This window comes from Heterodontus francisci, unplaced genomic scaffold, assembly GCF_036365525.1.
Source record: "Heterodontus francisci isolate sHetFra1 unplaced genomic scaffold, sHetFra1.hap1 HAP1_SCAFFOLD_159, whole genome shotgun sequence".
NCBI classification, from domain to species: domain Eukaryota; kingdom Metazoa; phylum Chordata; class Chondrichthyes; order Heterodontiformes; family Heterodontidae; genus Heterodontus; species Heterodontus francisci.
In genome coordinates this window covers 234,146-306,234 of record NW_027140908.1, presented here as the reverse complement: position 1 = coordinate 306,234, position 72,089 = coordinate 234,146, and the positions used below count along the sequence as shown (strand labels likewise).

Below are 72,089 nucleotides of genomic sequence, written 5' to 3'. Positions count from 1 at the left end.
AGCTGGTTTCAAAAATGAAGCTAGCGTGTTTTCGATGGTTCTTCCCGTTGATCTGGAGAATGCAGCAGAGTCATAGCTGATGACATTTCTCTGGCGCTTTTATTTGTCGCTGATACACAGTTCAGGTCTCACAGCGGAACAGGAGTACGGCGATGACAACTGTTTGCACACTAGCACTTTTGTTGACTTGCAGAAGTCTATACTGTCAAACACTCGCTGCTGTAGTTTGTAGATGGCTGAGCTGGCACAGCTGATCTAGTGTTTGATCTCCCCATCAATGGCGGCCCTTTGAGAGAGGTGGCTGCTTGTTTATGGGATGTTTTCAACGCATTCCAGAGTCTCTCCTTCAACATATATCGGATATGGAACATTCGGATAGCCACAAATAAGTTGACATATCAGTTTTGTTTTGGCAACAATCCAGGTCATTCAAGTCCCCTCCGTGTAGATTGAAGAGATAGAGAGTGACTTTGAAATCTGGAGCAGTATGGGCAATGACACTGCAGTCATCCACAAACTGTAGACCATGTATGTCTATGGCGTATAGGTTTAGGTTTGACACAGAGGCGACTGAGGCGAAAGAATTTTCTATCTAGGCGAAATTTGAAGCCCTCACCAGAGGGCAGTTGAACTTTGATGAGGCGAGCAGCCACTGTCAGCTAAATAATATATAGTATGAGTAAAATATAGTATGTGTTCTTTGATTGCATGTCACCTCTGCAGTACACAATAAGTTACTTGTAAAAAATGTTTACAGTATTCAGACCGTATTGTATTTTCTAACTGTTTGAACGAAGTCCTGACTGGAGTAAGGCATTCCTTTTCCCAATGCGGGAAGTGTGATGACGACGAGGCCTGGATGTAATGCCACGCCACTCCCAGAGATGGAATATGAGGCGTCTGTCCCACCGATGTGCGCTGGCTGGAAGGTGAGGAAGGTCCCGTCATTTTTCCTTCACAATGCTACAAATTGGGCGGGGAAAAGTCTTTCCTGGCCAGAGGCCAATTGAGGGCCCTAAGAGGCCTATTATTACCTGCTTAAGGGCCTATTCCTGCCGCTAGTGGAATCAAGCCCTGTAAAATGAACGTCCTCTCTATAGGTTTGTCTGTGCTCCCCACAAAGGGCCCCAGCAGAGAACAACCCACCCCTTCAAAAAGCCCACCCTCCTACATTCATTCCCCCACCCTCCTTCCCCATCATCCGTGCCAGCCAGACGATGAGCTGTGTCGTTATAAGTCTCCAAAATTAGATTTATAAAGTAATACTACAGAGCAGGCTAGTTCCACGAGGTGAAAATGTTATTCGAACATTGGTGGCGCCACATCTTGAGTCCTGTTTACAATTGTTGTCCTCTTACTTCGCAAGCAATATATACGCATTGAAGCCAGTTATGAGAACGTTGATTGGGCAGATTTCGAGCATAAAGGTGTAGCTTTGTACGGACTGGTTGAGCTGGGATTCTTTAAAGTCAAGACGTATTGAAACATGTCACATTATGACTACTCCAGTTCAATTCCTGGTCAATGGTAACCTCCTGAATGTTGATCATGGGGGATTCAGCACTGGTAATGCCATTGAACGTCAAGAGCAGATTGCGAGATTCTCTCTTGTTGGAGATGGCCATTGCCTCCATCCAGTTTTATTCTTGTTAACTTCTTAGCGGTTTTATACACCTTAGTGACTTGCTAGGCTTTTGCAGAGTCAACCATATTGCTGTGGGACTGGAGACAAATGTTAGCAGATTTCAATCCCTAAAACAATAAATGAACTAAATGGGCATTTCCAACAATCGATGATGGTAGTAATCTCAGGATTGCTACCAGTGCCACGTGATAGTCAGAGTAGAAATGAAAGAATAGTCAGGATGAATGCCTGGCTTGAGAGATGGTGCAGGAAGGATGGGTTCAGATTTTTGGGACATTGGGACCGGTTCTGGGGGAGGTGGGACTATTACAAATTGGATGGTCCATACCTGGGCCGGACTGGAACCAATGTCCTTGGGAGTGCATTTGCTAACGCTGTTGCGGAGGGTTTAAACTAATGTGGCAGGGGGTTGGGAACCAAATGAGGAGGTCAGTGGACAGTAAGGAGGTAGTAACGAAAGCCTGTAAGGAACTAGATAATGAAGTCAGCGTGACTAAGGGGAAGAGTAGGCAGGGAGCAGATGATGAAAGCAAAGGGACTGGTGGTCTGAGGTGCATTTGTTTTAATGCAAGAAGTGTAGTAGGTAAGGCAGATGAACCTAAGGTTGGATTAGTACCTGGGAGTATGGCGTTATTGCTATTACTGAGACTTGGTTAAGGGATGGGCATGATTGGCAACTAAATATCCCATGATATCGATGCATCAGGCGGGATGGAGAGGGAGGTAAAAGGGGTGGAGGAGTTGCATTACTGGTCAAAGAGGATACCACAGCTGTGCTGAAGGAGGGCACTATGGAGGACTCGAGCAGTGAGGCAATATGGGCAGAACTCAGAAATAGGAAGGGTGCGGTAACAATGTTGGGGCTGTACTACAGGCCTCCCAACAGCGAGCGTGAGATAGAGGTACAAATATGTAAACAGATTATGGAAAGATGTAGGAGCAACTGGGTGGTGGTGATAGGAGATTTTACTTTTCCCAACATTGACTGAGAGTCACTTAGTGTTAGAGGTCTAGATGGAGCAGAATTTGTCGGGAGCATCCAGGAGGGTTTTCGAGAGCAGTATGTAAATAGTCCAACTCGGGAAGGGGCCAGACTGAACCTGGTGTTGGGGAATGGGCCCGGCCAGGTGGGTGAAGTTTCAGTGGGGGACTACTTTGGGAATAGTGATCACAATTCCATAAGCTTTAAAATACTCATGGACAAAGATGCGAGTGGTCCAAAAGGAAGAGTGCTAAATTGGGGGTCGGCCAGCTATACCAAAATTCGGCAGGAGCTGGGGAATGCAGTTTGGGAGCAGCTGTTTGAAGGTAAATCCACATGTGATATGTGGGAGGCTTTTAAAGAGAGGTTGATTAGCGTGCAGGAGAGACATGTTCCTGTGAAAATGAGGGATAGAAATGGCAAGATTAGGGAACCATGGAAGACATGTGAAATTGTGAGACTAGCTAAGAGGGAAAAGGAAGCATACATAAGGTTTAGGAGGCTGAAGAAAGACGAAGCTTTGAAAGAATATCGGGAATGTAGGACAAATCTGAAATGAGGAATTAAGAGGGCTAAAAGGGGTCATGAAATATCTTTAGCAAACAGGGTTAAGGAAAATCCCAAAGCCTTTTATTCATATATAAGGAGCAAGAGGGTAACTGGAGAAAGGATTTGCCCACTCAAGGACAAAGGAGGAAAGTTATGCGTGGAGTCAGAGAAAATGGGTGAGATTCTAAACGAGTACTTTGCATCGGTATTCACCGAGGAGAGGGACATGAAGGATGTTGAGGTTAGGCACAGATGTTTGATTACTCTAGGTCAAGTCGGCATAAGGAGGGAGGAAGTGTTGGGTATTCTAAAGGGCATTAAGGTGGACAAGTCGCCAGGTCCGGATGGGATCTATCCCAGGTTACTGAGGGAAGCGAGAGAGGAAATAGCTGGGGCCTCAACAGATATCTTTGCAGCATCCTTAAACACGGGTGAGGTCCCTGAGGACTGGAGAATTGCTAATGTTGTCCCTTTGTTTAAGAAGGGTAGCAGGGATAATCCAGGTAATTATAGACCGGTGAGCCTGACCTCAGTGGTAGGGAAGCTGCTGGAGAAGTTACTGAGGGATAGGATCTATTCCCATTCGGAAGAAAATGGGCTTATCAGTGATAGGCAACATGGTTTTGTGCAGGGAAGGTCATGTCTTACCAACTTAACAGAATTTTTTGAGGAAGTGACAAAGCTGATTGATGAGGGAAGGGCTGTGGATGTCATATACATGGATTTCAGTAAGGCGTTTGATAAGGTTCCCCATGGTAGGCTGATGGAGAACGTGAAGTCGCATGGATTCCAGGGTGTACTAGCTAGATGGATAAAGAACTGGCTGGGCAACAGGAGACAGAGAGTAGCAGTGGAAGGGAGTTTCTCAAAATGGAGATGCGTGACCAGTGGTGTTCCACAGGGATCCGTGCTGGGACCACTGTTGTTTGTGATATGCATAAATGATTTAGAGAAAAGTATAGGTGGTCTGATTAGCAAGTTTGCAGACGACGCTAAGATTGTTGGAGTAGCAGATAGTGAAGGGGACTGTCAGAGAATACAGCAGAATATAGATAGGCTGGAGAGTTGGGCAGAGAATTGGCAGATGGAGTTCAATCAGGGCAAATGCGAGGTGATGCATTTTGGAAGATCCAATTCAAGAGTGAACTATACAGTAAATGGAAAAGTCCTGGGGAAAATTGTTGTACAGAGAGATTTGGGTGTTCAGGTCCATTGTTCCCTGAAGGTGGCAACGCAGCTCAATAGAGTGGTCAAGAAGGCATACGGTATGCTTTCCTTCATCGGACGGGGTATTGAGTACAAGAGTTGGCAGGTCATGTTACAGTTGTATAGGACTTTGGTTCGGCCACATTTGGAATGCTGCATGCAGTTCTGGTCGCCACATTACCAAAAGGATGTAGATGCTTTGGAGAGGGTGCAGAGGAGGTTCACCAGGATGTTGCCTGGAATGGAGAGCGCTCGCTATGAAGGGCGGTTGAGTTTATTAGGATTATTTTCATTAGAAAGACGGAGGTTGAGGGGGGACCTGATTGAGGTGTACAAAATTATGAGATGTATGGACAGGATGGATAGCAAGAAGCTTTTTCCCAGAGTGGGGGATTCACTTCCTAGGTGTCACGAGTTCAAATTGAAAGGGGAAAAGTTTAGGGGAGATATGAGTGGAAAGTTCTTTACACAGACGGTGGTGGGTGCCTGGAACGCGTTGCCAGCGGAGCTGGTCGACGCGGGCACGATAGCATACACAGATACCTGAATGGGCAGGAAGTAAAGAGATACAGACCCTTAGAAAATAGACGTCATGTTCAGATAGAGGCTCTGGATCGGCACAGGCTTGGAGGGCCGAAGGGCCTGTTCCTGTACTGTAATTTTCTTTGTTCTTTTTGTTATTATTAAATTAGCTTTCCATTTCAACTTTATTCTGTGGAATCAAATTCCACTTCTTGCTGAGGGGAGATTTGAACCTACGTTCCCAAAGCAGCATCCTGGGTGCGTAGGTTATTAGTTTATCGACAATAGCACTATCCCATCACCTGCCCTACGCTGTGGTGCTGTCTCTATATTGGGTGACCGAATGGAGATTGGTTGATTGCTTTGTGGAACACTTCCACTCAGTCCAGAAGCATGATCCTGAGGTTCTGGTCGCTTGCCATTTCAGCACCCCACACCGACTCCCGTGCCCACTTTCGGTCCTTGGCCTGCTGCAGTGTTCCAGTGCACATCAATGCAAGCTCGATGGAGCAGCACCTCATCTTTTAATTAGGCACTCTGCAGCCTTGCAGGCTGAACACTGAGTTCAATAATTTCAGAGCATGACTGGCCTCTTTTGTCTTTATATTTTTAAATATTGTTATTGTATTGTATTTTTTAACCATGTGCCTGTTCTTCGTGCAGATAGAGTTGTTCATAACTTTGCTATTAACACTCTCTCTGGACTAATGCTTTGTCTTTCAATGGAAGCATTAATACCCTCTTTGCTGTTGCCTCAGGACAGCTTTTTATTTCATCTCTCCTGACCTCTGCTCGATCACACACATTCCCTTTTTATCTCTTTCGCACCAAGTCACCCCTGCTCCTTCACTTGCTTAAAACTTTATTCCTTTCCAAGGCTTGCCAATTCTCTTGAAGGGTCACAGACGTGAAACGTTAACTCTGTTTCTCTCTCTACAGATGCTGCCTGACCTGTTGAGTATTTCCCAGCACTTTCTGATTTTATTTCACATTTATTGAAATTCTGTCTGTTGTAACTTTGAAGTTCAGAGTTAGTCTGTGGGCTGGGTCAATAAAAAAAACGCAACAACTCTGCGTTTGAAAATCTGCAAATAACGAGAGGGGCTCTGCATTCCAACAAATACAATGCACAACAGAAAATGAACATTTTACGATTAAATTGAAGTCAATTGAAGTACATAAATTCATCCGCAGTGAATCAGAGAATGAGATACCAAGGTGTCAGCAGCAAACTCAGTTCAGCTGCCAGAACTTTAAGCATTAAGTTGACACAAGGAAATAATACAACAGCAATGATGACCAATAGAAATACTGAAATCCGAGTGAAACTGAGACATGATGTTGGGGAAGGAAAAAAACTACTTCCTCCTTGTAACACTGAGACTGCGAACTGTGTTATTATAAATCACCAAAATTATGCTCATGAAGTAATATTCCAAGACAGGTTTGTTCTGCAAAGTGAAACTTTTAGCAACTCCTGATGGTCTGGTAATTGTTCTTAAATGTTGCCTGGACCACATCTAGATTATTGTGTATAGTTTTGGTCTCCTTAAGGAGAGTATGCATGCATTGAGGGCAATTCAGAGAAGGATCACGATTCGACTCCTGAGGTCAAGGGGCTGTCTTGTGGGGAAAGGTTGAACAGGTTGGGCCGATGCTCCTTTGAGTTCAGAAGTATGAGAGAAGTATTGAAACATGCTAAAGTGTGAGGGAGCTTGACCGGGGGATGATGAGAGGAAGTTTTCCCTCGAGGGGGAATCCAGAACTAGGCGGCATCAGTTGAGCATTTCAGAAGGAGATTAGGAGGAATTTGTTTTCTAAAAGGGTGATGAATTGTTGGAATTCTCGAGCCCAGAGAGCTGTGGAGGCTGAGCCATTGATTATATTCAGTCTATGATGGAGAGAATTTTGAACTCTCGTGGATTCTGTGGTGATGACGAAGAAGCAGGAAAGGGAATTTGAGGCCAAGATCAGATCAGGAATGATCATATAGAATGGCGAAGAAACTCGAGGGGCCGAATGGCGTACGCCTTCTCCCATTGCTTATATTCCTGCATACATAATCCTTGCACCTGATTCCAGTATATTTAGTTCTGACTTTAACCAAATAAAACTATTGGGCTTGATTAACAAAATCATGACAGACATAAAGAAACTCATACAAGCCCGAACATCTAAAATATGAGGATATTCCATCATCCAACAACACATCCAGTAAAGAGAATAAACCAGTAATAATGCAAGGAATTGACTAACAGTGATCAAATTTATTATGCAGCTGCTACAGGACCAAATGAGCAGTGACTTATGACAATCCGTCATTCAAATGATCAAAGTGAACAGACGGCTGTGTAAAACATCCAGTGAGTAAAGCACTTTCAGGTACAGCAGTCAAATAATGCTAATTTACGCCATTAACAACTGGAGAAAAAGTGGCTTACCGGAAACTCCAAAGGCTGAAAAAATTGGATAGTAAATACGTCCCATCATATGGATTACTGGATATTTAGCTTCTTTGTGAAGCATTGACCTCAGTTGGTCTGAGAATCAGAGCTCTGGCAGTCACTATGAACTGATCCATTATAACAGATAGTAATTTATTCAGAGGATAAGTCTGCAATGACATGGGCTATACCCCTGATCATTGCTATTAGTGGCAGTCAATTGAACAAACATATTACATCAGCAACTTTGACTGCATTGTAAATAAAATGGTGCATACAAAACAAACATCTCAAAATCCAGCAAATTATCTTCATCAGACCTCTGCCGGGGATAAGACTGAAAACGGTAATCATACAAGATTGATTCCACAATAATGCACAGCAGAGTTTACTGGTTTAAAATAATTGCAATGATAATATTCATTCGAAGCGATTCATTTATAAATGTCACCGATTTCTCCTCCGTATACACTGAATCCAAGGACATAAGCAGTTAAAATGAGAAACTTTACAAGACAACAGTTTAATCCATGTGTGAGATTGCATCTGATAACTTAGTGCACGTATCATTGGGAGAATGATACTCCTCTCTCTGTTATTTTTATTGCACATGTTTAGCGGTTTATTCTCCTGTGGCTTCTGTAAAAATAGACCTTTGGCACTGACGGACAATATCCCTCTGGTTCACTCCTGACTGGCAACAGGATCTCAACCTTCCTTCCATCCAACACTATGCTGTACAAAGCCATCCCTCAACAAGTCCAGCTCACCCAACACTGCCGCATTTACTCACCCTGATTAGATCTCAATCCGCCCAACAACTTACATTTAAAATTATCATTCCGAGGTGAGATCCGGTCATAACCTGAGCCATCATCATCTCTACACTCCTGTAAAACTGCATCAAAACTCACCCGTGATCGCTCCATACCTCCAACATTGGCCGCTTATGGAAGGACTGCCCTTGCTTGGTTCTTAACTCACTGATCTGACCATAGCTAGAGAATCTCCAGCAATGGCTATTCCTCCCACTACCAAAACTGTTCAATCACCAGCCCCTGAACTTACGATTTTTGCATCCTCCTCTTCCACTTCTGCATTCTTCCCAACGGCAACAACAACGACAGACATGGGGTCATGTTGTCCATGTGTGCTGACAACACACAGCTCCAGCTCTCCACCATCATTCTCGACTCTCCACTGCCCTTGTGTGATCAGACAACAACTGTCAGCTTTGTGTGAGCTGCAGTTTTCTCCAGTTCAACGTACAGAACACCAAAGCAATCATCTTTTGCCCTACCACAAACACCCCCGACCTCATTCCCCTTCGTAGTTGTTGTATCAGGTAGAAAACTATGTTTTGTAACCTTTACCCTATTCGTCCTTCCGATCTGAGCTTCCAATCTCACATCCTTTCCAAAATAAAGGATGACTACATCTGCCTCCCTAAATTGACGGTCTGGAGCCCTGTCTCAGCCCATCAGCCACTGATAAAACATATATTCGTCAACTCGACTTCCTCTCGGACAATATGCCACCTCCTCATGCCTCTGACGCTTGCTTCTCGGTGAGACTTCCTTCCTTGTTTTCACAGTTATCCATCTGATCAGATACAGAATCTCCAGGAATGGAATCTCCCCTCACCCCACATCAGCATTACCTTTGATGTTTCTCTTCATCCTCAATGGTAAATTTCCATTGGACCTTTCACCGGCAGGTGTGGGCCATAATTTTACTTGTGCACCGATGACATCCATATTCCCTCTGCCTGTCAAAGCTGCCCCTACTGTCTCTGTGTTATCAGACTATTTATGCAACATACTGTTTTGGATGGTCACAATTTTCTCTTATCAAACAGCGACAGGACTAAATCCACCACCTTTCGTTCCCACAAACTGTCTATCCCATCCACCAATTCCAACACACATGATGGCTTCTGGCTCCGAGTTCCACTCGAATTGTCGCCAAATTATGCTCCATACACATGTGTTACTCCGTAAAAGAGATGACCTCCTTCCACCTCAGCAGCACCTGCGACTCCACTCTTGCTCAGCCCAGCAGATATTGAAACACTCCTCTATGTCTTTGTCACATTCAGACTCGACTTTGCGAATGAACACCAGACTGACCTCCCATGCTCCACCTTTCATCCACGTATTGATCCAAAACATTGTTGCCTTTATCCTATGCCATACTAGGTTTCAGATCACTACGAGATAACAATAGTAATTTCCTGACAATTTCAGCACATTGCCTTTGACACGAATCTGTCGCCTTGCTGCTGGCCAATTCCCCAGCAAAGCCGACAGGCTGCCTCACCAATCATTGCTCTCTTTACTGATCTACATTGAATGGAGGACCCAGAAGCCTTGAGCTTATTTTTCTTTACCATGCATTTCAAAACCCTCACGACCTCCTCTATCCCTACTAATACAATTGACTGTCGTGTTACTGCAATGCTTAATACACTTGTCTCACAAATATCTGTCGAACAGTTATGAGATTTCAATATTATCCTTCGTGATTTATGTACTTGGACATGCAAATCTCTCTGCTCCTCCACAGCTCCCAGCTTCTCACAATGAGGATAGCACTCGGATCTATCTTTCTTTGGTACAAAATTGAAGACCTTGCACCTCCCCGTATTGCACTCAATCTCCCCCAGTTTTACCAATCACTTAAATAATCAAGTCTCTTTACACCTTTGTTTCTATCATTTCCACCATTTACTGTGGCAATTAAGTTACACTCTTCAGCAAACTTAGATAAATGAGCCTCCATTCCCTCATCCTATTCATTTGGACATTAAGTAAAAAGGCACCACCCGAGTCGAGATCACTGGGAGACAACAATAACAATAACCTGACAATTTCAGCACATAGCCTTTGACGCTAACCTGTCGCCACCCGTTTGTCCAATTCCCCAGCCCAGCCAATAGGTTGCCTCCAAGTAGAAGCGCGTTATTTTTAGGCGGTTCTGATGTGGCTTCTTGTCGGATGCCTTCTGGAAGGTCCTATAAATAAAACACACCACATTTACCACATTCAGCTTTTAGTTTTTTACCGGCCACATTCTTGCTGTTATCAGACCTATGCTGCAGAATTCGCTACTGAATCCTCTCTACCGTCATACAAGTGCTAACAATAATGCACTCGTCTGGTTATGGTTACCTCCCTAATACCTTTATTGGGCAGGGTCGAAATGCCCATGAATAAATTTATGTGACTTATCCTTCAACGTTTTTCCAGTTTAAATGCGCAAAATAAATTCAAGATGTTATTGTTTGGTTGTATTATCCTCCAGTCTTGCCCTCTCACAATCCATGCCCATGTTTAGAGATACAGCACTGAAACAGGCCCTTCGGCCCACCGAGTCTGTGCCGACCATCAACCACCCATTTATACTAATCCTACACTAATCCCATATTCCTACCAAATCCCCACCTGTCCCTATAAATTTCACTACCACCTACCTATACTAGGGGCAATTTATAATGGCCAATTAACCTATCAACCTGCAAGTCTTTGGCATGTGGGAGGAAACCGGAGCACCCGGAGGAAACCCACACAGACACAGGGAGAACTTGCAAACTCCGCACAGGCAGTACCCAGAATCGAACCCGGGTCTCTGGAGCTGTGAGGCTGCGGTGCTAACCACTGCGCCACTGTGCCGCCCTGTGTTTTAGTTTATTAAATATAACTCTAGGAACACTTGCCTGGTCCTACCATCTCTTCAGCTCCCACACTTCCTTTGATATCCTCATTGAAATTCGTTACCAAACTTTTGGTAATTTCTTATGTTTCCTTATTTAATTGTGTCTGTCTTTCCTCGGAGCACTCTGAATAACCTTGTGAAAGATTAGAGATATAGAGATATTGATTCTTGCACAGCAAAGACGGAGGCCATTCGGCCCATGCTGACTCACTTTAGAGCAATCAAGTCAACCCTACTCTTCCGCTCGCCTTAGACTGGCAAGATATTTTTTTCAGTGCTCATCCAATTTTCTGTTGAAATTATTGATTGCCTTTCTTTCCAGCACCCTCATGGGCATCTATTTCCAGATCAGTGCCATTCGCTCATTCCCCCTGTATCTTTTGCACCTTCAATCTCACCATCAGTTGATTGGAACAGTTTTGCTTGTCTAACCAATGTAAGCCTGTCATAATCATGTACAACTTCATGAATTCTCCCCGAATCTCCTTTGCTCCAGTGAGAATACCACTAGCTTTTCTAACCTTACATCGTGACCACAACCCCTAAAACCTGGAAGCATTCTGGTAAATGTCCTGTGAACCCTCTCAAGGGCATTGAATCCTTCCTGGACTGTGATATCAGAGCTAGTTGCAGTAACTTATTTGGGGTCGAACCAGAGCTTTATGAAGGTCCAGCAAATCTTCCTGGCTTTTGTACTTATGCCTCTATTTATGATTCCCAAGATCCCATATGCATTGCTAATCACTCGCTCAATATGTCCTGACACATTCAATGCTCGATGCACATGACCACGAGGTCCCTCTGTTCCTGCATACTCTTTAGAAGTGCTCCATTGCCTCACCTATACCTTCTGTCAAAATGCATTACCTCAAACTTATCTGCATTAAATTCTATTTCTCACGAGTCCTCCCAATATTCTCACCTATCTATGTCCCTTTGAAGGCAGTTAGTAGCAGCCCCACAGTTTGGTACCGTCCACAAATTTTTTGGTCTTACTGTATTCCAAGATTCAACTGATTTAAATATAAGCAACAAGAAAGGAAAGCAGTTCCTAGCACTGACCGTTGGGGAATACCACTGTCTAACATGCTGCAGTTTGAATAAAAACTATTTAACTAACTATTTTTTGTAGGTGAGCCATTGTTGCATTCAATTGGACATTATGTGAGTCTCAACTTTGTCAACCAGCCTTATCTGTGGCACCCTGTTAAACAAGGGCTGCTGTGACAAGGGCTCCCTGGGAGCCCTGGTGAACAGCAGAAATCTCAAAACCCTCGAGAGGTCGGCTGCGTTTGCTGACAATGTAACCACTAGGTGGCGCAGTACTTGCACATGAGCAAATTCAGGCTCTTCAGCTGGAACGTCTCTGTCTGACACGTTCAGGCAGATGCCAGGATTAAAGATGGTGCAGCTCAATTTATTACAGGAAATGCTTATAGCTCGATTGTTCGAACAAACTAACCTTACATTAAGTTGGATGGAAGCCCAGTAATATGTTACTATGTAGTTATAGGGTACTAAGTGTAAACCTCAGATCCATATAATATTATAGTAACTCTATTAAGTACAAAAGAAATTTCATGATTGAATTTCCATGTTCTGATACTTTTGGGAGATAGTGAATTGGCACCCCGATCGCTGGAGAAGAAAATCGGGCAGAGTATAACCGCCCCTCTCATCCTCTGCAACTTACTTTCTCCCCTCGTGCATTCAGGTCGCTTCCATCGCTCCCTGAGCCGTTCGCTCCTGACCTCGCTGATCCTCTTCACTCCGCTGGCGGATTGTTCCCCACTCCTCGCCACCCCGCTTCCCGTGATCCTCCTTCCTGCCGCTAGCTGTAGGCCACAGCCTTCTTCTCGGCCACTAGGCCTCTCGTTTGCTGGTTCACCACACGTCGCCCGAAGAAGAAAATCGAGCCGCGAGCTGCGAAGGGGCATTTTAGGAGCGAATGGCCGAGAGGAGGGAAGCAGCGTGGCCCGGAGCGAATGTCTGAATCAGCAATGGGTGGGGGTGGGGGGGAGAGGGAACGGGGAGCGGGCATCCTGAAAGCGGGGTGACGTGAAGCCAGGAGTGGGAACAATCGGCCAGGGGTGTTGGGGGGGCGGTGACGTCGGGGCGCAGCAAGGTCTGGAGCGAGCGGCTGTGACGAGGAAGCATTGAGGCCAGAAGCGGGTTGCCGGGGAGAGGGGAGAGTGGCGAGTGGGGATGGAACGAGGGACGGGGATCGAGGTCCATCCTCAAAGTCTCCCATTCAGCCGCTCACTCCAGCCGAACTGGGGACTGGATACCCAATGACGCTTTTCTGCACATGCGCGAAGGCCAGGCGCCTGCTTGAGGATAACCCAGGTGCCGATATCAGACAAAAAATAAATAAGAGCAAAATACTGCATGTACTTGAAATCTGATATAAAGCAATACGTACTCGATTTACTCAGTTGCTCTGGCAGCATCTGTAGAGGGAGAAACAGAGTTAACGTCTCAAAGCAGCGACCCTTCATCAGCGGATCCGAAATGACATTGACGATGACGTCATCATACGCATGCATCACTTGGTCCTGGTCCTGGCAAGACGTTTGTTGCGCATTTGCGCAGTTTGGAAAATCTGATTACAGATTCTCGCGTTGTCAGGAGTACGATTGGGAGTGATATCATCAGTTGTGCCAGCGCAAGATCCTGCAAATTCAGTGGCAGGACAGCCGCTCCAATATCAGTGCCCTCTCTCAGGCCAACATCCCCAGTATCAAGACACTGTTCATATTCCCTCCGTTATGTTGGGCGGGCCATAAATTTCACAGGCCTGACACAGGACTCCCAAGGTTTCTACTCTGCGCTTCGGCACGGTAAGAGGCTATCAGGAGAGCAGAGGAAATGCATCAATGTCTTCAAAGCCTCCTTGACTAAATATTACATCTGCAGTGATACGTGGAAATATCTTGCCCATTCTGCCCAAAATGGAGAAGAAGCATCCGTGAAGGTGCCAGATAATTCGAACAACATTGACATACTCCGACAGTGACCAAGTGCAAACAGTGGAAGGAACGTTTGGAAATTCGAGCATTCCATTCATTCACCTCACCAAACACAGTTTGCCCCAGCTAAAGTGGAAGAAAGTCATTCTCATTCCCAAGGCAAAGCCTAAGAACAAGACTTTGCTAAACACTTTCTTGAAATCCATAGCGACAACCTCCATTGCATTCTCATCATCAACATTCCCTGTTACCTCATCGAACAATTCAATTAAATACTTAATTGAGGTGGGCATGTGTGAACTAGTTTAAAGTTGGGTATTTATAGCCCAGATGATTATTTCGTGGGATTGGGGCATCTCTGGCAAGGCCAGCATTTGTTGCCCAAGCATAATTTCCTTTGACAACCTAGAGGCTTGCTAGGCCATTCCACAGGGAATTTAAGAGTCAACCACGTTTCTGTGGGTCTGGAGGGACTGTATGCCTGACCTTGTAAATACGGCAGATTTGCTTCCCTCAAGGACATGATTAGTACAATTAATGATAGATTAATGGCACCATTACTGATACCAGCTTTCAATTCCAGATTTAACTTTTTGTTTGGATTATTTTTGATTAATTGAATGTAAATACCACCAGCTACCGTGGTGGAACTTGAATTGTGTCCCCAAGGCATTATCCTGGAAATCTCGATTACTAGCTCAGTGCCATTACCACTCCGCCACCATCTCCCCAAGCAATCAGAAAAAGTAGCTACACAAGAACTAGTCAAAAACGTTGGCAGGGACTCAAAGAATTATTGAGTGCAAAACGTATTGAATACTTGCATCCTGCTCCGACCCTTTGGAAGATGAACTCAATTAATATCCATGCTCCACTGTTTACTGTTTTCCTGAATTTTATTTCCCTTACAGTATCTATGCAATTCTCTTTTGAATGTTAGTATTCAATCTGAAGCTAACAGCCTTTACTAAGTGCAATCAACTCACAACAACACCCCGATAAAAATTGTTTCCCCATGTAGCTCCTCAATGCACATTTTGAATTCGGAAAGGAAGATATGTGATTTTAAAAGAGAGAACTTCTGAGAAGAACGGGTAGCTTCAACCTTTCAGGCAGCGTACACTGCCCGTCGTCAGGAGAAAGGACAAGACCAGATAGAAGAAATAACTTTATATCTGGTGGAGCATGGAACTGTGTGCAGGAAATTACTGCTGATCGGAAATGACGTGTTCTCATTCTTGCTGCTATTGGTAGGAGAATTGTGTTTCGTGGTATGTCGGTTTTTCTCTTCCTTCCACAATCAATTTTCATCTTTTGCTTTCCTCATTCCATTTCATTGTTACTTGCCTGCAACATTGCCTTATATAACATTAATTTTCAATACATACTCCGTTAAATTTACTCTGCTTGCCTGCTGTTCCTGGGGGTGATGGAGCACACCTCCCATTCACGCCAATACACATTTTTGCTGTGAGTTCAGTTGAGAAATTTAGATCTTCCGGACAGTCTTAACATCTATCCTGTCAATCGTCCATAAAATCCTATATGTTTCAATAAGATCACCTCTTATTCTTCTAAACTCCAATAAATAATGCCCAAACCTGTTTAGCCGTTCTTGATAAGACAACCCGTTCATCCCAGGGATCAGCCTAGTGAATCTTTTCTGAACAGCCTCCAATGCTAGTATATCCTTCATTAAATATGGGGACCAAAACTGTACACAGTACTCCAGATGTGGCCACACCAATACTCTGTAACAAGAACTGCCGACCTTTAAATCCTAAGCCCCTAGCAATAAAGGCCAACATTCCTTATGCCTTCCTAATTACTTGCTGCACCTGCATGCGAACATTTTGAGTTTAATGTACAGGAACACCCAGATCCCTCTGTGCTGCAGAATTTTGTAGGCTTTTTCCATTTGAATAATAAGCTGTCTTTTTATTCTTCCTACCAAAGTGGATGAACTCACACTTTCCCACACTGAACTCCATCCGCCAAGTTGTCTTTCCCCCTCCATTCACTTAACCTATCTATATCCCTTTGCAGATTCTGTGTGTCCCCATCACAACATGCCTTCCCACCTATTGTTGCAACATCAGCAAATTTACATACACAGCGCTCTGTCCCTTCCTCCAAGTCATTGATGTAGATCGTAAATAATTGATATCCTAGGACCGATCCTTGTGGCACACCACTAGTTATGGCTTTCCAATCCGAAAAGACCCATTGATCACCACCCTCTGCCTTCTGTGTTGTGTGATACACAAGGAAAGCTAGGTCTCCGTTTGAAAGGACAGCGAATGGATTGTTCTGGAAATGTTCCAGAGGAACTTTCTGCCTCAGGGGATGCTAAGCTCTAGAAATGAATTGTATTTAGCTGATGATTGGCGCTTCTGTATAATATTTTGATGTGTATGGGAGACGGACTACAAAGTCGCCAATGAGGATTGAAATGTGCTGTTCAGGCAAGTTGGGTCAGCGCAACAAGATCCAAAGTGTTCCTCCTTTATAGTAAAAACTCATTTAAAACGTAGCCTTGAAACAATTGGAAGGCAAATGAACAGAACCCTGGAGGTGAAGAAGTAGAGATTGCAGGTGGTTGGCCATTGGCTAAAGATGTATTAATTGCCCGGACGCTGCATTTGGAAATGGCAGGCTTAAAACCACGCATGTAGGAAAGTATGGAGTGATTTCCTGTGTGAGAACATCACAAGAAATGTGTGCTTGGAACTGTGGCCTTGACACAGCTAAGGTGTTGTGGGTAAAATGACTATTGTGAATGTGAAAATAATAAAAAACAGAAACATAAGACGATACGAAATAGGAGCAGGAGTCGGCCATTCAACCGCTCAAGCCTGCCCCGCCATTCAACAAGATCATGGCTGATCTGTCCCAGGCCTCAACTCCTCTTTCGGGCCAGCTTCGCATAACCCTCGACTCCCCGAGATGTCATAATCTATCTTCCTCGTCCTTAAATACATTTAGTGACCTAGCCTCCAGAACTGTCTGACGTAGAGGATTCCAGAGAATCACCAGCGTCTGAAAGAAGAAATTCGTTTGCAACTCTGTTTTAAATATGTGACCCCGTTTTCTGTAACTATGTCCACTAGTTCGAGATACCCCACCAGTGGAATCACATTCTCAACATCTATTCTGTCAAGCCCGCTTAGAATCATATATGTTTCAATAAGATCACCTCTCATTCTTCTAATTCCAATGAAGAAAGGGCTAATCTGTTTAGCTGTTCTTGATAAGACAACCCTTCGTCCCAGGAAATAGCCTAGTAATTATTTTATGAAGGGCCTCCAATGCTAGCATATCATTCCTTAAGTACGGGAAGCAACACTGTATGCAGTACTCCAGGTGTGGCCTTACCAACATGCTGTACAGTTGTAACAAGACTTCCATACTTTTAAACTCCAACCCCCGAGCAATAAAGGCCAAAATTCCATTTACCTTCCTAATTGCTCGCTGCAGCTGCATGATAACATTTTGTATTTAATGTCCAAGAACACCCAGATTCCTCGGTATTGCAGTATTTTGTAGTCCTTCTCCATCCTAATAATAATCTGCCTTTTTACTCTTCCTGCCAAATTGGATGACATCACACTTTCCCACAATGAACACTATCTTCCAAGTTTTTTGTCCACTCACTTAACATATCTGCATCCCTTTGCAGCTTATTTCTGTCATCATCACAGCATGCCTTCCCACCTAAATTTGTATCGTCAGCAAATTTGGCGACACTACACACTGTCCCTTCCTCAAAGTTATCAATATAGATGGTAAATAGTTGAGGACCCAGGACCGATGCTTGTGGCACCCCTTTAGTTATGGCTTTCCAACCAGAAGAAGACCCATTAATCCTGACTCGCTGCCTTCTATGTGCTAGACAATCCTGAATCCATGCCAACACATTCCCCCAATACCCTCAGCTCTTATTTTGTGCAATAACCTTTTATGTGGCACCTAATTGAAAGCTTTCTGAAAATCGAAATACACAACATATACCAGTTCCCCTTTATCCCCTCTGCTGGTTATATCCTCAATGAATTTTTTAAAAATAGTCGAACATGATTTCCTTTTCATAAACCTATTTTGACTGTGTTTGATTGCATTCTGCTTTTCGAAATGACTTGCTATTTCTTCCTAAATAATGGACTTTAACATTATCCCATGTTAAGCTATATCTATATATTTAAGGTCTATATATTTGTGCTTTCTGTCTCCCTCCTTTCTTGAATCGAGGCGTCACATTAACGGTTTTCGAATCCGCTGGTAACCTGCGGAATCCAGTGAGTTTTGGTATATTACGACCAATGTCTTTACTATCTCTGCAGCCACTTATTTTAAAACCTTTAGATACAGGCCATCAGGTGCTGCCGACGTGTCTGCCTTTATTCCCATAAGTTTAGAAAGCACCTTTTCCCTCGTGATAGAGATTGTTACAAGTTCCTCCCTCCCATTTACACATTGCTCATCTATTATTGTTAGGATGTTTGTTGTGTCCTCCACCGTAAAGGCCAATACAAAATATTGGTTTAAATTAGCTGCCATTTCCCTGTTCGCTGTTATTAATTCCCCAGTCTCATCCACTAAGGGTCCCACACTTACTTTAGCTACTCTCTTCCTTTTTATACAACCGTAGAAGCTCTTTGTGCTTGTTTTTATATTTCTTGCCAATTTACTCTGAATCAATTTTCTCCCTCTTTATTAGGCTTGTGGTCATCCGCTGCTGATTTTACAAAAGAAAACAATCCTCTGGCCTACCACTAACTTTCGCCACTTTGTACGCCTTTGTTTTTGATTTGATACTCTCCTGAACGTCCTTTTTGTTATCCACGGATGGTCCATCATTCTCATTGGTTCCTTCCTTCTGACCGGAATAAATGTTTGCTGAGTGTTATGAAATATCTGCTTAAAAGTCTGCCACTGTTCAGCTGCTGTCATTCTTTTTGGTCTATTTTACCAGCCCACATTAGAAAACTATTTCTTCATCCCTCTGTAATTGTCCTTGTTTAAGTTGAAGACACTGGTTTGAGACCTGAGTTGCTCATCCTCCAACTGCATTGGAAATTGTACCATGTCATGAACACATCCCCCTAAATGATCTTTAGCTCCGAGATATCGTCTTGATCCTACCTCATTGCACATTACCAAATCTAAAATAGTCTGTTCCCGGGTAGATTCTGCAATGTATAGTTCTAAGAAACAATCCCTGGTGCATTCTACAAATTTGTCTTCCTTGCCAATTTGATTTGTCCATTCGAAATGCAGATTAAAATCACCCATGATAATTGGAGTGCTTTTCTCACACGCCTCCATCATTTCCTGATTAATCCTTTGTCCTACAGAGAGGCAGCTGCTCGGGGACCTATCGACCACTGCCACCCATGATTTCCTTCGCTGTCTATTCCTTATTTCTACCCAAACTGTTTCTACTTCACGATCTATTGCACCTATATCCTAACTCAAAACTACACTAATCACTTCCTTTAATAGCAAAGCTACCCCACCTCCTTTTACTTTCTGCCTATTCTTCCAGAACGCCGAATATCCTTGAACATTGAGTTTCCGGTTTTGTTCATCCTGCCACCACATCTCTGTGACAGCTATCAAATCATATTCACTTATTTCTATTTGTGCCGTCAGCTCATCCATCTCGTTACAAATGTTATGTGCATTCAGATAAAGATCCTGAAGCTTTGACTTTTTAACATCATTTTACCTACTCTGGTTCTAATTTCTGCTGTACTCTTATGCTTGTATTCTCTGTCCCTTCCTGTCACACGCCGATTAATGTATGCCCCTTCACTACCCTGCAACTCTGCTGTCTCTTACTTTTCGACTTTTTAAACTTCCCTTCTATTGGACCCTCCAACCACTATTTACTTTAAAGCCTGATCTAGAACCCTACTTATACGATTCTCCAGGACCCTGGACCCAGCATGGTTCAAGTGAAGCCCATCCTAATAGTGCAGCTCTCTCTTTCCCCAGTAATGGTGCCAGTGTCCCATAAATCGGGACCCATTTCTCCCACAGCAATCTTTGAGCAATGCATTTACCTCTCTAATCTTATTTCCCCTATGTCAAATTGCACGTGGCTCAAGTAGTAAACTGGAGACTATTACCTTTGTGGTTCTGCTTTCTAATTTAGCTCTGAGTTGCTCATAGTACCTCAGGACAACCTCTTGCCTACTTCTAACTATGTCGTTGATAGCTATGTGGACCACGACACCTGGATCCTTCCCTTCCACTCCAAGTTCCTCTCTAGCCCAGAAGAGATGTCCTTAAACTTGGCACCAGGCAGACAACACAACCTTTGGAGTTTTCCAGCTTTGCTGCAGAGAGTTGCATCTATTCCCCTAACTATGCGATCCTCTATTACAACTACATTTCTCTTCTCTTTCCCCACTTGAATTGCGCTCTGAACGTGGGTGCTGTGGTCAGTTCGCTTATCCTCCTTGCAGTCTGTGCCCTCGTCCACACTGGGAGCAAGGAACTCATACCAATTGGATAAGGGCAGTGGCGGTGGCGTAGTGGTATTATCACTGGACTAGTAACCCAGAGACCCAGGGTATTTCTCTGGGGACGTGGATTCGAATCCCACCGCAGAAGAAGGTGGAATTTGAATTTAATTAATAAATCTGGAATTAAAAGCTATTCTAATGATGGCCATGAAACCATTGTCGATTGTTGTAAAAACCCATCTGGTACACTAATGTCCTTTAGGGAAGGAAATGTGCTGTCCTTACCTGGTCAGAACTACATGTGACTCCCGACCCACAGCAATGTGGTTAACTCTTACATGCCCTTTGAAATGGCCGAGTAAACCAATCAGTTGTACCTAACCGCTATGAAGTGAATAAAAAGCAATGAAATCGGAAGGAGCACCCGGCATCGACCTAGGCACTGGAAAAACAACGGCCAACCCAGCCCTATCGACCCTGCAAAGTCCTCCTTAATAACATCTGGGGGCTTGTGCCAAAGTTGGGAGAGCTGTCCCACAGACTAGTCAAGCAACAGACTGACATAGTAATACTCACGGAATCATAACTTACAGACAATGTCCCAAACACTGCCATCGCCATGCCTGGGTATGTCCTATCCCACCGGCAGGACAGACCCTCCAGAGGTGGCGGGACAGTAGAATGCAGTAGGGGGAGAGTTGCTCTGGGAGTCCTCAACATCGACTCTTGAACGCATGAATTCTCGTGGCATCAGGTCAACCATGGGCAAGGTAACCTCCTACTGATTACCACCTACTGCCCTCCCTCAGCTGATGACTCTGTACTCCACCATGTTGAACACCAGTTGGAGGAAGCAGTGAAGGTAGCAAGGACAGAAAATGTACTCTGGGTGGGGTATTGCAATGACCATCACCAAGAGTGGCTCGGTAGCACCACTACTGAACAGGCTGGCCGAGATATAAAGGGCATAACTGCTAGACTTGGTCTGCGGCAGGTGGTGGAGGACCCAACACGAGGGGAAAACATACTTGACCTCGTACTCACCAATCTGCCTGCTGCAGATACTTCTGTCCATGACAGTATTGGTCGGAGTGACCACCGCACAGTCCTTATGGAGACGACGTCCCGCCTACACATTGAGGGTACCGTCCGTCGTGTTCTGTGGCACTATCACACTGCTAAATGGCTTCAAGTTAGAACAAATCTAACAATGCAAAAGTGGGCATCAATGAGGCGCTGTGAGCCATCAGCAGCAGCAGAATTGTACTCAACCACAATTTGTAACCTAATGGCCAGGCATATCTCCAACTCCAGCATTACCATCAAGCGAGGAGACCAACCCTGGTTGAATGAAGAGAGCAGGAGAGCATTCCAGGAGCGGCAACAAGCATACCTCAAAATGAGGTGTCAACCTAGTGAAGCTACAACCCAGGACTACTTGCATGCCAAACTGCGTAAGCAGCATGTGTTAGACAGAGCTAAGCGATTCCATAGCCAACAGATCAGATCTAAGATCTGCAGTCCTGCCACATCCAGCCGTGAATGCTAGTGGACAATTAAACAACTAAATGGAGGTGGTGGCTCCACAAATGTCCCCATCATCAATGGTGGGGGAGCCCAGCACATCAGTGCGAAAGATAAAGCTGAAGCATTTGCAACAATCTTCAGCCAGAAGTGCCGAGTGGATGATCCATCTCGGCCTCCTCCTGAACTCCCCAACATCACAGATTCCATACTTCAGCCAATTCGATTCACTCCGCGTGATATTAAGAAACGACTGAAGGCACTGGATACTGCAAAAGCTATGGGCCCTGACGATATACCGGCAATACGATTGAAGACCTGTGCTCCAGAACGTGCCGTGCCCCTTGCCAAGCTTTTCCAGTATAGCTGCAAGACAGGCATCTACCCTGCAATGTGGAAAATTGTCCAGGTATGTCCTGTACACAAAAAGCATGAAAAGTCCAAGCCGGCCGATTACTGCCACATCGGTTCACTCTCAATCATCAGTAAAGTGATGGAAGGTGTCATCAACAGTGCCATCAAGCGGCACTTGATTAGCAATAACCTGCTCAGTGACGCTCAGTTTGGGTTCCGCCAAGGCCACGAAGTTGCTAGCCTCATTACAGCCTTTGTTCAAACATTGAAAAAAGAGCTGAACTCAAGAGGTGAGGTAGGAGTGACTGCCCTTGACATCAAGGCAGCACATGACCGAGCATGGCATCAAGGAGCCCTAGGAAAACTGAGGAATCATGGGGAAAACTCTCCGCTGGTGGAGTCATACCTAGCGCAAAGGAAGATGGTTGTGGTTTTTGGAGGTCTATCATCTCAGCTCCAGGACATCACTGCAGAGTTCCTCAGGGTAGCGTCCTGGGCCCAATCATCTTCAGCTTCTTCATCAATGACCTTCCTTCAATCACAAGGTCAGAAGTGGGGATGTTCGCTAATGATTGCACAATGTTCAGCACCATTCGTGACTCCTCAGATACTGAAGCAGTCCGTGTAGAAATGCAGCAATACCTGGACAATATCCAGGCTTGGACTGATAAGTAGCAAGCAACAATCGCGCCACACAAGTGCCAGGCAATGACCATCTCCAACAAGAGAGAACCTATCCATCTCCCCTTGACATTCAATGGCATTGCCATCGCTGAATCCCCCGCTATAAACATCCTAGGGGCTACCACTGACCAGAACTGAACTGGTGTCGCCATATAAATACCGTGGCTATATGAGCAGGTCAGAGACTTGGAATCATCAGGCGAGTAACTCACATCCTGACTCCCCAAAGCCTGTCCACCATTTACAAGGCACAAGTCAGGAGTGTGACTTGCCTGGATGGGTGCAGCTCCAACAACAGTCACGAAGCTCGACACCATCCAGGCCAAAGCAACCCGTTTGATTGGCACCCCATCCACAAACATTCGCTCCCTCCACCATGGACGCACAGTGGCAGCCGTGTGTACCATCTACAAAATGCACTGCAGCAATGCACCAAGGCTCCTTCGACAGCACATCTCAAACCCGCGACCTCTACCAACTAGAAGGACAAGGTCAGCAAATGCATGGGAACACCACCACCTGCAAGTTCCCCTCCAAGTCACACACCATCCTGACTTGGAACTATATCGCCGTTCCTTCACTGTCGCTGGGTCAAAATCATGGAACTCCCTTCCTAACAGCAGTATGGGTATACCTACCCCAAATGGACTGCAGCGGTTCAAGAAGGCAGCTCACAACCACCTTCTCAAGGGCAATTAGGGATGGGCAATGAATGCTGGCCTGGCCAGCGCCGCCCACATCGCATGAATGAATAAAAAAAAACTGGCTGAGGTTCCTCCAAAGCTAAATTCTGGATCCCCATACCTGCCTCACTCGCAGTCTCGCACTCCTGTCTCTGACGACCGTCCAATTTTAATGTAATTAATCTAATTGGTGTGACTGTCTCCTGAGAAACAGTGTCCAGGTAACTCTCCCCATCTCTTATCTGTCGCAGCGTCCGCTGCTCGGACTCCAGCTCATCCGCTATGAGCCGAAAGTCCTCGAGCAGCCAACACTTGATGCAGATGTGATCACCTTGGATCGCACGAGCTTCCACCAGCTCCCACATACTATAGCTGCAACATGTCATCTTCCCAGCCATTCTCTATTCTATTTAATTAATTAATTTGGATCACAGTATTCTAAAAAAAAATATTATATAAGTGAAAACTCAACGTATAATAATTTAAAGCAAAAAAGAGACACGGAGGAAATACCTAACAGTCACTTGCCAGCTCTCCTGTGGCGTCACACTTCGATTTTGTCGGTCAAGCCGGTCCACAGAACAGAGCCGCTGTTTCATTTTATATTCCACTCCTCTCGCCTGTTGCTGCTCTCGCCGACGCCGCTCTGGACTTGCTTATCGGTTCTCTGAATTTATGCATTCGCCTGTAATCATTCGAATGGAAAAACTTCCTGATCATCTACAACTTTAATGTTACAAGGGTTTACCAAGCTGGAAAATGGACATTTAACACAAATTGTATTAAAGATCTTCCACTTTTCTCCTCCAGTTTATATAAAGCTCAGCGATAACTACCTCCACATTCTGACAAGGAGTTTTTGCTGCTGCAATAAAGTGTCACTTGTTTCCATTTGCTTCCTGACTGTTTCTTTCCTCTGCTCTCCTTGGGGATTCAGAGGGATTTTTGTTCATCGCTTGTCCAAATTCAGGAGGTTCCAGCTCCTCAGCAGCTGCTGTCCTGGAGAAATCAACTGCATTTAAAATGTCTCCCTCTGTTTGGAGAGATGAGGAAAAACTGTTTACATAACTGAGGGGTGAAACTAATCGGCACGGAGTTGTTATGTTCTGGAATTCACTGTCTGATGGGCTTCTGAAAGCAGATTCAATATTAATTTTCAGAAGAGAACAGGATCAAAACTTCAATTACTCTTAGTTGTAGGAGAACAGATACCAGCATAGAAAGATAGGTGAGAGAGACCGATGCCATAACTTTAGTGATGCAGAACTAAACACAACTTATTTAGAGAGTTTTTATGTGTGAATGATTGCATGTGTTTTATTTAATGCTGTTGCTTTATTTATACATTATCTTTAATCACTCAAAATAATTTTCCAAACATCAGCCAGTTCAATGTTACAAGTGTTCAGATATTGGGAAAATAGCCATTTAACGCAAATTGTATTGCAATTCTTTAATTGAGCATCTCAGGTTTACAAAAAGTAAATACCTCAATTTAGTGGAAACTTCCATACCCAGTCACACAGAATTTTCTGTCAGCAAATGCTTAGCATCTTCATCTGCTGGTGGCCCTGTCTCACTGCACTTACTGTCCTTCTCACCATCTCCGTCTGCAGGAGCACCTGCCTCACTGCAGTTACTACTCCATTCTCACCATCTCCATCTGTTGGTGACCCTGTCACATTGCACTTTCTGTTCTTTTCATCATCTCACAATAACTGTGATTTGTCGCTATGTCCATTTTGCTCTGAGTCCGGGCTGGGTTTAGTTGAATACAGCTGAGATTTTCAGTGACGCCTTTGTGTGAAGTCCCACCTCAACAGGTCAGTTTATCAATAAAATATAATATCAGAACCACATTTAAATCATTTCAGGGATCAGTGCTGTGAATATAAAACATACTTTTGCTCATGTGTGGAGTGTAGGGGATGGAATATGAAATAGGATTTAGTTCCAGTCTTCAAAACCTACAGTTCTTTCTATGATTTCACTAATTTAACAATGAGATTGAGAGAGTATTTCACTACGTTCTTCAGCTCCTGTCTAAATTTAGTCTGGATCACAGCGGAAATACATGTGTTGGTGCAGGAACTGAGAATCCGCAGCATCTTTGATATTTGATTTGATTTGGATTTACATTTGGAGATGCAGCACTGAAGCAGGCCCTTCTGCCCACCGAGTGTGTGCCGACCATTAACCACCCATTTATACTAATCCTACACTAATCCCATGTTCCGAACACATCCTCACCTGTCCCTATATTCCCCGACCACCTACCTATACTAGGGGCAATTTAGAATGGCCAATTTACCTATCAACCTGCAGGTTTTTTTGTCTGAAAGTGGAAACAGGAGCACCCGGAGGAGACACACGCAGACACAGGGAGAACTTGCAAACTCCACACAGGCAGTGCCCAGAATTGAACCCGGGTCGCTGGAGCTGTGAGGCTGCGGTGCGAACCACTGCGCCACTGTGATAAAGTGAGGGTCAGTGTTGGAGGAAAAATATTGAATATCTGCAATTCGGCTGTAAATGATAAGCACAACCAGTGTGATCCAAAACAATATAAAACTGTCGGGTACACTGAAGAGTAAAAGTATTGTTTTTCTGCTATTCTCCATCTATGGGTCCTTCTTTATTCCCATTATCTCCTTGCATATCCGATATCTGTGGGTTGCTTATAGTGTCCTCCAACGTGATGATTGATGCCAAATATTGGTTTAAATTATCTGCCATTTCCCTGTTCTCTGTTATCAACTCTCCAGTCGCATCCTCCAAGGGTTTCACACACACTACAGCTACTCTCTTTCTCTTAACGTACCCATGGAAGCTCTTGCTGTTTATGTTTATAATTCCTGCCAATTTGTTTCCATAATCGATTTTCTGTCTCTTTATCAGCGTCTTAGTCATCCATTGCTTGTTCCTAAAATATTCCAAATCCTCTGGCCTATCATTACTTTTTGCTGCTTTGTATGCCTTTGCTTTTGATTGAATACTCTCCTTGACCACCTTTGTTGACCACGGGGCGTTCATCCTTCTCGTCAATTCCTTCATTTTGACCGGGATAATTGTTTTTTTGCTGAGCGTTATGGAATATCTGCTTAAATGTCTGCCAATGCTCATCTACTGACCTTCCCCTCAGTCTATTTTGTTCCAGCTCGCTTCAGACAACTCTTTCCTCATACTTCCATGATCGCCTCTGTTTAAATTGAGGTCACTAGTTTGAAACCCGAGTTGCTCGCCCTCAAACTGAACTTGAAATTCTTCCCTGTTGTGATCGTTACCCCCGGATGATCCTTAACTACGATATCTCTTATTAATCCTACCTCGTTACACATGAATTGATTTAAAATAGCCTGTTCCCAGGTACGTTCGGCAACGTATTGCACTCAGTAGCAATTCCTGATGCACTCTATAAATTAGTCCTCCATCTTACCTCTGCCAATTTGATTTGTCCAATCAATATGCAGATTAAAATCACCCATGACGATTGTAGCACCCTTCTTACACGTCTCCATTACGTCCTGATTTAAAATTTGTCCGACAGTGAGGTATCTCTTCAGGGGCCTATAGACCAACACCACGCGTGACTTCTTTCCCTTGCTGTTCCTTATTTCCACCCGAAGTAATTCCACATCATGATGCATTGCATCTGTATCTCTGAACATCACTGTATTGATAGATTCTTTTTTTAACAAAGTTACCCCACCTCCTTTTCCTTTTTGACGATTTTTCCAGGACGTCAAATACCCGTGAGTATTGAGTTCCTAGTCTTGGTCACCCGCCAACCACATCTCTATAATAGCTATCAGGTCATATTCATTTATTTTTGTATGTGCCATCAAATCATCTATCTTTATATAAATGCTGTTTGCATTCAGCTAAAAAGCCTAAAGCGTTGACATTTTAACATTACTACTCACTCTGGCTCTAATTTCTGCTGTACGCTTCAGATTATATTTTCTGCCCCTTCCCATCACACTTTGTTCGCCTCCTCATGACCCTGTGCCTCAGCTCTCTCGTTTCTTTCTTGATTTTTAAAAACTTCCTTTCAATTTAACCCTACCACCACCACCCCACCCGCCCCAACTAATAATTTTAAAGTCCGATCTACAATCCGAGTTATACGATTCGCCAAGCCACTGGTCCCAACTTTGTTCAAATTAAGCCCATCCTATTGGAACGGCTCTCACCTTTCCCAGTACTGGTGATGGAAATGGAACCCATTTCTCCCACAGCAATCTTAGAGCCACGTGTCTACCTCTCTAATCTTCTTAACCTTACACCAATGTGCACGTGGCTCAGGAAGTAATCCAGAGATTATTACCTTTGTGGTTCTGCTTTTTAATTTAGCCCCGAGCTGCACATAGTCCCTCAGCAGAACCTGTTTCCCAGTCCTACCTATGTCGTCGGTACCTGCCTGGATTACTACAACTGGATCCTTAACCTCGCACTCCAAATTCCTCTCTCGCCCAGAAGAGATGTCCTTAACATTGGAACAAGGTAGGCAACACAGCCTTCGGGACTCATTGTTTGAGCTGCAGAGAACCGTATCTATTCCCCTAACAATGCTATCCCCTATTACTGCTATATGTCTTTTCTCACCCCTCACTTGAATGGCACTCTGCACCACTGTGATGTGCTCAGCTCATTCATTCTCCCTGCGGCCTGTGCCCTCGTCCACACCGGGAGCAAGAACCTCATACCTATTGACTCAGGGGACTGGCTGAGTCTCCTCCAAAGCTAAATTCGGGATCACCATCCCTTCCTCAATCGCAGTCACACCCTCGTGTCCCTGACCATGATCCAAGTTTGATTTAATTAATCTAAGGGTGTGACTGTCTCCTGAAATACTGTGTCCAGGTAACTCTGCCCCTCCCTGATGTGTCGCACTGTCCGCAGCTCGGACTCCAGCTCATCAAATCAGAGTCGGAAGTACCTCGAGCAGCTAACACTTGCTGCAGATGTTGTCACCGTGGATCGCACCAGCTTCCACTAGTTCCCACATAGTACAGCTGCAACAGCAGCACATTGCCTGCCCAGCCATTTGTATTCTATTTAATTAATTAATTTGGATGTTAAATATTTTTAAAGTGAATTTCTTAAATGTACTCTTCATCTGTAATAACGTCTTTTGATTTAAACCACTTGGCTAATCAACAGAGACACGGACGAGATACCCAGCAATCACCTAACTGTTTTCCTGAGATGCCACAGCTCGGCTCTGACAGTTGGAGAGAGGTAGAAGGGGGTCTCTGCCTCCGCTTTTTATCTCCCACCGCCGCTGCCCTTCTCACGTAGGTCCGGTCTCCATGTACAATGATAGTATGGGAAAGGATGACTTGATGTTCACTGGTGTGGTTATGGTCCAGGAGGAACTCCGAAGATATGTCAGAGATTTAGAGTTTAGGCTCCCCAAGGTTATTTTCAGCAAATAACAACAACAACGACTCCATTGTCAGCAGGTTTAATGACAATGTCAGATTTGAGAGAATGAAGTGTTGCAGATCAAAGGGACATAGATCAGAGACAGTAAAGGTGGAGGGATTCGTTTAATCACTCCTGCTTCCATCTCAACACAAACCTTAACTATTTTGCTCTTTGAATGCCCCTTTCCCTGGCTCGCCATTTACTAAAAGTAGTTAATCTCTACCATTATATAATTCTGAAGAAATGGCATTAAGATGCAAAGCTAGTTCTGTTTCTGTCTCCACAGTTGATTCCTGACCTGCTCAGTGTTTCGAGTATGATCTGTTTCTAATTCTGATAATGGTCGCCCTCTGCTGGTGTATACTGGTGTTTCAGTAGGTGCAGCAATGGAATAAAAGTCACAATCTGTGGGAGAATAATGCATGGTGTCGTCATTCTCCCGACTGAGTAACAATTGCGCTCTGCTGATGAATAAATGAAATATTTAGAATTAAAGTGCAAAAACACATTAATTTCTGATCAGATTCTCCTGTTTTTCCGACATACTCTGGATAGTGTAGCGCAGTGAAACAATATATTGTATCTAGGAATTGGTGCGCATTTAATGCTTGAACATTAATATCGGCATTAATATTGATAAAGTCACAAATTCCAACTAAAAGATTGAATACATGTTTTATTATTATTATTTAAATTTATTTCCATTGTACATCAGCACTTACATTATAAACTGCAGTAATTTGTCCACATTGAGTAGATGGCGGTGGAGGAAGCAGTTACAAGAAATGCAGATTAAAGAGACAGACCGTTTATTGATTGCCTGACGTCTTCTAAACTTTCTTTAATAGGATGTGGAAAAGTTAAGCGGTTACAAAACGAATTTTGTACAAACTTTTTATAATTGAGCAATGGTTTTAATCTCTGTGACAGTGTTGGTAATTACATGCAGAGTAATATATCTCAGTATTTGTAAAGACAGAGAAATGATCCGTAATCAATTTTTTTGGTATTTTAATTAAACAGAAAACACGCACATTCAGGCAAAATATAGAGAAAAGCCAAATCTAGTTATTTCATCACAAAGTAAAGTGATGGTTCATTAAAATAAAGTGATGTTTATATGGTAAAGCAGAGCACATTCATCATGTTCACACTGTTGGGGAAGTTCATGCCATTCTCTCAAATTTAACACAGAATATTTTCCACCAGTCTGTGCCCCACCTCCAGACATCATATACAGGATTTAAGGCTGGTGTTTACCTGAAAGGATAAGATAAACGACGTGAGAGGGTTACAGCAATGTTAGCCATCAAACAAATACATCAGTACAGTATAAGATCTCCTCAGAATATTTCTGCTTCAATAAGCCTCCTATTTCTTTAGTAAGTACAGAAAATGTTCTCGCTGATACTTTGGCATCACTGACCGTTGAAAACACCATTAATTATCATATTAATATCGGAAACAGCCGGGACTGCACAGTGTCAGCACTGTGCTGACACAGTGTCAGTGTCAGTGTTAGGGTGGCACTGTGGCGCAGTGGTTAGCACCGCAGCCTCACAGCTCCAGCGACCTGGGTTTAATTTTGGGTACTGCCTGTGTGGAGATTGTAAGTTCTCCCTTTGTCTGTGTGGGTTTCCTCCGGGTGCTCCAGTTTCCTCCCACATGCCAAAGACTCGCAGGTTGACAGGCACATTGGCCATTACATATTGCCCCTGGTATAGGCAGGTGGCAGGGAAATGTAGGAACAGGTAGGGATGTGGTAGGAATATGGAATTAGTGCAGGATTAGTATAAATGTGTGGTTGATGGTCAGCACAGACTCGGTGGGCAGAAGGGCCTGTTTCAGCGCTGTATCTCTAAATAAAACATGAAAATATGGAACAAATAATAAAGCATTGCTCTTACCGGGTTGATGGAGATGTAAGTTGCAGAATTACACAGTCACTGCCCATCGTTGATGGAATGTCTGCTGGTGCAAACGCTTCACAATTAGCATCAACATTGTTTTCAGGAATAGAGTGAAGCAGCAAAGCCAGATCAGTGCGGGTCTGAGAGCTGTACACTGTCGAGAGAAAGATTATGGGTTAATGATTGGACTGAAAGCGGGTTCAGTGCGGATCTGAGAGCTATATACTGTAGAGAGAAAGATTATGGGTTAATGATTGGACTGAAAGCGGGTTCAGTGTGGGTCTGAGAGCTATATACTGTAGAGAGAAAGATTATGGGTTAATGATTGGACTGAAAGCGGGTTCAGTGCGTGTCTGAGAGCTGCATACTGTGGAGAGAAAGATTATGGGTTAATGATTGGACAGAAAGCGGGTTCAGTGTGGCTCTGAGAGCTGTATACTGTGGAGAGAAAGATTATGGGTTAATGATTGTACTGAAAGCGGGATCAGTGCGGGTCTGAGAGCTGTGTACTGTGCAGAGAAAGATTATGGATTAATGATTGGACAGAAAGCGGGTTCAGTGTGGGTCTGAGAGCTGTATTCTGTGGAGAGAAAGATTATGGATTAATGATTGGACATAAAGCGGGTTCAGTGCGGGTCTGAGAGCTGTATTCTGTGGAGAGAAAGATTATGGATTAATGATTGGACAGAAAGTGGGTTCAGTGTGGGTCTGAGAGCTGTATTCTGTGGAGAGAAAGATTATGCACCAATGATTGGACTGAAAGCGGGTTCAGTGTGGGTCTGAGAGCTGTATACTGTGGAGAGAAAGATTATGGGTTAATGATTGGACTGAAAGCTGGTTCAGTGCGGGTTTGAGAGCTATATACTGTGGAGAGAAAGATTATGGGTTAATGATTGGACTGAAAGCGGGTTTAGTGCGGGTCTGAGAGCTATATACTGTGGAGAGAAAGATTATGGGTTAATGATTGGACTGAAAGCGGGTTCAGTGCGGATCTGAGAGCTGTATACTGTGGAGAGAAAGATTATGCATTTATGATTGGACAGAAAGCGGGTTCAGTGCGGGTTTGAGAGCTGTATACTGTGGAGAGAAAGATTGTGGATTAATGATTGGACAGAAAGCGGGTTCAGTGTGGGTTTGAGAGCTGTATACTGTGGAGAGAAAGATTATGCATTAATGATTGGCCTGAAAGCGGGTTCAGTGCTGGTCTGAGAGCTGTATACTGTGGAGAGAAAGATTATGCATTAATGATTGGACTGAAAGCGGGTTCAGTGCGGGTCTGAGAGCGATATCCTGTGGAGAGAAAGATTATGGATTAATGATTGGACAGAAAGCGGGTTCAGTGCGGGTTTGAGAGCTGTATACTGTGGAGAGAAAGATTATGCATTAATGATTGGACTGAAAGCGGGTTCAGTGCGGGTCTGAGAGCTGTATACTGTGGAGAGAAAGATTATGCATGAATGATTGGCCTGAAAGCGGGTTCAGTGCGGGTCTGAGAGCTGTATACTGTGGAGAGAAAGATTATGGGTTAATGATTGGACTGAAAGCGGGTTCAGTGCGGGTCTGAGAGCTGTATACTGTGGAGAGAAAGATTATGGATTAATGATTGGACTGAAAGCGGGTTCAGTGTGGGTCTGAGAGCTGCATACTGTGGAGAGAAAGATTATGGATTAATGATTGGCCTGAAAGCGGGTTCAGTGCGGGTCTGAGAGCTGTATACTGTGGAGAGAAAGATTATGGATTAATGATTGGCCTGAAAGCAGGTTCAGTGCGGGTCTGAGAGCTGTACACTGTGGAGCAAAAAATAATTATGGATTAATGATTGACCTGAAAGCGGGTTCAGTGCGGGTCTGAGAGCTGTATACTGTGGAGAGAAAGATTATGGATTAATGATTGGACTGAAAGCGGGTTCAGTGCGGGTCTGAGAGCTGTATACTGTGGAGAGAAAGATTATGGATTAATGATTGGACTGAAAGCGGGTTCAGTGCGGGTCATCTATCTATGTGTCAATAATATAAAGGGGACTGGAATTTGTTGACCTCTGAATGTTTTCCACCTCCATTCACCCTGTTGTTTCACCAACGCCCGCTGGGTGACAGCAGATCAAATGGATCTGCTGAGACTGAATCAAGATGTTCAGATTGAGCACTTTAAGGATTGCCAGTGGAAGTATTAATAAGAGAGATATCACACACCGAATATAATCAGTATCTTTTTTCCAAAATAATTTAGGCATTGATTAATCTAATTTCCTTTAATCTCAACATGAATTTCAATCAAACAGTCTGTGGTAACACAAATTGGAAAGAAATTCAATGCAGTGACAGACAGCTGGTGACTGTGAGAGTTTAACTGACCGAGAGTGGAGGGATCACCGCCGGCACTTGTCAGTGTGAAGAGATCATCAGGACCACTGTCCAGCAACAAGTGACTATCCTGAGTGTCAATGGCTCCAGTCAGAACATCATCATAATCACCCGGAACCAGACCTGACAGGAAATAATGATACTCACAGATATCAAATGGTAAGACGAAATACTTAGAATGATATTATTAGACGTCAATCGACCCGGGCTGGCAGGGTAGATTGTGATCTTCAGCTGTAGTGAGATTAGAGGTCAGCGAATGGAAGGACCATGTCATGTCGCAGTAGTTGAGTCTCCTTTGGCCCATGCTATATTTAAAAGGCAGCCCGCAATCGATGAAAGGCAGAAGCACTGTAGGACATCTGGTGGGAGGACTGACAACTGGAGTGTTTGGCAGATGGCAGCAGCCAGAGCGAGGGTGGCTCCCAGGTTTCCTCATGCCCCCCTTCAAGTGCTCCACCAGGCAACAAGTGCAAGGATGGAAGCACTTTTCCTTCGGGAGGGGTCGAGGAAGCCTGCTAGGCAGGCACGGAGGGCGTGGCAGGCGATTGAGGAGGATGTGAGCAGCCGTGAGGTGCTCCCATGCAAGAGGCTTCAGTGCAGGAATAGGATCAATGCCCTAATGTAGTGTGGCAAGGTGAGTGCCGTGCCTCACATCAAGCTGACAACCTTAAGCGACACAAATATGAAAATGAAATTGGAGACGGGGTGCCCCTACTCATTGATTCATATCCTCTTCAATCATAGTGCAGAGATCAGTAACCGCCTCCCTGGAAAGGCACGATCTTCAGTGACACTGCTGCTCCGAAATTTGCAGGAAGCAGAGCCAATGATGGTAAGCCCACTCTGGTGGGTAGCGTATTCTGCACTCAGAAGCTGCTTGCGTGCTACTGTGCACCCTGTTCATCCACACTCTCTTCCAGCCTCACGATTCTTGTCCCTGTCTGGGTGCTGCAGACCAACTCCCGGGGACTGCAGCTCTCTCCATCTCTGATTCTCCTCCACAATGGGAGGCCTCAAAACCGGAGTTGCTGACACCTATTGTAAATTGCTGCACTCACTTCTCAAGGCCTCCATTCTTTTTACTTGGTGTATCTAAGTTCTAAGTCAGAGAGGACGCTCATCCTGAATACCTAAGTTTTGATCGCCAAGACTGGCCAGCCTCCAGATTGCCAATAGCGCGACACAGTATCTCTCACCCTCCCTCCAGTGCCACAATGCTTTCACACCCAAAACTGACCTTCCTCTGACCTTCCCCCGCTTGTAGAAGGCGAGTCTCTGAAAACTGTTGTTCTCACCCATCCTTTTCTAAATTGTGAATAGCTTGGAAAATTGCCATAAATTTCCTGTTTTATAGGCTCAGTTACGAGTCCAACGCCTTAAAGTGCAGCCTCCACCCACCAGCTCTGCCGACTCTGGGAATATCACCTAACAGTGTGAAGATGTCGAGCTTCCTTTGCACCGCTATCCAGTGGCATTTACCCCGCCCCTCCCTCACTCCCCCAACACCCCCGCCCCCCGCGCCTGTCTGTGGTCACTGTATGACAAAATTCTGCCCTCCGTTTTAATGTCACATGTATCCCATTGAATCACCCATCCAACATGCACACACATTTCACACATCACCGCCCAGCCAACAGTGTCAGAAAACATCATGAACTGAAAATTTCATTCCATTATACTACTGGGTGCAATCGGGATGATTTTGTAGAAATCCAAATTATTTCTCCATTTTTTAAAACTAAAATCACTCAGCAATGCTCCATGTCTTCAGCAGCATCATTTTAAGGTGATTAAGTTCTTTTATATTTAGTTGTTAATTTTAGATAGCAGACAGCGTGATGGATTAAAAAACGTGATAGTGACAAGTGAAATTGTACCCACCCTGAAGACTGGAGGAGTTCCTTTCAGGATTTTCTGATCCAGGATCCGTGTCACCCAAACTGTGACTGGTGTAATATTCAATCTGATTGAGGGACTCAATGGAATCAGAAACTGTTAAACACAAACATGGATGGTTATTGGAGAGATTGATTGGGACGTTCGAGTAAATAGCATAATACCGTCATCATCTGGTGACAATGTCCTGGGACTTTGTATCTGATTGTGAAACAATCATCACAGGGATTGCAGTGGTTCAAGTGCAACTGGAGATGGACCATAAATGTTGGCTCCTATAGCGAGCAGTTAAAACAATACACAGTACAGCTGGTGGGTCAGATTTCAGACATTAGAGCAGAGATAATAGTGTAAAACATAGTCAGTTAGCACAGTTTCTGAACCCAGAATCCCTCCACTCTGTCCCTGTCTGTTTCCCTTTCAGAATCTCAAACGGCGCATTGGTTCCAAAACCGAAAGCCACCCCGGACAATGGGGCAGAAAAGAGTGCAAGGAGGCTAATAACGGATTTGATCTTCGAGTCATAGAGTCATACAGCATAGAAACAGGTCCCTTGGCCCTCCGCGTCATGCCGACCATAATGCCTATCTATACTAATCCCACCTGCCTGCATTAGTTCCATATCCCTCGATGACTTGCTCTTTCAAGTACCTCTCCAGATGCCTCTTGACTGTTGATACTGTTCGTGCCTCCACCACCTCCTCTGGCAGCTCATTCCAGATACCCACTATTATTCGTGTGAAAAATTTACCCCTTTGATCCCCTTTAAACATCCTCCCTCTCACCTTAAAGTTATGTCCTCTAGTTTTAGTCACCCCTACCATGGGAAACAGACTCTGGCTATCTACCCTATCTATGCCTCTCATAATTGTATTTACCTATATCATGTCCCCTCTCAGCCTCCTTCGCTTCAGGCAAAACAGACCCAGCCTATCCAATCTCCCTTCAGAAATCAAGCCCTCCAAACCAGGTAACATCCTGGTGAATCCTTTCTGCACGCTCTCCAACTTTAGCACATCTTTCCTGTCATGCAGCGAAAAGAATTGCACACCGTACACCTAGTGCAGCATAACCAATGGTATGTACAAGTGTAACATTACGTCACAACTCTTGTACTCACTGCCTCAGCCAATGAAGGCAAGCACGCCACACGCCTTGTTCTCCACCCTGTCTACCAGTGTTGCCACTTTCAGGGAGCAATGTACTTGCACACCAAGGTCTCTCTGCTCAGCAACACTCCCCAGTGCCCTGCCATTCATTGTATATGTCCTGCCCTGGTTTAACATCCCAGAATGCATTACTTCGCACTTGCCTGCGTTAAATTCCATTTTCCAATCCCTTGCCCACTTTTCAGTTGATCTGCATCCTGTTGTAAACTTAGACAACCTTCTTCACTGTCCACTATACCTGCAATCTGTTGTCATCTGCAAACTTACTAATCATGTCCCCTACTTCTCATCCAAGTCATTAATATATATGACAAACAACAGAGGGCTCAGCACCGATCCCTGCGGCACACCACTGATCACCAGCCTCCAATCTGAAGAACATTATCATTACCAAAAGGATGTAGATGCTTTGGAGAGGGTGCAGAGGAGGTTCACCAGGATGTTGCTTGGTATGGAGGGCGCTAGCTATGAAGAGAGGTTGAGTAGATTAGGCTTGTTTTCATTAGAAAGACAGAGGTTGAAGGGGGACCTGATTGAGGTGTACAAAATGATGAGAGGTATAGACAGGGTGGATAGCAAGTAGCTTTTTCGCAGAGTGGGGGATTCAATTACTAGCAGTCACGAGTTCAAAGTGAGCGGGGAAAGGTTTCGGGGTGATATGCGTGGAAAGTTCTTGACACAGAGGGTGGTGGGTGCCTGGAACGCGTTGCCAGCGGAGGTGGTAGACACGGGCACGATAGCGTCTTTTAAGATGTATCTAGACAGATACATGAATGGGCAGGAAGCAAAGCGATACAGACCCTTAGAAAATAGGCGACATGTTTAGATAGAGGATCTGGATCGGCGCAGGCTTGGCGGGACGACGGGCCTGTTCCTGTGCTGTAATTATCTTTGTTCTTTTGCTCGTTAACAACCCTCCACCACTACCCTCTGCCTCCTATCAGCCAGCCAATTTAGTATCCAATTGGCTACCTCATCCTGGATCCCATGTGTTCGAACCTTCCCGAACAACCTACCATGCGGGGTCTTGTCAAACGCCTTGCTAAAGTCTATGTACACAACGTCCACCGCCCTACCCTCGCTAATCCTTTTGGTCACCTCCTCAAAAAACTCAATCAAATTCGTGAGACATGATTTCCCACGCACAAAGCCATGCTGACTATCCTCATCAGATCTTGCCTTTCCAGATGCATATAAATCCTGTCTTTCAGAATCCCTGCGATTAACTTCCCCACCAATGATGTAATACTCACCAGCCTGTAGTTCGCTGGCTTATCCCTGCTTCCCTTCTTAAATAAAGGCGCAACGTTAGTTATCCTCCAGTCTTCCGGTACTTCACCTGTGGCTAACGATGATGCAAAAATCTCTGCCAAGGCCCCAGAAATCTCCTCTCTTGCCTCCCATAGCATCCCAGGATACACCTGGTCAGGCCCTGGAGATTTATCCACCTGAATGCGCTTCAAAACCTCCAACACCTCCTCTCTTGTAATGTTGATATACGTCAGGAGATCGCTGTCCCTTCCCTTGAACTCGCTAGCTTCCATGAACTTCTGCACGGTAAATACAGACGGAAAGTATTCCTTTAAGACCTCGCCCATCTCCCGTGGCTCCACACACAGATTACCGCACCGATCCTGAAAGGGACCTAATCTCTCCCTCGCTACCCATTTCCTCTTAATATACTTATAGAATCGTTTAGGATTCGCCTTTACCTTATCTGCCAGGGAAATCGTCTTTGTGTGTTTTGTTGTAACCTCAGAAATTTATCTGAATGGTTAAATCGCTCTCCAAATATATCGCAGGACAAAGCTTTCATCGATTTGGTAGTGTTGTTGCTCCACTATCATGAAGTGGAATTTGTAGATTTAATTTTAAACTTCAGCATACAAAGTGTCAGAATAGGAATTTTTGTAGAAACCACCGATTTCGGGTAAGAAGTTCCTGTTGGGAACGTATTTCTGATCCAGTTACCCAGGGAAATAATATCTGAGATAATCTGACTGTCTCCTTCTGAGAGCAGTGACTATTTATGGTCCAGTTTAAATGGAATAAAATGACATGACAGTTACAAAGAAACAGAAATCACGTTCTTTAAGCAGTAGTGACGGGTGGGAATCTTCCCAAACCCATTGCTCATCTTACTGTACACACAGATATAGACACTCTCGCACTGTGATAGGACTCCTTCACATGGTGATAGTAAGCGGATTTCTGACAGTGTTCAGTCAGTAAACTGACCATTAAAATGGGGTATTTAAGCGGAAGTAACATTTGCCTTGTGAAAATTCGGTATGAAATATAAAACTCAGACCTGAACGCCTGATCTGATAGGAATCCTTGCCAGGTGGAATATTCTCAATCTCTTCATAAACTGCATGGTACAAACCAGCCGGTGAACCCTTGCCACTCGTGACAGAACCTGTCAGATGGAGGGTGGGAATGATTAAAGTTTAGTTACAACCCACGAGCCTTTAACAGTAAATTATCTGCGAACACATCCAAATCACAGAGATGGTGATAGTGAAGAGACAAGCCAGGTATTGTGAATGCGGAGTAGTTTTGTTGTGCTTATTTTCGTATATGTCTATGTATCTATCTTTCTGCATACTCATATATTTACCTGCAGCAGACTGGGGACAAATTCAATCAAGTTTGTTCGAAACGATCTCCCCCTTACAAAGCCATGCTGACTGGCCCCAATTAATGCCTGCCTCTCCAAGTGGAGATTAATCTTGTTCCTCGGATATTTTTTCCAATAGTTTCCCAACCACCGATGTTAGATTCACCAGCCTGTAATTCCCTGGTTTAGCCCTGCTACCCCTCTTGAATAATGGTACCACATTCACTGTTCTCAGTCCTCTGGTACATCTCCTGTGACCAGACAGTTTTTGAAAATATGTGTCAAAGCCCCTGCTATCTCCTCCCTTGTCTCAGATAACAGCCTGTGGCTCATCTCATCTGGGCCTGAGGATTTATCCATTTTAAGCCCACTAAATCATCTAATACTTCCTAACTTTCAATGTTAATTTGTTCACGCATATCACCATCCCCCTCCCTGGTCTCTACACCTGCATCATCCGTCTCCATGGTGAACACAGATGAGAAGTAATCATCAAAAACTTAATCTATGTCCTCTGTCTCCACACACTGATGGCTATTTTGGTCCCTAATCGGCCCTACTCTTTCCCTGGTTATCCTCTTTCCCTTAATATACTTAAAACAACGCCTTTGGAGTTTCCTTTATCTTGCTCACCAGTGTTTGTGCATGTCCCCACTTCGCTCTCCGAAGTCATTTTTTAAGTACCCCTCTCCTTTCTATACTCCTCGAGGGCAGCCGCTGTGATCAGCAATCTGAATCTGTCACAAGCCTCCTTTTTATTCTTTGTCTAATCCTCCATATCCCTTGACATCCAGGGTTCCCTGGACTTGTTGCTCCTACCCCTCAACTTTACGGGAACATGTGGGACCTGATCTCTCACTATTTCCTTTTTGAATGTAAGAGCCCGTGGGATCCATGGCAATTTATCAAATTGGATCCAAAGTTGGCTTAGTGCAGGAGGCAGAGGGTGATGGTCGATGGTTGTTTTTGCGATTGGAAGCCAGTGACCAGTGGTGTACTACAGGAATCGGTTCTGGGACCCTTACGGTTTGGAATGTACATTAATGATTTAGATGTGAATACAGGAGTAATGTTAGTAAGTCCGCAGATGACACGAAAATTACTGATGTCATAAACATTGAGGAGGAAAGCTTTAGATTGCAGGACGATAAAGATGAGCTGGCAAGATAGGAGGGGGAATAGCAAATGCAATTTAATCCTGAGAAGTGTGAGGTGATACATTTTGGGAGGACTAACAAGGCAAGGGAATATAGAATGGATGGTCGGACCCTAAGAAGTACAGAGGGTCAGAGGGACCTTGGCGTACTTGCCCATAGATCAGTTAAGGCAGCACAACAGGGAAATAAGTTGGTGAGGAAGGCATATGGAATACTTGTAGTTATGAGCCGAGGCATAGAATATAAGAGCAGGGAGGTTATGATGGAGCTGTATAAAATGATAGTTAAGTCACAACTGGAGTACTATGTACAGTTCTGGGCACCACACTTCAGGAAGGATGTGTGTGCACTGGACAGAGTGCTGAGGGGGTTCACCTGGGCGAGAGCAATTCAATTATGAAGCGAGACTGGATAGGTTAGGGTTGTTTTCTTGAGAGCAGAGAAGGCTGAGGGAGGACCTGATTGAGGCATACAAATTTATGAAGGGCATTGATATGATAGATAGGAAGAAACGTGCTCCGTTAGCGGCGGGCTCAGTAACCGGGGGAATTTATTTAAAGTAAGGGGCAGGAGTTTGAGAGGAGAATTGAGGAAGAAAATATTCACAAAGAGGATGTTTGGAGTCTGGAACACAGTGCCAGAAGGGATGGTAGAGGCAGTACCCTCACAACATTTAAGGTATTTAGATGAGCACTTGAAATGCCATGGCATCCAAGGCTAAGGGACAAGGGCTGAGTAATGGGATTAGAATAGACAGGTGCTTGATGGCTGGCACAGACACGATGGGTGGTAGGGCGCGTTTCTCTGCTGTATAACTCGACTACTCTATGACCCGTTCTCCTGCTTGTGATCGTTTGTAAAATACCTCCAGTCGAGCGAGGTTACCAGGCTCGATCTTATCAGCTTTAGGACTGTCATGTTACAGAGCCTGTTCTGATCGGGTCCTTGGTTGAGATAACAGGCCTATGCTGTCCGAGATATAGAATCTTTCTTAATAAGAGAGAGCGAGCCATTTCTACAAGAACACTATATTATTATGAAAAGTGTCATTTATTAAGAGTCCATTTGTTATAGTAAATCAGGAGTTCGTTGAATGGGTGAAATATGAGTGGAAGCGTTGTTTTGGAATGTGGAATCACCGCTGGTGAATGCATAAGGACCTATACAAATATCACTTGTAAACGTAACAGACAGAGCCGGTTAGAAAGCTCGAGATTGGATGCCCAGAGCCAGAATCTGAAGGGCTGAAATTGATACCCAATGGATGAAGGAAGATTAACAGTCAAATAAATAGGTGAATGCACAGCCCAAAAATGTCAATAGAACTTCCGGATCCATTGTTACAATAAGTACATTTTCAAGACTTTCATGAATTATGTGCTGAACTCTCACAGTGAATGTGGACAATTCAAATCACTCTTAATTTCAAATGTCACATTCTATTAATTCAGGAGAACTTTGAATGGAGAAAATCAGCAAAAACGAGTTCAATGTATTTCTAACAAGGCCAGTTGGCAGTCCATAGAAAGCTGCAATGAACGAGAGTTTTGCAAGGATATGTCACAATATCTGGGATCTTGTGTTGGATCCGCGGTAAGATATGAACCTCACCTCTTCTGAGTGACTTTTTTCTGTACAACCACTATCAGTGAGATCAACACAGAGATTAGCAGGACTCCGAAGCAGCCCGCAACGAGGATGGAAGTAGTTTTATATCCCTGTTCTTAATGACAATAATACAGAAAGTTTTAACACAGACACAGTCCATCTTACACAATAAAATATTTACAAGAAGTATTTAATAATTATATCCACTGCTTCCGGGCAATGAGTTGGGCTGAACATTCCCCATTATGTGTGGTGCACATTGCACCAGAGGAAAGTGTGAGCCAGTCTAAATTACAGAGACAGTGCCCCCATGTTTCTGATGAGTACAGGACAGTTCAGGTTCAGCCAGAAACTGGGATTAGCAGAATTTCAATCAGACCATTTGAAATGTCCGGTGAGGCAAAAAATTATCCAGTCATTGAGAACGTGCTCATAGTATCTTCTGAGAATGACAACAATACCAATTCAACTAATACAAACCCTAACACTCGCTGGAATAGTAATACCTGCAGATGTGGACGGGAAAACAATTGGAGGCACATCGAGTCCTGTGGAATATAGTGTACAAAAAAGTTCAAAAAGATGAAATTTCTGCGCTTTCCATTTAAACGATAAATACTGTTCTTAATTTCCTGAAGTCACGAGTCAATTTAACAAAACAACCTTAACCCCACTCTCCAAACCCTGCCATCCTCACCGGAACAAATCACACTGGCATCTTCCTTGTGATCACAGTCAGATTGAGCTGGCGATGAGGAAGGACAGTCGGCCAGAGAACATTCGCTTCCGGTGCACTTCACATCATCCAGCCAGATAACACCGTCACCCTGGGAGAAAGTAGCCCCTCCTGGGGCCAATAGAGCGTGGCTACAACCCAGCTGCCTGCAGACAACATTGGCATCGGCCATATCCCAGGAGTCATCACACACCGTGCCCCAGATGTTATTGCACAATATCTCCACTCTCCCGGAGCAGTTGGTTTTACTTCCAAACAGGCGCAACCATTGTCCCGAATCTGTCAAAGAGAATCAATTATTATTATTGATGTAGTATAAGACAGGAGTACAATTGTTGGTATAGGAAAGAGGAAGTAGCACCTGGTGAAAGCACACGTTTACAATCATATTCTCGAATGCAGTCCTCTGATCTATGGAGCTGCTCCTTTGCTACATTCGCTTCTGTTGAGAAGAGAAACATGCTGGCTGTTTCAGACACCGATGTTTCAAATGACACTTGCACATTGAGAGGTTTGTATTGTTACCTGAACAAACAACTCCAGCATCGTCCCTGTGTTCACAGTTGTGTTTACCCCACGATTCTGTTTGACACTGCCAAAGGAACGATTCATGTGAAATACACTTCATCCCATCGAGCCAAATGGTTCCGGATCCTTCTCCGAATGACTGAGTGTAATAATCGATAGAACAGAGAGGACCGCACTGTAACTGTTTACAAATCACTTCTGCATCAGGTCCATCAAATGTATCTGAGCACACTGTTCCCCAGGTGCCATTGTAGAACACTTCCACTCTCCCCTCACAGCGATGTTTCCCATTCACTAGCTGCAGCTCTTTGTGCTCTGTTAATGACACAAGAAATATCCAGATGTTTAGATTCATAACTTGCTAAATGTTCATACTGCACAGTTCAACACATGCTGCACCGGTTGTGTTCACTGATTGTCGGTAATTATTTCAGAAAATCTGACAGCCCACAATGTAATGAAGAATAATAAACATGGATTTCACAACAGGAAGACAAACAACGTTATTGAATTAATTGAATAAGGTACAGAAAGATAATTCTGTCGATGCAATATGCATGTTTGTTTTTCTCTAAAAGCGTCTGTCAAGGTACCACATAGTAGGATCATTACTGGGGTCAGAGCATGTGGAGTTTGGAGATCGGTGGAAGAATGGTCGAAAACTGGCTACAAAGCACACCGTCATTGTTAAAGATGGTAACCCAGAATGGTGGAAGGTGGGAAGTTGTGTGACACAGGGCTGGTGTCACTGCTGCTCAACATTTACATGAATGATTTGGACTTAGACAAGGGGTACATCATTTCAAAATTTAAGATGACAGCAATTTGGGGATAGAGTTAACACTAAGAAAGCCAAGGACAAAATATGGAAGACGTTAATAAACGGGTAGAATGGGCATACAATTGCCAAATGAGTTTTAATACAGATAAGTCGAAGTTGGTGAGTTTTGATAGGAAGAATAAAGATGCCACATGTACTTGCTTGGAAAATATGAGTGAAAATGATGCAGAGCAGCAAAGAGATCTCGGGATACAGAGACACGAAATCACTAATAAACTGACAGAGACCGAAGCTTTTGATCATAAATAAAGTATAATCATGAATAAATCTGAAAGGAAATTCAGGAGAGTTTTTGTTTTACCTGGGGAGTGGTTTGAATTTTGAATTCTGAACACGTGCAATTGTTGAAGTGAACAGCACTGATGCCTTTAAGGTAAAGCTATATCGGTACATGAGGGAGAAAGAAGTAGGCGGATATGCAAAGAGGGTTAGATGCAGTAATGTGGGGCGATAATCGTGGGCAACATAAGCACCACATTGACCAATTAGGCCGAATGGCCAGATTCTGTGCTGTTCATTTTATGTAATTTGATGTAATAGCTTCCCTGTGAAGCCACGTGCACAACACTACGGAAAATGCATATTTGGAAGCACCGTTACCTGAACACATGACCCTCACATCTTCTTTATGAGAACAGTCGTGGTTACCCCACGATGCTGAGGGACATTTCCAGAGAAATGATTCGTTACTGGAACACTTCAGTTCATCCAACCAAACTGGCCCTGAGCCTGGTCCACAAGATGCAGGAAGTGCCATGTCCAATGCCTTTCCACAACCCAGCTGTTTGCAAACCACGTCAGCGTCCGCCAGATCCCAGGAATCATCACAAACTGAGCCCCATGTCCCATTGTAATAAATCTCCACTCGGCCAGTACATGGGCTTCCACCGTCAGAGAGCGTTAACTGCACGTGGTCTGTTGGATAACAGTACATGAGGATTATACTTTCAATACACATTCACCTCATCACTCATTACAACTCATTGTGCCATCACCAGCATTAAAAACAACATGTTAAATGTGCCTGTGACAGGTAAATAAAACAATACAACAGAATATCTGTTTACACTTACTTCTCACATAGAATGTAAAGAACAGAAATGTTTCAGATATCCTACGACATCTGACTTTGACAAGTTATGGTCTCCCGTTTCCCTTTTATGTTTTGAATGCGGTTTACGGTGTGGCACAGGCAATCACTCACACAATTAACAGTTAATTTATACTCATGTTATGTAACTGTATCAGTTTCTTGCCCATGTATGTTACCCTTATTTGTTATCTTCATAAGACATTTACTGCTATCTCCTATTTCCTTCATCTCTGTAGAAGCGAACAAAAAATGTGAATTCAGGGTGATGGTATGGGGTGCGGGTGGGGGTGGGGAACAGATAGGAAGTTAGACCTGGTGGGTTGGCGAAGAAAGGGAAGTAGTGGAGGCGAATGAATGGATGTTTTTGAACTTTGTGACAAAAAAGTGCACGAACTCCTCTCACTTATTTTTGGAGTTGAGGGTGGACGAAGCAGGGGAGGTGTTCAGGAGGAAGATTTATGATGGAGGAGATATGCTGTAAGTTTTCATTGCCTTCCTGCATGATCTTTGTCTAACGGGTGGTTTTAGTGAAGAAGAGCAGGGCCCGATGATGCTTTATGTGATTGATCCATTCAGGATTATATTACCAGATAGTTCGCCAGATGTCACCGTGCCTTTCTGTTTTTTTAATTCTTTCATGGGCTGTGGGTGTCACTGGCAAGGTCAGCATTTGTTTAATCAACTCTATTTATTACTTCCACTTCATACTGGAGAATGTAACGTTCACAAGTTCTACCCTTAAACATCAGCCTTGCAATATGCTGTATCTTCGTGTGGAACTATGTTCTAGGGTTGTGTTGATTATAACATTATCACAAATCAATTTAATATTAATTGCATAACAGAATCACTTACTTTTGTAAGGATGGGACTCTGTCTTTGACAATGAAGACATCTGAGTAATTTTAGAGATAAACCACACGTCTGAACAGAGAATATGCAGACCTATCTGTCCAGACAGGCTGCTGCTATTATGTTCAATGAGCAGACGAATCTTGTGAGGCACATTATCAATTGCTATTGTCTGTAAAATATCAATGAACTAAACTACCAACTATATGAATATGTGACTGTTGGAGGGAACAACGAAGGCAGAAAACAGGATCTCTCTGCAAAATGTTGGACAGGATCAGGAAGTGTCACTGGACAATTGAAATCCAGATGCGTAGACCTCCTGGCTGAGCAGGAAACCAGTATTCAATCTGGACTAGACAAAAATGATTGGACTAATTGCGTCAGGCACTTTGGGGAATAAGAATCAGGATGTGAACCATCACATAGAGAAGTAGAAGACAAGGAGAAGACACATGGCTTCTGTAGGCGGACATAAATGTTGGGTGGAGCTGGACATCTACCTAACTAAAGAACAAGATTACATACTCTACTCTGTCCAGTGACTGAGTGTGTAATAAACATTCAGCACTGTAAACCTCTGACGTGAAACGCTGGAATGTATTGAATGTGTCCGAAAAAAATACTGCTGTAACCAATCGGTATCAAATCTGAATCATTCACCATCTCATATGTTGCAAGTTCCACTCAGTCATATTTAAATAAACGTTCGTTGGCACAACCCCAAAACATCTGTCGAGGCTTACATTCTGCATAATGCAACTTCCCCAGAACATATGCCTGCATTGACATTCTGCACGATGGAACTTTCAAGCGTATAGTCCAAAACATCTGTTTACTTTTATACACAGCCTACTGAAACTTACACCAGCACAACTCCCACACAGCTACATCCACTGATATACTGTGCAATAGAACTGATTGCAAGCTCGGCGCCGGATTTGACACCAGAGATGAGATTCCAATTCCATATTCTACTTACCACAAGGCCGTTATCTTTGACCTCTATCATCCTTCACCTCCCTTCCGGCCTCAGCCCATCTGCTGCTGAAATGCTCACCCATGCTTTGTTGTCTGCAGAACCGCATCTTTCAATGTTCTCCCGGGTGATCACCCATCCTGCATCCTCCAGAAACATCAGCTCATCCAAAGCTTTGTCGCCTGTCCTCCATGAAGCCTCTCTCAGGAGCGCCACTGCACTCACTGGTTTCCCTGCCACCAATGCCACGAGTTTTCAATTATGATCTTCATGTTCAGACACCTTAATGCTCTCCCCCTGCCATCTGTATAACCGCCTCCAGCCTGAATCATTTCGAGAGCTCTGCATTTCTCTGAATCCAGCTTCTTGTACATCTCCCACTTTCATCCCCCACAACTTTCAGTCTAGCCTTTAACCATCTAACCACCCAGATGAGAATTTCCACCCCAAACATCTCTGTGTCTCCGCCTCTTCAAATCCAACCATCTGACTAAAGAAGTAGTCACCCACTTGAACATCTCTTTGTCTGGCTCTGTGTCAGTTTTCTGTCCGATTACATTCCTGATAAACTCTTTGTGATGTATGTGTTTATTGAAAGTTCTGTAAGAAAAAAGTTCTTGTTGTTTAATTGTGTCCATGTCCTCTCTCATTGCACACCACCCCATCCATCCCCAGCTCCCCGACCGCCCACCATCCTCATCCCCTGCCCCCAAGTGAAAGTACTGATTTGAGACACGCAGGAACAAGTAACACGTATTATCACTTTTCTCAGCAGATTAGACATTTCACTTCTTTGTTTTTGCAAAAGCAGTGAAGAATTTGTTTATCTGAACACAGGACCCCAACATCCATACTGTCAGTGAGAGACGAATTCAATGTGAACAAACTGCAGTTCTGGAGCTGCAATTCATTTCCGACACATTGGACATCATTCACCCAGACGGGTCCTTCACCCTTTCCGTCCTTTGGATAGTTATAAGTGGCTGTCGCTTCACCGCAGCCCAGCTGTGTACAGACCACGTTGGCATCATTCAGGGTCCAGAGTCTGTCCTGCAATCTCCTCCAGCTGCCGGTGTAGTAAATCTCTACTCGCCCATCACACCAGCTTCCCCCGTTAGTCAGCCTTAGTGACCAATTTTCATCTACAATATGAAACACAATGGTGAAATTGAAGCATAGTTTGCTGCCACCAGAAAAGTTATTAATTTTGATGGTTACTATTTCTGTCATCATTGTTCAGAAGGCTTGTCGGCAGATGTTGTTCACTATCACCTTTTCTCAGTAAATACATTTTGGAGACATACCGAGTAGCTTCCGCTGTTTAAACTGGGGGCCAAGGGTAAAATGAACTGGAGGTGAGCGCGGCACATACCGGCAATTGAGAAGTTAAGAGACCGAAGGGTGGGGCAGGGGCTTTAAATGGCTCCTGACAGATGACAGTTCCTTTCATCCATATGGAGAGAAACAGACAAGTTTACGTTGCCACAATGCTTCCGATGACATCTCAAATCGCCTCACAGGCAATGAAGCACTTTTGATTTGTCGTCACTAATGATGACAGGTGACTGACCCGAGGGACTGAAGGTTGTCCTCCTGTCCACATGTACTGATATTTCCTGCTCTCGCCCTGTACGTGAAGCATCATCAACGTTTATTCCAATTTCTCCCCCTCATCTTCACATGGTCCATCTTCAACTCTTCCATTCCCTTCCTCAACATCTCTGTCTCTGATTCTGGGGATAGGCTATTAACCAATATAAAGAGTAAGCCCAGTGACTCTCACAGTTATCTTGTCTATAATTCCTCACACCACGATTCGTCTGACGAATCTTTCACATTCTTCCACTTTCTCCATCTGCATTGTATCTGTCTGGTGATGCAACCGATCATACCAGTGCTTCCAGATATGTCTTCCTTTTTCCACAACCGAGGACTCTCCTCATCTCCTCATCCACCCACCATGGTTGACAGGGCCCCATCACGTCCATTCCATTTCCCATACTTCTGCTTTCACCCGTTCCCCCCTCGCAGAACCATGATAGGATTCTGCTTCTCCTCATCTTCCACTCCATCACCTTCCATATTCAACAGATGATCTTCCACCATTTCCACCACCTTTAATGTGATACCACTACCAAGCACATCTTCCCCTTCCCTCCACTTTTAACATTCCAAAGGGACCATTCCCTCTGTGACACCCTGATGCACTCTTCAATCATTCTCAGCAACCCTTCCCACAGGAACTTCCCAGGCAAGCGCAGAAGATGCAACCACTGCCCTTTTACCTCCACCTTTCTCACCGTCCAAGCCGGCAAATACTGCTTCCAAGCAAAACAACGATTTGCTCGTACTGCTTTCTCTTCAGTATACTGTATTTGCTGTATTGACTGATTATGATGCGTCTCCTTTACATTGGCACAGCAAACACAGTCGAGTGATTAATTTGCAGAACACCTTTGTTTAGTCTGCAAACTTCACCTTTATCTTCCTTGTATTCATTGGATACTCCAATCCCACTCTGACCTCTCCCTCCTCTTTCTCCTACACAGTTCCAATGAAGGTTAACATAAGTTTGAGAAATAGCAAATTAAAAGCAAAATTCAGCGCGTGCTGGAAATCTGAAATAAAAACAAGAATTGCTGGAAATACTCAGCAGGTCTGGCAGCATCTGTGGAGAGAGAAGCAGAGTTAACGTTTCAGATCAGTGACCCGCCTTCACAACTGACAAATATTAGAAACGTAACAGGTTATAAGCAAGTTAAGTGGGTGTGGGGCAAGAGATAACAAAGGAGAAGCTGTACAGAGGATGAGGTTACAGAATAGTTGACCAGAATGACATGGAGCAAAGATGTGTTAGTGGTGTGTTGAAAGACAAAGCATTAGTACAGAAAGGGTGTTAATAGACTGAAAATTGAACAGCCACAAGTACTAACATAATAAAAAAGTGGGTAACCCAACTGACCAAACTCAGATGAAATAATATAAAAACAAAACAATATTAAAATTGGAAAAGAAAAAATAACTCAAAATAAAAGTAAAATGGAGGGCCCGTCATGCTCTGAAATTATTGAACTCAAAGTTCAGTCCGGCAGGCTGTGGGTTTCCTGATCGGAAAATGAGATGCTGTTCCTCGAGCTTGCGTTGATGTTCACTGGAACATTGCAGCAATCCCAGGACAGAGATGTGAGCATGAGAGCAGGGGGAGTGATGAAATGGCAAGCAACCAGAAGCTCAGGGTCCTGCTTGAGGACTGTTGGAGGTGTTCACAAATCAGTCATGCAGTCTGCGTTTGGTCTCCCCAATGTTGAGGAAACCACATTGTGAGCAGCGAATACAAAAGACTACATTAAAAGAAATACAAGTAAATCGCTGTTTCATCTGCAAGGGGTGTTTGGGGTCTGGAATAGTGAGGGGAGAGGAGGTAAATGGGCAGGTATTACACCTCCTGCGATTGCAGGTGAAGGTTCTGTGGGAAGGGGATGAGGTGGTGGGGTAGCGGAGGAGTGGACCAGGGTGTCACGGAGGGAACGATCCCTTCAGAATGCTGACAGGGGAAGGGAGGGGAAGATGCATTTGGTAGTGGCATCACGCTGGAGGTGGCGGAAATGGCGGAGGATGATCCTTTGGATATGGTGGCTGATGGGGTGGAATGTGAGGACAAGGGGAACCATGTCACGGTTTTGGGAGGGAGGGGAAGGGGAGAGGGTAGAGGTGCAGGAAATGGGCCAGGCACGGTTGAGGGCCCTGTAAGCCACTGTGGTTGTAAGGACCTCCAAAAAGGACTCCATTCCATTCTCCCAGTTTCTCCGTCTCCGACGCATCTGCTCTGATGATGCTACCTTCCATGACAGCGTTTCTGATATGTCTTCCTTTTTCCTCAACCGAGGATTCCGCCCCCCCACCCCCACTGCGATTTACTTGTACTTCTTTCAATGTAATGTACTGCATTCGCAACAAAAACGACTTGAGAGGGTTACAGCAATGCTAACCATCAAACAAATACTCCAAATGTATGATCTCTTCAGAATATTCCTGCTTCAATAAGCCTCCTATTTCTTTATTAAGTATAGAAAATGTACCCTGATACTCCCTTCAATCATTCTCAAAACCCCTTCCCACAGGAACTTCCCATGAAAGCGCAGGAGTTCCAACCACTGCCCTGTTACCTCCACCTTTCTCACCATCCAAGCCCCAAAACACTGCTTCCAAGTGAAACAACGAATTACTTGTACTGCTTAATCTTTAGTCTAATGTATTTACTGTATTGACTGATCATGATGCGTCTCCTTTACATTGGCAGACCAAACACAGTGGAGGGATTACTTTGCAGAACACCTTTTTCAAGTCTGCAAGCTTTACCTTTCGCTTCCAGTTGCCTGTCATTTTCATTGTCTACTGCACTCCCACTCTGACCTCTCCCTCCTCTTTCTCCTGGACAGTTCCAATGCAGGATAACATACGTTTGAGAAACAGCACTTCCTCTTTCCACTAGACTCTTTGCAGCATTTTAGAATGAACACTGAGTTCAGCAATTTCAGATCAGATTCCCTCCCCCTTTTTTTCTTTTTTGGACGATATTTGACTTCCAATTTGCACATCCTCTAGAAATGTGCTTTTTACTTGGCCCATTCTAACATACTTTTGCTCTGCATTGTTCGTTTTACCATTTCATCTCTCCTGTCTTTCACCACATCACGGAGCGTTCCTTTCATTCTTTCCTTGTTTCCCCTTTTCTTTAAAAAAAACTGTTAAATCTCTAAGTTCTGATGAAAGATCCACAATCTGAAAGGTTGATACTCTTTCTGTCACCATAGATGCTGCCAGAACTGCTGAGTATTTCCAGCACTTCCTGTTTTTATTACCTATATTGTAAATTGTGAAACGTGGGAGCACTTTTGCATTGAGCAGTGTCCCACATACAGTGATCAGATAACTGAGCAGATAATCTGTTATATGAGGGTGCTGGCTGAGAGATAAATATAATCCTGGAAATTGGGAGAATTTAAATTTACATCATGTTTGTGAAATTTTCAAAGACATAGCTCATTGGTGAAATAACGAATTATGCCATTCACTATAATTTTATTGCAATCGGTGTGGTGGAACTTAAAATATATCTCACACTATGTATCTTGAAACAAGTTCACAGTGTTTTCTATTAAACAGATGATCTTTGCAGAGAATTCCATGATAATTCATATTTGAACTGCCTACATTGATAACAGTTTCAATGCTCGAGCAACATTTACATTCAATGGCAGTGGTCCTGGGAGCGTCTTGCTGATTCTATAGCCCTTGAAAAATGCTCCAGATTTACCCGGAAATAGATATTATATGACGAGAGGTACTACCAACGAGTCATTGTATGTATAAATGTTTACTGGAGTGAAGCTTTGATTCATTTGTAATTTAATTCAGACCAATAAACCCACAAACACATCTCAGAATCTGACTGACAAAGGAAGCATGGGATCAGCAAAACTAGTGAATCAGAGACCTGTGGAAATAGTCAATGATGCTTGACAGCAGAGCGGTTGGTGTATTTCAGTTCAATTGACTGAGATGACTCACCCGTACAGATGACACCTGCATCGTTTTCATGGGAGAAGCTAAACTGTTCCCAGGATGAAACAGGACAATCCCACAATCGCGTCTCGTTCCCCAGACACCTGTAATTTTCCTTCCACACTGCACCAGTACCCTTTCCAAAGCGGGCTCCTTCCGGGATTGAGTTTACTGCCCCACACTGTAAGTGCTCACAGACCACTTTGGCGTCTTCCATATCAAAGTAAAGGTCACACAGCGTCCCCCACTGGTGTCCATGTAGCACCTCCACCCGACCGGAGCATCTGTCCATCCCACCAACCAATCGAAGTTCAGGTTTTCCTGTATTGGAAACAAATACAAATCCAAATAATTTCTAAATCATCCTCTGTATAGAAAGAGCAAAATAGAAAATGGGTAAAAAGAGAAGGAGAATTTTATCAACACGATTATGCAACCATACTCTACACAAATTATCTATCAAAAAACAATTAGAATTACTACAGCAACACAAAAGTAAAATACTGCGGCTGTTGGAGATCTGAAATGAAACAGAAAATGCTGGAAATACTGAGCAGGGCGAGCAGCATCTGTGGAGAAAACAAGAGAGTTATGTTTCAGGTCTGTGTCCTTTCCTCACAATAATTACTACAGGACCTCTTTAAGAAGTTGGCTGAATACTCAAAAGTTAACAGTTCTTCTTTCAAACGTTAATCGATTGTTGGACTTTATCTCTTGGTACTTGGAATATAAAACTCAGAAGGATGTGATGTTTCTATTGTATCTGTTGTCGCTTTTGGGCACGGCACTTCACAAAACCATCAGCTTTGGAGTTGGTGCTGGACAGAGTCACTGGAATGACAACTATGCTTCAAGAGTTACATTATGAAGACAAGTTGCATAAACTTTGTTTGCAGTAGATTGCGTTTAGAAGGATTAGACATTATCGAGTTGACGTGTTTAAAATGTTTAAGGGGTTTGATAGATGCGCTAGAGAAGATCAAAAGAACAAATACAAAACAAGGCCATTTAGGAGCTGCTTTTCTTCATGAGGGATGTGAACATCTCTGGCAGTTATTGCTCAAATTTATTTGCCATTGAAACCGTTGTCAAGACCTTCTTCTTGAACTAAAATTGATTGCCTGGGCAATGTTCTTCTGCAAGTTCTGAGGTAGGTAGAGTTCAGTCAAAGGTTTTAAGCATAGTGTGTACCTTTAGATGCATGTGTTACAAACAGAGTGGGCAGTGTAGAATTTGGTAATTAGTGTGAAAGACTGAAATCTAGCCTTAACATTTAGAATTTAACTTGCAATATAAAAAAGCTGCAAGGCAGTTCATGTTAGCAGTTAATCGTGCAAGTCAAGTTAGCAGTAAGCAGTCAATCAGCTGTGATAGTCCGATCTGGGGTAATTACTGTCAGCTGGAAACGGTCTAAACTGTTGCAACTTGAATGTGCCTGCAAAGGCAAAGAACATTAGACTTAATTGCAAGTGGGTGTGAGTGCAGGAACAGGGATGTCTTACTTCAGGGCCTTGGTGAGACCACATCTGGAGTAATGTGTGCAGTTTTGGTCTCCTTATCTGAGAAAGGATGCCCTTGTCATGGACAGAGTGCAAAGAAGATTTACTGGGATGGTTTCTAGGCTGGCAGGATTTACGTATGAGGAGAGATTGGGTCTACTAGGCCTATATTCACTAGCGTTTAGAACAACGAGATAGGATCACATAGAACCCTATAAAATTCGAACAGGACGAGGCAGGCTCGATACAGGGACGATGTTCCCGATGGCTGGGGAGTCACAGTCTCAGGATATGGGGTATGCTATTTAGAACCGAGATGAGGAGAAATGTCTTCACTCAGTGGGTGGTGAACCTGCGGAATTCTCTACTGCAGAAGGCAGGGGAGGCCAAACCATTACATATTTTCAAGAAGGAGATGGATATCTTTCTTAATGCCAAAGCGATCAAGGGGTATGGGGACGAAACGGATCAGGGTACTGAATTAGATGATCAGACATGATTATTTTTTATTGCTTGGCAGGGCCGAAGGGCCGACTGGCCTATGCCAACTCCGATTTTCCATGTTTCTATTTTTAGACTTCTCGTAAGGCAGAGTGCAACCACAGATTGCAATGTTAACTGAATAAATTATGAACACAATGGGAAGTTAGAGTTTGCTCAGAGTACGAATTCGGTGCAGAGGGGGAAAAGGATGTTTTTTTAAAATTCTTTCACAGGGAGTGGAGGTTTTTGGCTAGGCCAGCATTTATTACCCAACCCGAATTGCCCTTGCAACGATGGTGGTGAGCCGCCTTCTTGTACTGCTGCAGTGCATGCACTCTCAGTACACCCACAGTGCTGTTAGGAAGGGAGTTCCAGGATTTGACCCAGCGACGGTGAAGAAACATTGATATAGTTCCAAATCAGGATGGTGTGCGTCTTGGAGGGGAACTTGCAAATGGCGCTGTTCCCATCCATCTGCTGTGCTTGTCCTTCCAAGTGGCCGAGGGCTTGGGTTTATAAGGAGCTGCTTTGTTTTGTCTGTTCAGCTTGAGTAAGTGTGTGGAGTCACCGATTTAAGACAGCACCACAGCCAGCAGCAGCAGAGCCTATTGGGAGAGGCAGGCACCAGACAAATAGAGGGGAAGCAATTGTCAAGTCAGAGTATGAGGGGATGTGGATCAGTTTCAAATAAGTATTAAGTTAATTGGTGAGTGCTCAGTGTTTCGGCATTAGCTAACCAGTAAAATAGCTTTAAAGCTAAAATGCATCGACAAATAATTTTAACTCTGAAATAAAGACAGACTAAGTTATGGCAGAGCAGTTATTTTTTTCTGGATAGAGGATTTTGTGGATGACGCAATTATCCCGAGGGAACATGTCTGTAGTAGATGTATCCACCTGCAAACTCTCTGGCTCTGGGTCATAAAGCTGGAGTGGGAATTGGAGATACCCTTACACATACAGCAGCAAGAGGAATATTGCACAGTTTGCTGCAGATTTCAATCACATCTTGCAGAGAGGTGCGGGGTCAGAATGAGGTTGTTGCAGCTGATAGTGTACAGTAATGGAAATCCAGATTTGTTGGTGAACGAGGATATGCAGAAAGTAAATCTATCCAACAGGAACAATGTACTGGCTATTTGTGAGGATAAGGATGAAGACTGTCAGAAGGACAGCCAGAATGTTGACCGTGATACGTTGGAACAGGAAGCTGTGGAAAAGGTGGAGGAGTGGATCATAATGTGATACTTTTAAGTAGTTCAATAGTTAGGGTATTAGGACTCCCAAACAGTATTTGCCCAACTTGTGTGAAGTGAGGGATATCCCAAATCAGATTGGGAGAATGCAGGGGAAATATCCTGTCGTTGTGGACCATGTAAGGACCAACAGCTTAGGAAAGATGAGGAAAGAGGTTCTTTTCAGAGAGTACCAGGAGCTGAACTATAAAAGAAGATCTTAAGGATTATAATCTCTGGATTATTATACAAGCCGCTTGCACATTTGTATGGGGTGTGGGTGGCGGAGGATTAGGGTGGTCAACACGTGGTTGAAGGTGTTGATGTTGGAAAGAGGTGTTACTTTTCATGGTACCCACCACTTGTACTGGGATATTATATAATTGTTCTGTTGGAATGCGCTTCACCTGAACTGGTTTGGAATAAGGGTCCTAGGATAAAGGATAAATAAGGTTGTTACAGGAATCATAAACTAGTTAGTGGGTGAAGGAAGGCTGGTGGGGGGGAGGGGGCGGGGTGAGGGGATAGAGCACAGTTGCAAATCTAAAATAAATATTCACCACCGGGAGAGGAAAAACAGAAAGATGCTACATTTGCGTAAGACAATTTTACGGTTTTTCACCACGTGAATTTGCTCTTAAAACAGCAGTTGCTTTCTTGAAAAAAGAGTTGTTAGAAATACTGGCAGACCTCGACATTTTGGGCAGTGTACTCTGCCCATTGTCTGGAGAAACAACTGGAACTAGTGGAAGTTATCGGTTTATATGTAGTGGAGGAATGGAATATGGACAGGATCTTACTAGTGATAGGTTATTACATGTTCTTGTTCTGGCTGCTATTGGTCTGTTAATTATTTTCCATGATAGGTCGGTGTATGCCATTGTCCTTGCTGCTTTTTGTCAGGTACTCTGTTTCGTGGCAAGTCAATCCATACTATTGTTCTGGTCGTGTTATTTTGGCTGCAGATCAGGTGATGGTGTGTCTCTTGAGGAAAGGCAACCAGATATCCACTGAGGAACAGGCCACTGTTAGGGGGACAGTATGGTGTTTTTAGATCTCCATAGCTTCCCTGATGCAATGAATGAGACAAGCCTGCCATCGTCAAGTAAGCTCAACTCAATGACCACAGCATTGAATGGTCCAATTCCAAACTCACCGCATCTATTATGGACTGGCGTGCAAGACACAGTAACATCATAAGTAGAAAAGAAAACAAAAACATGGAAAAATAGGGAAAAGAGCCCAGATTCTCGTGAATGGCAGATATACAAAGAAAAGCAAAGGGTGACAAAACAGATCGCAAGAGCTACAATACTTATACACTAACTTCTAAAATAGGTTGCAAGTAAGAGCAATGTGGCCTCATTAAAATGACACTGGTGATATTATAAATGAAAATAAGGAAATGGCGGGAAATATACATAATTACTTTGCATCGGTACGGACATGGACGTCACTTTTCTTAACGTTCCTTGTTGCCACAGTTGACCAAATGCTGCCTTGATGTCGAGGACAGTCACTTTCATCTAACTTCTGGAATTCAGCTCTTTTTTCCGTTTTTGGACAAAGGGTGTAATGAGGCCTGAAGCTGAGTGTTCCGACAAACCCAAACTGAGCATCAGTGAGTAGTTTATTGGTAAGTACTGCTTGATAGCGCTGCAAACAACACCTTCCATCACTTTGTTAATGATTGAGAGCAAACTGCTGGGTCAGTAATTAGAAAATTGCAATTGTCACACTGCTATTTAAAGAATGTTAGCGAGGGAAGCGAGGGAATTATAGATTGGTTAGCATAACAGCTGTTGTCAGGAAATTACTAGAGTGTACATTTAAAGATGGAGTGTCTGAAAAGATACAGCTAATCAGAGAGCCATCATGGATTTGTAAAAGGTAGATCATGCCTGACGAACCTGACCAATTAGTTTGTGGAGGTAACTAAAGGAGAGGACAGGGGAATCTCAATGGATGTTATTCAGATGGACTTCCAGACAACACTCAACAAAATCCCTCATAACTGATTGTTGGCTAAAGTTGCATCTCATAGACTTTATGGCAAATTATTGACTACGTCGGACGTGAGCTCAGTGGCAGGAGACAGACAGCAGGGATAATGGGCAGATCATCTAACTGGCAGGATGTGATAGCAGCATCCCACAGGAACCTTTAATATTTATTAATGACTTAGATGGCTGGATAGAAAGCCACATATAATTGACATATTCAGTTTGGCCATTGAAAACAAAATCAACGATATTGTAATCATGTTTATTTTAAGCCTAAATTTAAAAGATATGCTGTTGATTGGGAGTAGGTTGATGGGGTGCTAATTGGTCAGTGTTTCCCTGCTTTTCTAGGCAGCATGTAACTGGGAATTTTTTTTCACCATTTCAGCTGGATCCTAGTGTTGTAACTGCCTTGGATCAGCTTGGCTGGAGGTGTAGCTAATTTCGGAGCACTGATCTTCAGCACTACAGCTGGATTGTAATCGGGCCCTTTGCCTTTGCTGTGTCCTGTGTGCTCAGTCGCTTCTTCATGTTGTGTGCCATAATCTTAGGAATGGCCCGAAAACATAGAAAGCATTTGCACAGCGGTAGTCCATTGGCATGAATTGTCACACAATACTTCTCACCTTTTGCCAGTCTGAATAACTACCTTTAACCCACACCTTGTTGACTGTTTTGTAGCCAGTTTGCTACAGTCTGAAATGATCACCCTTCAAAGTCCTTCGTATGCAATTAATTACTTTGAAACCACATTCACAGTTTTAAGTTTAAAAACTGGACAGACAGTTTGTGACCCATCAACATGCAACAGGCAGCATATAATCATAGAATGTTTACGACACAGAAGGAGGCCATTCAGTCCGTTGTGTCCATGCTGGTTACCGGCATGAACACCTCAGCAAGTCCTATGCTTCTTCTCTTTCCCCATAGTCATGCAAAGATTTTCTCTTCAGGTGATTGTCCAATCCCATTTTGAAAGCCACAATTGAATCTGTCTCCATCAGACTCGCAGACAGCACATTCCAGATCCTAATAGGGTGGAGAAAAAGGCATATGGGACACTTGCCTATATCAATCGATGCACAGATTACAAAAGTAGAGAGGTCATTTTGGAGTTGTACAGAACCTTGGTAAGGCAACAGCAGGAGTACTGTGTGCAATTCTGGTCGCCACATTATAGGAAAGATGTGATTGCATTGGAGGGGGTGCAGAGTTGTTTCACCAGGACGTTGCCTGGGATGGAACAAATAAGCTATGAAGAGAGATTGGATAGGCTTGGGTCGTTTTCGCTGGAGCAGAGAAGACTGAGGGGTGACCTGATCGAAGTGTACAAGATCATAAGGGGCATGGACAGGGTGGATAGGAAGCAGCTGTTCCCCTTAGTTCAAGGGTCAGTTACGAGGGTCACAACTTTAAGGTGAGGGGCAGGAGGTTTAAGGGGGATATGAGGAAGAACGTTTTTACCCAGAGGGTGTTGACTGTCTGGAATGCCCTGCCTGGGAGGGTGGTAGAGGCGGGTTGCCTCACATCCTTTAAAAAGCACCTGGATGAGCACTTGGCACGTCATAACATTCAGGGCCAAGTGCTGGCAAATGGTCAGGTGTCTTTAATGCATCGGTGCAGACTTGATGGGCCGAAGGGCCTCTTCTGCACAGCATTATTCTGTGAATCTATCCACTGTAAATAAGTTTTTCCTCATGTCATGCTTGGTTCTTTTCCCATCCACCTTATAACAGTGTCCTCTGGTTATTGACCTTACTGCCAAGAGGAACACTTCCTCTCTATCTACTCTGTCTACACCCCTCATGATTTTGAACACCTCTATCAAATTTCATCACAGCCTTCTCTGCTCCAAGGAGAGCAACCACAGCTTCTCCAATCTATCAATATAACTGAAGTTTTCATCCCTTGAACGTTCCATGTAAATCCTTTCTGCACCCACTCAAAAGCATTCACATTCTACTAAAGTGCCATATTCAGAATTGTACACAATCGACCAGTTGAGGTGAAGCCAGTGTTTCACAAAGGTTCATAATAACTTCCTCACTTTTGTACTCTATGCCTCTATTTAAAAAGACCAACATCCCTATTAACCACTTTCTCAACCTGCACTGCTACCTTTAACTATTTGATCCCAAATACTCCCAGGTCACTCTCGTCCTGCAGTTACTTTAGAATTGTACCCTTTAAAAGAGACTGTCAACGAGCATTAAAAGAAGTTCCAATATTTTTATAGACAGATAAGCAGCAAAAAGTTGGTAAAAGGTGGAGTGGGGTCGATGAGGGACCAAAAAGGGGATTTACATATGGAGGTAGTGGGCAAGCTGAGGTATTAACGGAACTGTTTGCATCTGTCTTTGCCAAGGAATAAGATACACCTCAGGCAATGGTGAAATAGAAGGTAATTCACGTACTAGAGGGGTTTAACATTAATAAAGAGGATGTATTATAGGTACTCTGTTATATACGAACATACGGATGAATATACGAGTTAGGACCAGGAGTAGGCCACTTGAATCCTCGAGCCTGCTCCACCATGCAATAAGTTCGCGGCTGAACTGATTACTTCACATTTCCACGTACCCACGATAACCTTCCACCCCCTTGGCTATCAAGAATCTATCTACCACTGCCTTAAAAAAATTCAAAGTCTCTGCTTCGACTGCCTTTTGAGGAAGAGATTTACAAAGACTCACGACCCTCTGAGAGATAGAAATTCTCCTCATCGCTGTCTTAAATGGGCGACCCCTTATTTTTAAACAGTGACACCCAGTTCGAGATTCTCCCACCAGGGGAAACCTTCCCATATCCACCCTGTCAACACCCCTCTGGACTTTATATGTTTCAGTCAAGTCGCCTCTTACTCTTCTAAATTCCAGCGGCTACCAGCCTAGTCTGTCAAATCTTTCCTCGTACACCAGGTCACCCATTCCAGATATTAGTCCAGTAAACCTTCTCTGTACTGCTTCCAACGCAAATACATCATTCCTTAAATAAAGAGACCAGTACTGCACGCAATGCTCCAGATGTGGTCTCACCAATAACCTGTATAGCTGAAGCATAGCCTCCCTACTTTTGTATTCAATTCCACTCGCGATAGATGATAACATTCTACTAGCTTTCTTAATTACGTGCTGTACCTGCATACTAACGTTTTGTGTTTCATGCACCAGGACACCCAGATCCCTCTGCATCTCAGAGCTCTGCAATCTCTCACCATTTAGATAATATGCTTCTATTCTATTCATGCTGCCAATGTGGACAATTTCACACTTTCCCACAGTATACTTTATTTGCCAGGTCTTTGCCCACACACTTAACCTATCTATATCCGTTTGCAGACTCCTTCTGTCCTCTTCACAAGTTACATTCTTACATATCGTTGTGTCATTAGCAAATTAAGCAACCATTCCTCGGTCCTTGCCTCCAAGTCATTGATATAAATTGTGAAAATTTGATGTCCCAGCACAGATCCTTTTGACTCACCACTCCTTACATCATGCCAACCAGACAATTAGCTATTTATGCCGACTGTCTGCTTCCTGTTAGCTAACCAATCTTCTATCTATGCCAATATGTTACCTCCGACACCATGAGATTTTATTTTCTGCAATGACCTTTGATATGGCACCTTATCAATGCCTTCTGGAAATCTAAGTACAATATATCAAGCGTTTCCCCTTTATCCACAGCACTTGCAACTCCCTCAAAGAACTCCAATAAATTGGTTAAACGTTATTTCCCTTTCACAAAACTATGTTGACTCTGCCTGATTACTTTGAATTCATCTAAATGCCCTGCTATAACATCTTTAATAATAGTTTGTAACATTTTCCCTAAGACAAATGTTAAAGTAATTGGCCTGCAGTTTCCTGCTTTATATGTCCCTTCCTTTCTGAATAAAGGCTTTGCATTTGCTATTTTCCAATCTAAAAGAACCTACCCCGAATCCAGGGAATGTTGGAAAATTAAAACTAACGCATCAACTATCTCACTAGCTACTTCTTTTAACACCTTAGGATGAAGTCCATCAGGACCCGGGGACCTGTCGGCTCGCAGTTCCAACAATTTGCTCAGTACCATTTCCCTGGTGATTGTAACTTTTTTTGAGTTCTTTCCTCCCTTCCATTTCCTGACTTACAGCTAATACTGGGATGTTACCTTTTCCCTCAATATTGAAGACCGATGCAAAATATCTGCTCAATTCACCTGCCATCTCCTTATTACCCATAATTAATTCCCCAGACTTATTTTTTACAGGATCACCGCTCACTTGGTTAACTCTTTTCTTTTTTGAACAATATCTATATAAACTCTTACTATCTGTCATTATATTTCTATCCAGCTTTCACTCGTACTCTAATGTGACCTTCCTTATCAATCTTTTAGTCGTTATTTGCTTTTTTGTATATATTCTGTCCAATCATCTGACCTGCCTCCCATTTTTGTGCAATTATAGGCTTTTTCTTTAAGTTTGATACGACCGTCAACTGTTTTACTTAACCACAGATTGCGGTCCCACTCTTGGAATATTTCTTTCTCATTGAATTGCATCTACTCCGTGTATTCTGAAATATTCCCCTAAATATCTCCCACTGCATCTCTATTATCCCTTAACCTGATTTGCCAGTTCACTTTCGCTAGCTCTGCGTTCATGCCCTCATAATTGCCCTTATTTAAAGTACCAGTCATGGACCCACTCTTCTCTCCCTCAAACTGAATGTAAAATTCAATCATATCATGATCGCTGCATCCTAGGGGCGCCTTAACTATGAGGTCATTAATTATTGGTATCTCGTGGCACAATACCAGGTCCAGTATAGCCTGCTCTCTGGTTGGCACCACAGCGTATTATTCCAAGAAATTATCCCGAAAATACTCTATGTACGCCTTATCTCAGCTACTTCGGCGATCTGATTTTTCGAGCTATATGTACGTGAAAATCCCCACATAATTATCGGTGCACCTTTCGGACAAGCTTCGTTATAATTTAGATTAGATTAGATTAGATTAGAGATACAGCACTGAAACAGGCCCTTCGGCCCACCGAGTCTGTGCCGACCATCAACCACCCATTTATACTAATCCTACACTAATCCCATATTCCTACCAAACATCCCCACCTGTCCCTATATTTCCCTACCACCTACCTATACTAGTGACAATTTATAATGGCCAATTTACCTACCAACCTGCAAGTCTTTTGGCTTGTGGGAGGAAACCGGAGCACCCGGAGGAAACCCACGCAGACACAGGGAGAACTTGCAAACTCCACACAGGCAGTACCCAGAATCGAACCCGGGTCCCTGGAGCTGTGAGGCTGCGGTGCTAACCACTGCACCACTGTGCTGCCCTTGCTTCCATTATTTATTCCTTTATACTCCGTCCCACAGTGTGGTTAAGGTTTGGTGGTCTATACACCACTTCTGACAAGTGACTTCTTGCCTTTATGAATTTTCATCTCTTCCCAAACGGCTTCCACATCCTGGTCTGCTAAACTTAGGTCATCCCTCACTATTGCGCTAATACCATCATTATTTAACAGAGCGACCCCTCTACCTATTCCTAGCTTCCTGTCCTTCGTAAGTGCCAGGTATCCTTCAATATTCGGGTCCCAATCTATATAGTGTACAGGACACAATTTCAAAGTTTGCAGATGACACATTTTTTGGAAGCATTGTGAACTGTGAGGAGGATAGTGCGGATCTTCAAAAGGACATTGACAAGTTAGTGGAATGGGCAGGCATGTGGCGGATGAAGATCAATGCAGAGAAATATGAAGTGATTCATTTTGTTAGGAAGAACATGGAGATAAATTATAAAATGAAGGGCTCAATTCTAAATGGGTTGCAGGAGCAGAGGGGCCTTGGTTGAATAGTGCATAAGTCCTTGACGGTGGCAGGCTAGGTTGAGCGAGCGTTTATTAAGGCGTTCAGTGTCCTGGGCTTTATTGATAGGTGCATGGAGTACAAGAGTAAGGAAGTTATGTTGAACTTATATAAGACACTAGTTCGGCCTCAGCTGGAGTATTGGGTTCAGATCTGGGGGCTGCACTTGAGGAAAGATGTAAGGGCATTGGAGAGAGTATGGAGCCGTTTCATGAGGATGGTTCCAGGGATTGAGAAATTTCAGTTATGAAGATAGATTGGAGAAGTTATGTCTGTTTTCGTTGGAGAAGAGAAGGCGGAGAGTTGATTTGATCGAGGGATTCCAAATCATGAGGGTTCCCTATCTACTCTATTTAAATGTCACAATCTCAAGCCAACTCTCCATTCCTCAACCCAGCAGGCGCTACCGGGCATGTACTGTCAGCCCGGCTGTCCATCTGCAATGATCGCTTGGCCTTAAATCTGATATAGTACACAGATTGTGAAGGTGAGACTGGGGAGCAGGGGAGGGAGGGAGGTTTCTCAGCCTCGTGGAGCCGCAGTAATGGGTCCGCAGTAATTGTGGGTATCACAAGAGGAAAATGCGCTGGAAGATCCCACTTACAGGGTGGGAACTGTTTCCACTGGTGAAAGGATCGAGAAGGAGAGAGCACCGATTCAAAGCATTTGGTAAAAGAAGTATAAGTGACATGAGGAAAATCTTTTTCATGCAGCGAGTGTTTCAGATCTGGAATGTTTACCTGAGAACGTGGCGGAGACATGTTCAGTTGAAGCATTCAAAAGAGAATTAGACAGTTCTATGAAAAGGAAGATTGTACGGACTTATGCAGAGAGGGGAATGGAACTGAGTGAATGTCTCTTTCAAAGAGCCCATGCAGACATGATGGGCCGAATAACCCCCTTCCGCTCTGTAGCAGTTCAGTGATTCTGTGATCTCGCCTCTCCTCCGTGTTCGAACCAGAATGTATCAGTTCACACTTCTCTGCATGAAATTGCATCTGCCACCTGTCCGCCCATTTCACCAGCCTCTCTTTGTCCTCTTGAAGTCTGTCACTATCCTCCTTATAGTAACTGGTCAGGATTTCAGGAAAACTCGGCGCTGTTCTTCCAATAGTTCAACGGTGCTGAGTTTAATCGTTGCAACTGCTTCCTGAACTATCTTAGCTCTTTTGTTTAATATTCTGTGCATTTCACTTTCTTAATATTTGCCAAAATGTAAATGGTAATGCGCACGCAGCGGTGGGATCTTACAGAGCCGTTTCCTCTTTGTGATACTCCCAAAAACTGTGGACCCATTACTTCGGCTCCCCAAGGCTGAGAAACCTGCCTCCCACCTTCCCCTGCTCCCCAGTCTCAGCTTCACAATCTGTGTAATATATCAGATCTGAGGCCAAGCGATCATTGCAGGTGGACAGCCGGGCTGACAGTACATGCCCGTTACCGGCTGCTGGGTTGATGAATGGAGAGTTGGATTAAGATTGCGAAATTTCCTGCGGTTCAGCTCATTCACTGCAGCTTTAGGGAAAATCTCAATGGAAAGTGCTCTGTCTGTATTGCAAATGTGCTCCGCAAAAAGGAATTTACTGCTCCCGGTGGAGAATGTTTACTAAATATATTACTAACGATATAAGTTTAAACAGTGATCCTAATAGTAACGATAATTTTAACCAGAGATTACTGAAATTATTATCATCTGATTTTTCAGGTACGGACCGACCCGGATTGTTTTATTTTCGTTTCTTCACAGAATCTATCAGCTGCGGCGGCAGATGAGAAACTGAGAAAGATTTATACCTGAGCAGATGACGCCGGCATCATCGGAGTGTGGCCAGGAATATTGATCCCATTGATCCGATTCGCAGTCCCGCAGAGCGGCCTCGGTTCCGCTGCACTCTACATCAGCCATCACAACGGGTCCGGTCCCTTCCCCAAAGTGAGCCCAGCCCGGTGCAAGGACCGCGGTCCCGCAGCCTAGCTCCCGACACACAACAGCGGCGTCCGGCAGGTCCCAGTTAGAATCTAACACAGTCCCCCACTGTCCCTTGTAGTGAATCTCCACTCTCCCAGCGCACCGACTGCCCCCATTCACCAGTCTCAGCTTCACCATCTCTGTAAAATATCAGAAATATCACCAAGAGGTGATAGTGTGTTAAACCCACAGGTTCCCAGCGCACGGACCCTCCCCATTCACCAGTCTCAGCTTCACCGTCCAGGTAAATATCAGAAATATCACCATGAGGTTATAGTGTGTTCAACCCACAGGTTCCCAGCGCACGGACCCTCCCCATTCACCAGTCTCAGCTTCACCGTCCAGGTAAATATCAGAAATATCACCATGAGGTTATAGTGTGTTCAACCCACAGGTTCCCAGCGAACGGACCCTCCCTATTCACTAGGCATGAATTGATAGGAACATTACTCTGCACCCTGAACCCTAATAACACCCGGAGTAAATATTACACACGAAGAAAAAGGGAAGGGAAATACTAATAAACAGTGAAAACCAGCAGGGAACTGGGCGGCAGCGAGATATACCCACCAACACAGAGGCTCCAATGGGATCCGGATGGGGACAAGCTCAGAATATATTCAACCTGCAGAAGTGGGGAGATGGGCGTGGTTGGTATGATCACATGTTTACGTGCTCAGTACTGAATGGACGTACACAGTGAGATCCCGGCACCTGGAAAAAGCAGAGGAAATTGTACCCTCACCCACCATAGCCAATAAAGACAGGGCTGGCTGGTGATGCGATCTGGAGATCAGCATCACCATTGGTGAGGTGGACCTTTGGACCGGCAACAGTGTCAGTGGAGCTGAAAATTCACACTCTGCTCTTCAGACACCCTCAGTTATTGCCCCTCGACATGAAGAGAGCAGTCATCTCTCAGCTGGGTAACAGTGTGAGTGGAGCTGATCCTTCACACTCTGCTCTTCAGACACCCTCAGTTATTGTCCCTCCACATGAGGACAGCAGTCATCTCTCAGATAGGTAACTGTGTGAGTGGAGCTGATCCTTCACACTCTGCTCTTCAGAGACCCTCAGTTATTGTCCCTCCACATGAAGGCAGCAGTCATCTCTCAGTTAGAATTAAAGACCTTTGCTAACATTTTGAGGGACACACTCCCTTTCTGGCTAGCAACCGGGCAGCGGGTTAATCCGTGATCAAAAATAGTACAGAGATTGTCATCCAAGCTTAATATTTAAAGGGTTGGATTAGAGCAAAGAGATAGCAGGTCGTGTGAAAATAATGGGCGATTACCTGACGGGTCAGCCTGACTGTTCCCAGGTCTGCCTGAAATGAGAAGTTAACAATTAGAGTTCAGTGGGACAAGAAATGAATGACAATGTCAGAAAGAAAAGACACAAATACAACTAACTGCAGGGTCATGATTCCTTTCGCTTTGCAGAAGAAATTATACCGGGATCTGTGATTTCATTTCTTAAAACACAAAATACAATTTCTGCAACAAATTAATATTGGTAATGGGCCAAAATGTAGCCAGAAATGTTTTCACATATACACACACTGACACCTGGATACACTGTCGCCTTGTGGTGACGGTGGGTGGGCTCCATGTATTACCAGTGTGAAGGTGCTCTGAGAAGGCGGTGTTGATGGTCCTCTCCCTTATAGAATCTTACAATGAAACAGCACAGATGGACGCCATTCGGCCCATGGTGCCGATGCTGTCTCTTTGTAAGAGCTGTCTAGTTAGTCCCACTGCCTTTCCCCATCGACCTGTAAATTTGTGCTGATGGTGCTCTAACCCGTGTGTAGGTGCCCTGAGAAGAGAGTGGTGATGTAACCACCTTTAAACCCACTGGTGATGGCACTCTCAATGAATTCAGCATTCCGATCCAAAGTTCGAGGAGGAATGGGAACATTTAAATTCAATTAAAGATTTTCTGATCCTGTGGTAAATTTCAATGCCTTTTAATTTACTGCATAATCTTCCACTGGGAACTTTCAAAGTTTCTAGAAAGATTTAATTGGCCCTTTCTGTTTTTCCATAGAATATATAGCTTCCTCAACCAAAACAAAACAACATGAAGGGTCTGTCAGCCTCCAACTCCGTGCTGACTGTTTCTCACTAAGTTGCTGCTGCTCTGATTCTCTTGTAAGCTGCCCTCGCCGACGTGTCTTATTCTTTTACCCGTCAATGATGTTCGATCAATGGTCCTCCCGTTTACTGGGTAAACGTTCTTGCTTTTTAAAAATGCAGTCAGTCGGTTGACATGCACCCAATCTCCATGATCATTATGTGTCTCACAGATCTCCAGGTGTTTTTACTATTCACAGCATTATATACTATCGACGGTGTGTTGAGCTGCACCCAATCCCCCTGATCACAATGTGTCTCACAGATATCCACGCGCTTTTACTATTCTCAACATTATATACTGCAGACGGTGTGTTGACCTGTACCCAATCCCCATGATCACAATTTGTCTCACAGATCTCCAGGTATTTTTACTATTCACAACATTATATACTATAGATGGTGTGTTGACCTGGACCCAATCTCCCTGATCACAATGTGTCTCACAGATCTCCAGGTGTTTTTACTATGCACAACATTATATACTAGAGACGGTGTGTTGACGTGTACCCAATCTCCCTGATGACAATGTGTCTCACAGATCTCCAGGTATTTTTACTGTTCACAACATTATATACTGCAGACGGTGCGTTGACCTATACCCAATCTCCCTGATCACAATGTGTCTCACAGATCTCCCGGTGGTTTTCTATTCTCTACATTACATACTATAGACAGTGTGTTGATCTGCTCCCAATCTCCCTGAGCACAATGTACAGAACATAGAACATAGAACATAGAACATTACAGCGCAGTACAGGCCCTTCGGCCGTCGATGTTGCACCGACCTGTGAAGCCATCTGACCTAAACTATTCCATTTTCATCCATATGTCTATCCAATGACCACTTAAATGCCCTGAAAGTTAGCGAGTCTACTACTGTTGCAGGCAGGGCGTTCCACGCCCCGACTACTCTCTGAGTGAAGAAAATACCTCTGACATCTGTCCTATATCTATCACCCCTCAACTTAAAGCTGTGTCCCCTCGTGTTTGCCATCACCATCCGAGGAAAAAGACTCTCACTATCCACCATATCGAACCCTCTGATTATCTTATATGTCTCGATTAAGTCACCTCTCCTCCTCCTTCTCTCGAACGAAATCAACCTCAAGTCCCTTAGCCTTTCCTCGTAAGACCTTCCCTCCATACCAGGCAACATCCGAGTAAATCTCCTCTGCACCCTTTCCAAAGCTTCCACATCCTTCCTATAATGCGGTGACCAGAACTGCACGCAATACTCCAGGTGCGGTCTCACCAGAGTTTTGCACAGCTGCAGCATGACCTCGTGGCTCCTAAACTCGATCACCCTGCTAATAAAAGCTAACACACCATATGCCTTCTTAACAGCCCTATTAACCTGGGTGGCAACTTTCAGAGATTTATGTGCCTGGATACCAAGATCTCTCTGCTTTTCTCCACTACCAAGAATCTTCCCATTAGCCCAGTATGCTGCATTCCTGTTACTCCTTCCAAAGTGAATCACCTCACACTTTTCCACATTAAACTCCATTTGCCATCTCTCAGCCCAGCTCTGCAGCCTATCTATGTCCCTCTGTCAACTGCAACATCCTTCGGCACTATCCACAACTCCACCGACCTTCGTGTCATCCGAAAATTTCCTAACCCACCCTTCTACACACTCATCCAGGTCATTTATAAAAATGACAAACAGCAATGGCCCCAAAACAGATCCTTGCGGTACACCACTAGTAACTAAACTCCAGGATGAACATTTGCCATCAACCACCACCCTCTGTCTTCTTTCAGCTAGCCAATTTCTGATCCAAAGCACTAAATCACCTTCAATCCCATACTTCCATATTTTCTGCAATAGCCTACCGTGGGGAACCTTATCGAACGCCTCACTGAAATCCACATACATCACATCCACGCCTTTACCCTCATCCACCTGCTTCGTCACCTTCTCAAAAAACTCAATAAGGTTTGTGAGGCACGACCTACCCTTCACAAAACCGTGCTGACTATCGCTAATGAACTTATTCTTTTCAAGATGATTATAAATCCTATCTCTGATAACTTTTTCCAACATTTTCCCCACAACCGAAGCAAAGCTCACAAGTCTATCCCTACCAGGGCTGTCCCTACTCCCCTTCTTGAACAAGGGGACAACATTTGCTATCCTCCAGTCTTCCAGCACTATTCCGATCGACAATGACGACAAAAAGATAAAGGACAAAGGCTCTGCAATCTCCTCCCTGGCTTCCCAGAGAATCCTGGGATAAATCCCATCTGGCCCAGGGGACTTATCTATTTTCACACTTTCCAAAATTGCTAACACCTCCTCCTTGTGAACCTCAATCCCATATCGCCTCATAGTCTGAATCTCAGTATTCTCCTCGACAACATTTTCTTTCTCTACTGTAAATACTGACAAAACTATTCATTTAACGCTTCCCCTATCTCCTCTGATTCCACACACAACTTCCCACTACTGTCCTTGATTGGCCCTAATCTAACGCTAGTCAATCTTTTATTCCTGATATCCCTCTTGAAAGCCTGAGGGTTTTCCTTGATCCTATCCGCCAATGACTTCTCGTGCCCTCTCCTCGCTCTTCTTAGCTCTCCCTTTAGATCCTTCCTGGCTAGCTTGAAACTCTCAAGCGCCCTAACTGAGCCTTCACGTCTCATCCTGACATAAGCCTTCTTCTTTCTCTTGACAAGCGCTTCAACTTCTTTAGTAATCCACGGCTCCCTCGCGAGACAACTTCCTCCCTGCCTGACAGGTACATACTTATCAAGGACACGCAGTAGCTGCTCCTTGAATAAGCTCCACATTTCGATTGTGCCCATCCCCTGCAGTTTCCTTCCCCAACGTTCGCATCCTAAATCTTACCTAATCGCGTCATATTTTCCTTTCCCCCAGCTATAATTCTTGCCCTGCGGTATATACCTGTCCCTGCCCATCGCTACGGTAAACCTAACCGAATTGTGATCACTTTCACCAAAGTGCTCACCTACATCTAAATCTAACACCTGGCCGGGTTCATTACCCAGTACCAAGTCAAATGTGGCATCGCCCCTGGTTGGCCTGTCTACATACTGTGTCAGAAAACCCTCCTGCACACACTGGACAAAAACTGACGCATCTAAAGTACTCGAACTATAGTATTTCCAGTCAATATTTGGAAAGTTAAAGTCCCCCACAACAAATAACCTGTTACTCTCGCTCCTGTCGAGAAACATCTTCGCTAGCCTTTCCTCTACATCTCTGGAACTATTCGGAGGTCTATAGAAAATTCCCAACAGGGTGGCCTCTCCTCTCCTGTTTCTAACCTCGGCCCATACTACCTCAGTAGACGAGTCCTCAAACGTCCTTTCTGCCGCCGTTATACTCTCCTTGATTAACAATGCCACCCCCACCCTCTTTTACCATCTTCTCTGTTCTTACTGAAACATCTAAATCCCGGAACCTGCAACATCCATTCCTGTCCCTGCTCTACCCATGTCTCCGAAATGGCCACAACATCGAGATCCCAGGTACCAACCCATGCTGCAAGCTCACCCACCTTATTCCGGATGCTCCTGGCGTTGAAGTAGACATACTTTAAACCAAGTTCTTGCTTGCCAGTGCCCTTTTGCGTCATTGTAACCTTATCCCTGACCTCACTACTCTGAACATCCTGTCCACTGGAACTACAATTTAGGTTCCCATCCCCCTGCTGAATTAGTATAAACCCCCCGAAGAGCACTAGCAAATCTCTCCCCCAGGATGTTGGTACCCCTCTGGTCCAGGTGAAGACCATCCTGTTTGTAGAGTTGCCACCTACCCCAGAAAGAGCCCCAATTATCCAGGAAACCAAAACCCTCCCTCCTACGCCATCCTTGCAGCCACGTGTTCAACTCCTCTCTCTCCCTATTCCTCGCTTCGCTAGCACGTGGCACGGGCAACAACCCAGAGATAACAACTCTGTTTGTTCTCGCCCTGAGCTTCCACCCTAGCTCCCTGAATTTTTGCCTTAAATCTCCATCTCTCTTCCTACCTATGTCGTTGGTGCCTATGTGGACCACGACTTGGGGCTGCTCCCCCTCACCCTTAAGGATCCCAAAAACACTATCCGAGACAGCAGGAACCCCGGCACCTGGGAGGCAACACACCAACCGTGAGTCTCTTTCGTTCCCACAGAAGCTCCTATCTGTTCCCCTAACTATGGAGTCCCCAATGACTAATGCTCTGCTCCTCTTCCCCCTTCCCTTCTGAGCAACAGGGAGAGACTCTGTGCCCCATTTCTTTCCCCTGGTAAGTCGTCCCCCCCCCAACAGTATCCAAAGCGGTATCCCTGTTTTTGAGGTAAACGGTCACAGGGGATCCCTTCACTGCCTGCTGGTTTCCTCTCCTTACCCTGACGGTAACCCATCTACC

The 72,089-nt window shown here is 44.1% G+C and overlaps 1 protein-coding gene and 1 long non-coding RNA gene across 2 annotated transcripts; both read right to left on the bottom strand.

Moving 5' to 3' along the window:
• Positions 1–29,855: 29,855 nt before the first annotated feature.
• Positions 29,856–35,401, bottom strand: LOC137361377 (uncharacterized). Its single transcript, XR_010972185.1, has 3 exons — positions 35,334–35,401; positions 31,084–31,240; positions 29,856–30,436 (listed from the first exon to the last, which is right to left on the bottom strand). It is a non-coding gene; the product is annotated as an uncharacterized lncRNA (long non-coding RNA).
• Positions 35,402–65,533, bottom strand: LOC137361376 (scavenger receptor cysteine-rich type 1 protein M130-like). Its single transcript, XM_068026246.1, has 10 exons — positions 65,399–65,533; positions 52,503–52,817; positions 44,608–44,922; positions 43,164–43,481; positions 43,000–43,080; positions 42,600–42,917; positions 42,409–42,450; positions 41,906–42,017; positions 38,829–38,936; positions 35,402–35,444 (listed from the first exon to the last, which is right to left on the bottom strand). The coding sequence occupies exons 1-9, from the start codon at positions 65,508–65,510 to the stop codon at positions 38,882–38,884; spliced, it is 1,668 nt and encodes a 555-aa protein (XP_067882347.1). The 5' UTR covers positions 65,511–65,533; the 3' UTR covers positions 35,402–35,444; positions 38,829–38,881.
• Between the last annotated feature and the right edge of the window lie 6,556 nt (positions 65,534–72,089).

Bases quoted from the DNA above. Each gene is read 5' to 3' on its own strand.
- LOC137361376 (XM_068026246.1), bottom strand. From the start codon at position 65,510: ATGGCTGATGTAGAGTGCAGCGGAACCGAGGCCGCTCTGCGGGACTGC. The intron at 44,923-52,502 runs GTGAGTCATCTC...GTTATCCAACAG, and splicing joins TGCAGGTGTCATCTGTACGG to ACCACGTGCAGTTAACGCTC. The intron at 38,937-41,905 runs GTGAGGTTCATA...TCCATCTGACAG, and splicing joins AAAAAAGTCACTCAGAAGAG to GTTCTGTCACGAGTGGCAAG.